This window comes from Malus sylvestris, chromosome 5 (assembly GCF_916048215.2).
Source record: "Malus sylvestris chromosome 5, drMalSylv7.2, whole genome shotgun sequence".
NCBI classification, from domain to species: Eukaryota; Viridiplantae; Streptophyta; class Magnoliopsida; order Rosales; family Rosaceae; genus Malus; species Malus sylvestris.
The window spans coordinates 6,085,849-6,156,813 of NC_062264.1; the positions used below are offsets into that span (position 1 = coordinate 6,085,849).

Here is a 70,965-nt window from a genome sequence, read left to right on the forward strand (position 1 = left end):
CGATCTCGAACCATGTACAAACAAGTTTGACGGTTGGATCGTTGAAATTAGTTTCATAGAATTCGTATCCCATCAAAACGATAGATTCACTAACACATAAGAGTTTATTTATATTTTCATTAAGTATAACATAAGATTTTGTAGTATCCACTAGTGTAATATTTTAAATTGAAAATCGAATTTATTCATTGTATTCATATAGGGTCAACGAGTGTAGCTGTAAAAAAATCATCAAAATCGGAATTAAAATAACCGTTAAATTGTGATTTTTTGTTTTATAACTGTCGAAAAGTTTTGTCCTGTTACTTGATCTCTGAATATTTGTTTTTTGCGATTTTTTGTTGATGCGATCTCGAAGCATATACAAACAAGTTTAACGGTTGGATCGTTGAAATTAGTTTGGTGTATCCCATCAAGTTCAATGGTATATATATATATATATATATATATATATATATATATATATATATATATATATATATATATATTACGTAGATTTAAATCTATTTATTTTGTACGTATAATTATTATAGTTTTTAGGAGTATAATATTTAATTTAAAATTTAATATATATATATATATAATTATTATAGTTAATATTTTGGGGGTATAATTATTATAGTATATATAATTATTATAGTTAATTTAATATATATATATATATAATTATTATAGTTTTAAACTTTTTAGGGGTATAAAATTGTTAAATTAATATATATAATTATTATAGTATTTTTTAGGGTTATAAAATTATTAAATTAATATTCTGCTTATCGTGTATCGTGTTACCCACGTGTATACCCGAACCAACCCGTTATCTTAACAGGTGCTTATCAGGTTACCCGATAACACCCGATTCGTTATCGTGTCGACCCGAACACCTGTTAATTTTGTGTCGTGTTGTGTTGAGTTATCGGGTCGTGTCAAGAATTACCAGGCCTAACTCAATACAATGTAGAATGGGAAATGGGAAAAAGTCTTATGTAATTTACCAGTTTGCACCCACCCTCAAAAGCTTGACCTTTAATCATCCCTACTCCAAGCGTATGCGAATCAGTGAATGAAAGCGTTTTGTCCAGATCGCTGACATGGAAAGTACCCGGCTGAAAGTAAAATAAACGATGTCACCCAAATGTAAACACATACAGGATATCAGAAAAAGAAACTGACCCACCAAATATGTTTTCTTTAGTATTATTTTCTAAAATGAACACCTTAGTACTCGGTAAAACAAAATTACATAAAAGTGGACCAAGAATCCACCATACAAGAACATACATAACAAAGAATTACACTGAATTATGCCTATGTCCGCGGAACTATTACACGTCTTCCTTAGCACCTCTAAAACTTAATTTACGCCACTGTAGCAAAGAAATCGGCATCAAACAAAATTCTTTGCACGAGAGGAGAACAAAGGTAATAGGTGTAACTTATGGATCAGCAGTAAACAGTAGTTGTGGATTAAGTTTCACAAACACCTTACTGCTAGAACGAGATTACATGAACCAAATAACTGATTGTGAGCATTGACCACATCCTTAACAATGGAATCATCCATAAAACTCCATTCTTCATCTAAATTTTCTTATTTTTTCAAATCTTCCTCCTGAATGGGTAACATTTTATTATGAGAATAGCAGGAAAAAGTACAGAAGTATTAAAACACCCGGGAAGAATACACATACATGAAATCTGCAACCAGAACGCAAATAATGAACAAATACACAAACTCTGAAAATTACTTGCAAGAGGAAGCAGGAAAAAGCACAGAAGCATTACTTTCTCAATAGGCAAATCTTTAGAAAGATATTCCTTCCATTCTAAGAAGCCTTCAATTGCAAATAACTTCCCAAGAGATGATATATTGAGATCAATTATACTCAAGTTTTAATGAACGAGGCTTAAACTTGAATTTTTGAGAATGTGCTTCCTCTTCATTTTTAGATTGAATCTTCATACTCATCCAACGACTTGCAAACGTCATTTTTAGATTGAATCTTCATACTCATCCAACGACTTGCAAACACATTAAATATCTTATCCAAGACCTGAATCACAAAAAAAAAAATGTATTATCAGATGTCAATAACTTCAAGTAAATTTTCACTCAAACAGTTTCAAAGTGAGAAAGAAACAAACCGTACAAGATGCATAATCCATCAGCCACGCATTAGCAACAAAATGTGCAACATGGACAACAATGTTTCGATGCAGAGAAGCTATAAGTTGTGAAACAGATTTAGTGAAGGAAATAATCCAGAATTAAAACTTTGAACACACTTAAACAGGATACCCTGTGTAGAAAAAGATTATAAGATGCAATACATACCATATCATCGCTCAGAACGCCACTGGAAACGGTGATCAACTTCTCAAGATGACTTATGTCATCAGCATTCCAGATTGTAGGAATTTCTATGTTACGAGGAAATTCGCTCGAACCACTGTTTAAGTCAACAGAAATGGTCTTCGAAACTGATACCCTGGGAAATCTCATAAATGAGCAAATTGATCCCTGTCAAACTCTCCAAGTAAGTCACTAAAGCAACAAGATACTGCTAAAATCCACAAACATAAAAGCATAAAAAAGGGAATTGTTATTGGCACTCCAAAAATCTCATTCTACACTCCAAACTTTCTATATTTGGAAAGAAAAATACACTTGTGAGGAGTGTAGAATGTGATTTTTGAAGTGTCAATGACACTTCCCTAAAAAAAATACCATAATCATATCTGTATTGGCCATCTCAACAGCGCCAAGCCCAATTTAATTTCATATAATGCAACCAGAACTGGTTGAACAAAATCTGTGTACTCACAATACTCATTTGATCATAGTTGTTCAATAAAACCGGTTGCCATTTTCTGAGATAAATGTAAGAATTAAAATCAAGGGTTATACAATTGGAAAGCTGAAAACTGAATAACAGCTTAAAACAAGAATGAATAGACTGACGATTATTTAGCATAATATTGCAAGCCGTTTAGAGACATACCTGCCAGTTAATGGCTTGGTCAAGAATCCGTGGTAAATTAATGGCATCGACAATACCAAGTTGTACCAACTGAAACTTCCGAACATGAAATGTGTTTGCAAAACATATCAGATGTAACATGCTGAAAAAATCATCAGATGTGACACATTCAAGAAACTTATCAATTCTTGTTTCAAGCCCTTAAATTTCCGTAGTCAGAGCGGAACACAATCTAAGCACCAAACAAAAGATTATCATCAGGAAAAAAAGAAAAGACAGCTAAAGAAGAAATGCTACCTGAAGTCCAATGAAGCTGAAAATATTGTATATGTAGAGGCTATTCCATATTATCTTAAATTTCAGACACCAAGATTCATCAAGAAGAATATGAATAATATCCTATTCATTCAAGCAAAACCAATTCAGAATGTCCCACATTTAGAGTAGGATCCGAGCATAAAGAGCTTAGAAGATATACCGCCTCTCCACCAATTACCAATTCGGGGTCCCGACATTCTAACATCAGTAATGAGTCTAATGACTAAAGACAATCTATGCATTCAAGAGAGGGCTGCTCCTAAAGAAACATTACACTAAAAGGAGACACCAGAAGTACAAAAAGAAAAGCAAATGATCATAGCACTGAAGGTTTGAAAAACATTTGACAAAATTTATGGCACAGTAGGAAAGAACATAACATCAAAATTTTAAACCAAAATTCATCAAGTACAATCAATAAAGGGTATCCTATGCCTTCAAGCACAATCAGTAAAGCATAAAGGTTTCTGAAAAGAAGCGCTACAGGAGACATGATGAGTAGATTTTATATTATATATTTTACCCTAATCTTAGTATAATTTGGTTAATATTTTGGAAGAATTTTGATACTTTGAATTGTATTTTCAATATAGGACTTTCAACTTCCTCTGGAGCAAAACAGGACAAAATGGACGAATTTTGGAGTAATTCCAGTTGGAGGACGTTCGTGAGTCACTTAGCTTGATCGTATCAAAATTTGGGATTTTTCCACCAAGCGGTTATTTTCTGGCGATGAAATAAAGAAGCAGTGCGCAGTGCTGGAAAATGACGTTTTTGGGCTTAAATGACATTTTTGGAGCCCAATATGACCTCAGATGGGTTCGTGGCCTTCTGGAAAAGTGTTCAGAATATTCCAAAATCCAGCTATATTGGGCCAGTTTTGAAGCAGCTTATGGGCTAAAACGTGGCTGTTCAGATTTTAGACGAATTTTACTATTTTTAATTAGGGTTTTTATTAATTTTAGTTGGCTAGGGTTTGTGTGGTGGCTTGGCAAATATATTGCTTAGCCGTCTACAGTTTTAGACTACGCTTTATTTTATGCAATATTGGAGACAGAGAGAAGTGCTAGGGTTTTGAAGATTTTCTACTTGAAGGTGTTTTCAATCCTTTTCTTAATAGATATTTCTATGATTTCAATTATGAATATGCGGAACTAATTTCTATTGCTAGGGCGAAGCCTTGAGCCTTAGCATGAATATGTGATTTTTATTTAATTGCTTATGATTGATTGCATGCATATTTTGAATTGTTAATCACCGGGATAAAAACTATCTAATTGTCTTAATGCCTGATCACCATTAGAATCTTTAGAAAAGTAATTTGATGCAATTTTGGTCGGAAGGTTCCCTGAAATTGACGCTGGCTTCTTGTGATTAATAATTGTAATTTCTCTTAGGATGAATATCACGTCTTAAGGATTGCATGGTTTTTCAAAGGATTTTCATAAAGCATAATGAGTCTTTCATGTTTAGATTTGATCCGAACGTCCGGACGGGTTGCATGTTAGATATACGTTCTATGTTGGAGGTTCCAAGTAGACTGTGAATTAGCAAAATCTAACCTTCAAAGTGGCATGTGTAGATCATAAGTAATTGGTAAAAATTCATAGGATTGCTAGGTGATGGTGGAACCCTAGTGCTTTCTTAATTTGATTTCTCTCAAAACTGTTTTCTTTTCTCTCTAGCTTTAATATTGCAGATTGTCTTATCATTAATAGTTAAATTCGTTTTTAATTTAAGTAGGTTATAAAATCAATCATCTAAATTTCTACTTTACAATCATTAATTGGAATCTGATTTGTTTCGAATTACTTAATAATCCCTGTGGAGAATGACCTTGCGAGATCCGTTTATACTACAATAACCTTGTGATTCTTGCAAGTAAAATAGGAGGTTTTTATTGCATTCATATAAGTAGTAAAAATCCTATCAAGACACATGAAGTACAACGAGAAGAGAAACTAAGGATGGTCGCAAAAAAACTTAAAAAGAATTAAAAGTTAAAAGAACAGAGGTATTATGAACCATATCATTGAATATAATACAAACACAACCAGTTAATCCGTCAAAGTGCATGTGCATGAAAGACCTCAGTGAGAAAAAAAAAGGTGGTATATAGTGAAACATACAGAAAATAAAAATCCAAAACAATAAGTTCACCATTCATCTAGCTCAACAGGCAATACATGACTTCCAATAATGTTCCTTAATATATTCTAAAGACAAGATGCCTTTTAGAAGAAGCAGACAAAGCTGTCATCGCTAGTCATGTGCATGGTTTTCTCGCTGCAATAGGTAACGAATAGAGTGATGCATTTCGAACAAAAACTACTCTACTAAGGATATGAATTCTCAAAATATATTGATAGTGTGGAGCAAAAGTAAAATTGTTATACCTTTCTCTGTAGCTTTCTGTGCTCCACTTCAAGCTTGTTCAACACCTGTGACTTTTTTTCATGAGAATATCTTTTGTAGAAATCTGCCCAGCCAAATATTCACTTTTTTGCCGAACCTACCCAGAAAACAAAAATTCATCGTAAAAATTCAGCTTTAATCTCATTGAATCATTAAAAACTAGTTTCGCAGTCATAAGTTCTTAATTTATTTGAAATAAACCGTAAAATTGCACATGATATTTGTAACCGGTCAGTATAGATGCTCACATCTGTAACTTCATAATACACTAAGATACTTTATTAACTTACATTCATTATAAACAGTTTTTTATGCACTATTTCGCTTATTTGGGATGTAACTGCTCCCGACAGATATTTAATAAGATACATAACTCTTTACAAAATAAACAAACAGTAAAAAATAATAAACAAGGATTACACTTCTACAAGACACATGAAATCTGCAGCAAACACCTCAGATCTTTGGGAAAACATCAAAACAAAACCAGAATTAGTGGTGCAACCATATATAGTGCAGCTGCAGAAGCATGCACACATATAGACAAGTATGTTAACATGTTTCTTCAAACTTTCAGCAGAACAAAATGAAATAAGAGATCCCACAACACCGGTTCCTTGCTGTTACCATAGCAAAGTACAATAGAGCATTCAATATATCATTATTTTGGGAAATTCATTGTGATTAGACATCGTTAACGAAAAAGTTAATTCTGATTTCCTCTAGACATAGTAACTAGCCTAGCCAAATAATGATCATTTCATGGTATACCACTTACAAATCCTAGTGTTACAAAGTGAAAACATAACGGAAGTATAACCCAGTTCGAAGTAATAAAATTCTGAAAAGTATCACAAGTTTACAGGAGGAGAATAATGGGTAATTCAATTCTGAATCTTACGACTAAACGCAATGTAAAAGCAGAATGGCATGACCCAATTCCATGCAGCACTTAATTATTCAACAAAATATTAAATACTCGGACAACTTACAATAACATACCTCTAAAGTTGACTTGATCTTAGCGAATTGGTCAGCGTCAAAAGATTTCTCGTGTGCATATACAATCTGCAAGCAGAGCATCATATGCATATATATGTATTATACTTGTGAAAAGCTTAGTCAACAACTCAGACAAAGGTACTCTACCTGCTGGAACAGAGAACGAGCAGTGGACAGCAGAAAACAAGGTAAATTTGCTCCTGGGAGAGAGCTGCGCCATAGATTACACGATGCACCTCTAAGCTTCAGAAAGCCCACAACATAATCCCTGATAGAATATGTGTTTTTCCTAATTAATGAGAGAGAGAGAGAGAGAGAGAGAGAGAGAGAGAGAGAGAGAGAGGAGAGCGATGCCAAGAACACATGTTGAAGACACATCAATAGCTAAACAAGCATCTCGGTATGAAAAAATTAACACAGATAAATGTAAAAATGTATTCAATGATAAGGTTCAAATGTATCATGAGAAATACATGTTACTCATTAGTTGTTAATAAAACTTGAAACTGACAAAACTAGAAGTACTATGAATGAAAAATCTTCTTTATAAATTAAATACAGACGACCATCATGAAGAATGTCTACCCAGGCCAGGTACGTGTAGAATAAGTAATAATTTAAAAGGAAGCAAACATCTTACAGTATCTGGAAGACTTGCCGTTACCACAGGGTGAATCAGCACATCAGGAACTGGAATATCACGTACTTGAATACCATAAACAGCCGTGCTTAAGAAGCTCTGCATGCAATTAGAGTACCATGAAACTGGAAACGAGTCGGTGAATAAAATTTGCTAGCGCAAATATCCCACCACATAAGATTATATATGTACCTTGACAGAAACTGGGCAATAAATCCACAAGGATTGATGACATCGAAACCACATCTCGAGTACAAAGCTGGAAATTTTTGTTTCATTGACCTGCATCAACTAAACTCTACAAATCCAGTATCCAGAAAATCTTCTGATGGAGAAGAAAAATTTGAGGAGGTCAAGATGAATTGTTCACTGAGAATATCAACACATACTTCAGATGGTTCAATACTTCGGCCAAATCCTGTCATTCAAAGATAAGTAAAATTAACACATAATACTTGTCTTTTGGTAGCAACATGCTTGCATTAAAAACAAGTTCATTTTCTTTTGGAGGTAAGACCACAAGAAAATACTTCCATTAACAAGAAAAAGAGAATATAATGCAGGGGAAAAGGCATCTACTGAACAACAACTTGAAAAGTAACAAGGATAATTACTAAGAGGCTAAGAGCACAGCTAAATCCAAAACCAACTCTCAATATAGTTACACTCACAGGGAAGCCGAATCCACACCCTAACAAGTGGCAAATCATCGGCCCTTGCTACCTCCTATTCCTTTCCCATTAGATCACCCAAAATTTACAGAACACCTCCATAACACCATGCCCATCTTTTTGCTTCCAAAAAACTTGGGCTCCGTTCAGTTCAAGGAATAGGAAGGGGAAAGGAAAATCCATCCTATGTTTCTCCACGGGGATGGAATGCAGTTTTCCAATAACTATGTTTAGTAAAGTTAGGAAAGTAACTATGGAGTACACCGTCCAAATTGGAATTTTGATTCCTTAAAAAGGATAAGTAGAAACAAGAAATGAATATGAATAACTAATATGCACTAATTCCTTACTCCATTCAAGCAGTTACCTAAACAAGTACAACAAGAAAATACCAACTCTAAACCCCTTAGTTTCCAGAGCAAGTATAAAACTTAAATGAGTCTACTGGAAGCAAGTAAAGCCAACGGTTGTAAGCAAAGCACTGGAGGGACTATGAATTATAAGCAATTCCTTCATGAGCTTAGAATCATGTCTTATATAGTTTTTGGGTTATAAATGTCAGCAAAGCACCACTGAGATGATCTTACCAGCTGTTTTTCTTCTCTATTGACCAGAATGACAGATGATAGATCCTGAAGTAGTTTCATATCCAGGGCAAAGCTTGTACTATCAGTCAGAGGATATGTGTCCTGCCAACAGCAATGCCCAAATGTCTGACCTAATGCCTCATCGCCAAAAGAACAACAAACAGATGCAGTCACTTCAGACAAAACTTTTTTTGACCGTGAAGCCTCCTTCGATTTGACTTTTTCCTTTAACATTTGCAAAAGACTGCAAAAACAAAAAATATATATATATATATATATTATGTATTTCATTAATACGTGATAGGAATAATCAAAATGGTGATTGTGGAAACATGAAGGCTTCCCACCTGATAAATTCCATCCAACAGTTGAACTTGGTCCTCATCCTCGTAGGAATCAGATTTACCCGTGATACATGATGACATGGAAATAACGGGTCCACAAACCAATTCGGATGAGCACAATCAAAGAAGTATGTTAAAATAATAAAAAACCAACCTTCCAACACAAGGGAGCGGAGATCAAAACTTGAGGATGCAACCCCAATTACAAGATCATTTGCTGTAACAGCAACCAAACATAGACAGCATTATATAAACTCAAAAGTCACCGTAACCAAAGAAACAGAGAAAGCTAATGTCCTAATGTGGGCAAATAATCTTGTTCGTGTTGGCCAAACCGACTCGCAAAGTTCCAAAATCTGAAGCTGCTTTTCAAAACTTCTACTAGAAGAAGAAAAATTGGGTGACCGCCATAAACCCACAGCACGGACTTCTCTGAGTGGAAAAGCGAAGAACTTTCCAGCTTCCAGCTCTCTTTCTATTCCAGACAAAACAAAAACAGAAAAAAAAAATAAAGACAAAAATACATCACAAGAAAGCTAAAGCACTACATCACTATTAGCCTACCACCAGATTATTTACTGCTTCAGGAAAGAAGTCCTTCAATTTTGCAGCATGCTTCAACACCATTCACCAAAAGATTAGCAACTTATCCGAGTCAGATGACTTCAAACCTTCCCAAAACAAAATGTGATCCTCAAGAAGGTCAGTGTACAACTGAATGAGTGCATCAAAAGATGGGGACTCAATTAGCATGACAGATGAATCAGCAAACTTAGAAAGGAATTCCCCCTCCAACTTCTGCAAAGATTGTAACACTTCTAAGTAACGATCAGCGTTGGAACAGATCACGCAGAGTAATGAACCCATGTTTCCCAGCATAAACTTTACTCGTTTGCCTTTTCTTTTGCACTATCTTCATCACTTAAATCATTTTCTGAGACCTTATTTCAATAACATCAGGCCGCCGCTTTCACAAGATTTCAATCACATCAGTTTCAAGAATTTCATCGACATGAATCTCTACAAAACGATTGTGAAAAGCTCGGGAAAGCATCCACCATAAAAACCAGGTGGATTCTGAGTAGCAAAAAACATAAAATATTTATGTGAATGACTGGTTTCCTGCAATTCAGGCATGAAAAGCTCTCTATTATCATCCCGTAATCTGTTCAATGCTTCCAGCACATCAGACGGAGCCAAGTTAAGCTCATCCAGAACTATCCAATAACTGTCATGGAACACAAGCTTCCCAGTAGCATCCGTTATGTAGGAACCGATATTCCTGCAAATCTGTATGTTCATGATTATTGATTCGTACAAATTCATGCAGCAAGATGCTGCACAAGGCTAGTTTTGCCACTAGACGTAGGTCCCTGCAATAAAACAGGGTATTTCTTTATCCAAATAGCACGAGCCAAATTCCTGAGACGCTCCTCAACACTTTTAGTTTCAGTATACTTTGTAGAGTTGTCAGTGTTGTGCTAGGATAGCACCAAACCTTATGGAACCAACTCAATCTAACCCACAGGAAATTTATCAAATGAAAATGCAAGAACAATATAGAAAATAACACCAAGATTTTAACGAGGTTCCTCCACAGTCAGTGTAACTGGAGTACGTCCTCGGAGCAGTAGGAGCTCACCCAATAATCCACTATCAACCAAATGGGAGTTTACAAAGTGTTGGCAATCTCACAACCCAAATAACCCAATACACCCAATAGCTCTCACACACCAAAGAAACAAATAGAGAAGAAAATATAATGAATAATTTCTTCTTTATACATATAGCTCAAAGCTATTACAACAACAATTACTTTGGTTGATGATTACTAATCAAATGAAGCAACAACTTCTTCTTCTGTTTTAGGCTCTCTGCAACTCTCCCTTGCTCTCTGCAAAAGGAGCTCTTTCTTCTCTCTGTTTTCTTCTCCAAACCGAAAATGAGCTCTCTGCTTCTTTCCCTTCACTCTTTTCGGATGCACCCCACACACAAAAGCAACCAAAACACTTATTAAGAACCATAAGTCACGGGTGGCAAAAAGAAAGAAAACTTTTCCCATTTTTCTTCCCTAAAACAAGGAAAGGTTGTCCACCTTTTTCTTTATAATTTTTTTTTTTTTTAGCCGAAAGTTCATTTGGACATTTGTCCATTTGGCACTTGGCCAATTATTCAACAATCTCCACCTTGGCCAAGTTCCGAAAGACGCCATGATAAACCAAAATGCTTCAAAACTCCTACTGCTCAACGCTTTCTTTATATAGGCAAAATGTGAGCCAAGTTCAAGCAATGAATAAACTTGGCTACACCAACAACCTTAGTCAACATATCAGCGGGGTTGTCTTTAGTTGGAATCTTCTGGAGAATGATCTCCCCTTCACCAACTACTTCACGAACAAAGTGATAACGCACATCTATATGCTTGGTCCTTGCATGATGAACCTGATACTTAGCCAAATAAATGGCACTCTGACTATCACAATGCACCTCCACCTGCTTCTGATCAACCCCCAAATCTCTAATCAGCCCATGTATCCAAATGGCCTCCTTTATAGCTTCAGCAACTGCCATATATTCAGCCTCTGTAGTAGACAAGGCAACAGACGACTGCAAAATGGACCTCCAACAAACTGGCCCTTTAGCCATAGTAAACATATAGCCTGTAGTAGACTTCCTTCCATCCAGATCACCTGCATAATCTGAATCAACATAACCAACAGCAAAATGACTAATACTAGAGTCATCCCTCTCAAAACATAAACCAACATCTCGAGTACCATGGAGATATCTCAATATCCACTTAGCTGCTTGCCAATGCTCTTTACCTGGATTATGCATATATCGACTTACCATGCCAACTGCATGAGCAATATCCGGTCTAGAGCATACCATTGCATACATCAAACTACCAACCAAATTTGCATATGGTATATTTTTCATTTGCAGCTTCTCTTTATCATTTTTAGGACATTGTAGAGAACTCAATTTAAAATGAGGAGCCAAAGGAGTACTAACCGGTTTGGTTGAATCATGAACTCCAAACTTCCGAATCAACTTCTCAAGGTATTGTCTTTGATTCAAACTGACCAAACCCTTCTCTCTATCTCTAGTGATCTTCATGCCAAGGATCTTCTTCGCTTCACCAAGATCCTTCATCTCAAACTCATTCTTCATTTGTTTCTTCAATTTCTCAATCTCTTCAACATTCTTTGAGGCAATCAACATATCATCAACATATATCAATAAATAAATGAAAGACCCATCTTGCAACTTCTTGAAGTACACACAATGATCATATTGACTTCTAGAATAATTTTGGCCTCTCATAAATTTATCAAACCTCAAATACCATTGCCTTGGAGATTGCTTCAAGCCATAAAGTGATTTCTTCAACTTGCAAAACAAATTCTCCTTCCCTTTCACTGTATACCCATCCGGTTGACACATATAAATCTCTTCATTCAAATCACCATGTAGGAAAGCCGTCTTCACATCAAGTTGCACAAGCTCAAGATCATATTGTGCAACAAGAGCTAACATAATACGAATTGAGGAGTGTTTCACAACTGGAGAAAATATTTCATTGTAGTCAATGCCCTCCTTTTGTGCATACCCTTTAGCAACTAATCTTGCTTTAAATCTCACATTGCTTTTCTCATCAGCATCTTCCTTCTTGGCATACACCCATTTGCAACCAATAGCTTTCTTGCCCTTAGGCAATTTAGCTAACTCCCAAGTCTTGTTCTTCAAGAGAGAATTCATCTCATCACCCATGGCATTGCACCACCTATTCTTCTCCTCACTCTCAATAGCTTCCTCAAAATTGGATGGAATCTCTTCAGTGATAATAGGAAGAGCAAAAGCAACATAATCACTATACCGAGCTGGCTTAGTAATTTGTCTCTTTCCTCTGTTCTTGGCAATAGACTCTTGAGGTGAAACTTGCTCTTCAACTTGAATAGAATCTTCAAGTTCAACTTCTTCAACATCCTCATGGTCTCCCACTTCTTCACTTGTAGTGGCTTCGACATCAGCGGAAATAGGATTTGAAGTACCAGAGGCAACTTTCTCAAGCTCCACATGTTGGACATCTTTCACATTCTTCTCAGAGACTTTGTACATACTTTCTTCGTCAAATGTCACATCTCTACTAATTACCAGTTTCTTCATCTCTGGACACCACAACCTGTAACCTTTCACACCACTACTAAAACCAAGAAAGATAGCCTTTTTGGCTCTAGGATCAAGTTTATTTTCAGTCACATGAAAATAAGCAGGTGAACCAAAAATACGGATATAGTCATAATCAGAAGAAGGTTTTCCAGTCCATACCTCCATTGGTGTCTTACCCTGAATAGCAGCTGAGGGTAACCGGTTGATGATGTGACATGCATAATTAACTGCTTCTGCCCAAAACGACTTGCTCAAACCCGACTGAGACAACATACATCTAACCTTCTCAAGCAAGGTTCGATTCAATCTTTCTGCAACTCCATTTTGTTGTGGAGTTCCCCGAACACTGAAATGTCTCACAATTCCTTCTTCTTTGCAAACTTTAAAGAAAGGATCGGATGTGTATTCACCACCATTATCCGATCTCAAAATCTTAATCTTTCTTCCAGTCTGGTTCTCAACCATTTTCTTCCAACCCAAGAAAATGCTTAACACCTCACTCTTGTGCTTCATAGTGTAGACCCAAGACCTTCTTGAATAATCATCAACAAAGGTCACGAACCAATGTCTACCACTCAAAGAGGGAGTCTTTGTAGGACCCCAAACATCCGAATGCACATAATCAAGAATGCCCTTCGTCTGATGTACAGCAGTACCAAACTTCACTCTAGTTTGCTTCCCCAAGACACAATGCTCGCAGAAATCAAGCTTACAAGTCGTGGCACCTTTTAGAAGACCTTTTTTCACAAGCCTTTGTAGAGCTTTCTCACCGGCATGGCCTAATCTCATATGCCACAATCTAGTAGTATCTGAATCGGATGTGCCCATATTTTCTGAGACTACAGATGCTTCACCTGTCACAGTGCTTCCTTGCAATAGATACAAATGGCCACATCGAGGAGCTTTCATCACAACAAGTGCACCATAAGTAACTTTCAATGTCTGTCCATCTGAATGAAACCTGAAGCCCTTGGATTCCAAAGTACCCAAAGAAATAAGATTTTTCTTCAAATTCGGTACATACCGAACACCTGTCAACTCTTTAACCATGCCATCATGCAACTTCAAACGAACTGTACCAATCCCTTTTGTTGTGCAAGGATTGTCATCTCCCATGAACACAACACCACCATCAAACTCTTTCAAGCTTGAAAACCAATCCTTGTGAGGAGTCATATGATGAGTACAACCCGTATCCAGCACCCACTTAGTAGCACAATCAAATGATGAGGAAGTGGTTAAAGCAAAATCAGAAAAATCTGTTTCAACCTCAGCAACATTAGCTTCAGAACTTTCTTTGCCTTTGGTCTTCAACCTAGGACAATCTTTCTTCCAATGGCCCTTATTATGACAAAAGACACATTCATCCCTTTCCAAAGTTTTTCTACCTTTAGAGTTTCCTCTAGGTCGAGACTGTGATTTTTTCTTGCTAGAAGATGATCTCCTCTCCGATGATCTACCTCTAACAAATAACGCTTCAGAGGTACTATCATGATTTTTATCTCTATGCCTCATTTCATAATTCATCAAGGCATTTGACACATCTTCAAATTTCACAGTTTCTTTACCATGCATAATAGTGGTAACAAAATGCTCATAAGAGTCCGGCAAGGAATTCAACAATATTAAGGCCTTATCTTCATCCTTAATATCCTCATCTAAATTTAACAAGTCGGCAATCAACTTATTAAAAGCATCAAGGTGTCTAATCATTTTTGTACCTTCTTTGTATTGGAAGCGGTATAGCTTTTTCTTCAAATGTAGCCGGTTCTCTGCACTATTCGTCATATACTTGTCTTCCAATTTTTGCCACAACACACTTGCTACCGTCTCCCGCATCACAAAATACTTCTGAGTTTTTGCAAGGCACAACCGAATTGAAGAGCAAGCCCACAAATTTAATTTTTCCCATTCCGGCTTCGACATAGTTTCCGGCTTCTCTCCCAAAGCGGCAAGTAGATCTTGTTGAGCCAACACATCTTTGACCTCACATTGCCACATCCCGAAGTTGTTTGTGCCATCAAACTTTTCCACTTCGAACTTTGCATTTTGCACCGTCGTTCTTGCAAACCCGGAGCTGCTTCCAAAAGGATTTTCATCTTGCCCGTCTGACATCTTTGGCAACTAGACAATACCCAAGAGCAACCAGTGCTCTGATACCAATTGTTGTGCTAGGATAGCACCAAACCTTATGGAACCAACTCAATCTAACCCACAGGAAATTTATCAAATGAAAATGCAAGAACAATATAGAAAATAACACCAAGATTTTAACGAGGTTCCTCCACAGTCAGTGTAACTGGAGTACGTCCTCGGAGCAGTAGGAGCTCACCCAATAATCCACTATCAACCAAATGGGAGTTTACAAAGTGTTGGCAATCTCACAACCCAAATAACCCAATACACCCAATAGCTCTCACACACCAAAGAAACAAATAGAGAAGAAAATATAATGAATAATTTCTTCTCTATACATATAGCTCAAAGCTATTACAACAAAAATTACTTTGGTTGATGATTACTAATCAAATGAAGCAACAACTTCTTCTTCTGTTTTAGGCTCTCTGCAACTCTCCCTTGCTCTCTGCAAAAGGAGCTCTTTCTTCTCTCTGTTTTCTTCTCCAAACCGAAAATGAGCTCTCTGCTTCTTTCCCTTCACTCTTTTCGGATGCACCCCACACACAAAAGCAACCAAAACACTTATTAAGAACCATAAGTCACGGGTGGTAAAAAGAAAGAAAACTTTTCCCATTTTTCTTCCCTAAAACAAGGAAAGGTTGTCCACCTTTTTCTTTATAATTTTTTTTTTTTTAGCCGAAAGTTCATTTGGACATTTGTCCATTTGGCACTTGGCCAATTATTCAACAGTCAGACCACCCTTCAATAGTTGAATTACTCAGGTACTTAATATAAGGTACTTCATCTGGAATTCTTCCATCTAACAAAGAACTCAAGATCTCATTTTTCAAAACCAAAGAACTGCTGCCATCCAACAAAGTGAGAAAAAACATACAGAACCCATCATATATTGCCTTTTCAAATCCAAATTCTCTTTCTGCCTTTGTCGTATATATTAGGGAGAATGATAAGTCATCCAATATAGTTACTGTTAAATAGTTGTTAAAGCTAAATGTAATTGTTTTTGTTAGTAACTGTGATTAGTTTAGGTAGTTGAGGGTACTTTTGTAATTAGCCTAAGGCAGCTAAGGCTATATATATTGACACCTATGTAACTGAATTATTCATTCAATACAATCAGGAAAACTTACTGTTGAAGTTTTCTGTTTCTATATGGTATCAGAGCCGTTCTGCTTTACAGCACCGACCTTCTCTTTCGCTCGTCATCTCGATCGTGTCTTGATCGATTCTTGCTTTCTTCTCTCTGATTCTTCACTTTTTGTTCTCGATCTCTCTTGAATCTTGTTTTCTGCAAGCTATGGCTGCTCAATCTGCGTCGCAACCGACTGGATCGTCTTCTCCGATCATCTCTCCTTCGGTTCAAAACCCTAATTCCTCTTCCAATCCGAGTCCTCTGAATTCGTATACCTCTCTGACGATTCACAACATTGGCAGTATGGTGCCGATCAAGCTGAAAAGTTCCAACTATCTGCCATGGCGAGCACTGTTTGCTCCAATTTTCAGGCGATACAAGCTTCTTAGTATTATTGACGGCACTGAGGTTTGTCCTTCGCCATTCTTGCCTGATCGCTCGATGAACCCTGCCTTTGAGGATTGGTATGAAAAAGATCAAAATCTTTTGATTTGGCTTAATTCTACCCTGTCCGAAGAGATCATTCCGTTCACGGTTGGAGTTTCTTCTTCTCGTGAGCTCTGGGTAAAGCTTGAACAGCGTTTTGGTGGAGTTTCGGAAGCTCACATTCATCAATTAAGGTCCAGACTTCAATCAATTCAGAAAGGTTCTCAGTCCATTTCTGCGTATCTTCAACAAATCAAGGAAATTGCTGATTCCTTGCAAGCTGCTGGTGCTTCAGTGTCTGATCGTGACCTAATTGCTGCCACTCTACATGGATTACCTGATGAATTCGAGTCCTTTATTGACTCCATCATGCTGCGGCTCTCTTCTACATCCCTTGATGAACTCCATGGTCTCTTACTCACCAAAGAGTTGTCTATGACCCGTCGCAAGGCTGTTCTTTCATCCTCTGAGCCCTTTCAAGCATTCTCAGTGCAATCTCAGCCTCCCCTGCTTCCTACTCCATCTGCCTTTGCTGCTAAAAATCAATCATTTCATCCTGCTTCTCGATTTAACTCAAATCGTGGTAAGACATTTAGAGGTAATTTCTCCTCAAATCGCAGCAATCGCACCTTTCATAACAATAATAGGGGTAATTTCATCAACAATCGTGGCAATCGCAATTATCAAGGCTTTCACAATTATCAAGGTCCTTCCAATTTTAAAGTCCCTTGTCAGATTTGTGGATCTACCAGTCATGAGGCACTTGATTGTTTTGATCGTATGAATCTGGATATCTGTGGTAGAATTGCTCCAGCCAAACTTGCTGCTATGTGTGTGCATCATTCAGCAAAACCCTCTCAGCCTTGGTTGATTGACTCTGGAGCTACTTCTCACATCACTAATGATGTAGCTAACATCTCTTCTCCTACTCCTTACACTGGAGAAGACAAAGTATACATTGGAGATGGTAAAGGACTATCTATTCATCATATTGGTTCTTCATCTCTGCACACTCCTTATACTTCCTTTAAGCTGAGAAATGTTTTACATGTTCCTTTCATAAAACATAATCTCTTATCTGCTTATCAGTTTCTTAAGGATAATAACTGTTCATTGACTCTTGACCCTTATGGATCCACTGTCAAGGATCGCATTTCGGGGAAGATGCTTTTGCAAGGCCCTGTTAATGATGGTTTCTATCCTCTTCACAGTTCCACCAGTTCTCCCACTTCACCTTCAGCTTTTCTCAACATTCAAGCACCTGTCCCTGTATGGCACAAGCGCCTCGGCCATCCTTCCTCCTCAATTTTTAGAAGAGTTATATCCACTAATAATCTTCCACTGCAAGGCCAGAAGACTGTTGATTTTTTCTGCTCAGATTGTGCGCTTGCTAAAAATCACAAGCTTCCTTTTGAAGTGTCTTCTTCAACAACAACTCAGAGTCTCCAGCTTCTGCATTGTGATCTGTGGGGACCTACTGTTACATCTAATAGTGGCTTCAAGTATTACCTACTGTTTGTTGATCATTTTAGCAAATACAGTTGGTTTTTTCCATTGAAGTCTAAATCCGATGTATTTTCTACGTTTGTTACTTTCAAAACCTATGTAGAAAACTTCAGTGGAAATAAAATCAAGATTCTGCGTTCAGATTCAGGGGGTGAATTTACTAGTCATTCTCTTGCTTCATTTCTTCGTGCACATGGTATATTACATCAGTTCAGTTGTCCTCATACGCCTGAACAAAATGGCTGTGCAGAGAGAAAGCACAGACATCTTGTTGAGACAGCTCGCACATTACTTGTTGATTCTCATGTTCCTCAGATTTTTTGGGTTGAAGCTTTCTCCACTGCAATTTACCTTATTAACAGACTTCCTATTTCTGGTCTTACAAAGTCACCTTGGGAACTTCTCTTCAATCAACCTCCAGATTACTCTAAACTGAAAGTCTTTGGTTGTCAATGTTATCCATGGCTTAAACCTTACACTCCCAGCAAATTGGATGCTAAGAGCAAAAGTTGTGTGTTTTTGGGCTATAGTCTTCAACATAAAGGCTATAGATGCCTTGATCCTCTCACCACTCGGATCTACATATCAAGACATGTTGTCTTTGATGAAACAACTTATCCCTTTAAATCACTGCCACTCAACAGTTTCACTTCAGAAACTTCATCTTCTGATTTTTCACCATCCTTGGATCTTCATTTCAGCAAACATGTCTCTCCTTCTCCTCCAGCCAATAACTCTTCAGAACGACAGTGTCCTTCTGTACCTCAACCTATTACTCAGATCCCATCTTCCACAGAGCCTTCTTCCTGTACTCAGTCCATGGATCATTCTCTCAGTTCCTCCAGTTCTGTCTCTCTCAATGACTCATCTCTTGCACCACTACAGTCAAGGCCACCACCTATTTCTCGGAATACACATCCTATGATTACCAGATCTAAGGCTGGTCTTCACATGTCTAGAGCTTATGCAGCAACCAAACACCCACTTCCGGTTGATCTTGATTTTGTTCCTAGTACTTACTTGCAAGCCTCAAAGCATTCTCACTGGAGAGCAGCAATGCAGGATGAATATAATGCCTTAATAAACACAGGCACTTGGTCTCTTGTTCCATCTCATCCTTCTCAGAATGTTGTTGGTTGTAAATGGGTGTTTCGGATCAAGAAAAATCCTGATGGAACCATTGACAGATACAAAGCCCGTTTGGTGGCAAAGGGATTTCACCAGCAAGAAAGAGTTGATTTCCAAGAAACCTTCAGTCCTGTTGCTAAGCCCGTCACAATTCGAATTCTTCTTACACTTGCTGTCCAAGATAATTGGTTTTTAAACCAATTAGACATAAGCAATGCGTTTCTTCATGGTGATTTAAAGGAGGATGTTTATATGCAACAACCTCCTGGTTTTATTGCTCCTACCTCTCCACACTTTGTCTGCAAGTTGAAGAAATCCTTATATGGCCTCAAACAAGCCCCTCGAGCTTGGTTTGAAAAACTGTTTCAAGCTCTTCGAACACTTGGCTTTCATCAATCTCAATCTGATGCTTCTTTGTTTGTTCTTAATGGACCTCAGTTGGTCATTGTCCTAGTTTATGTGGATGACATCCTAGTCACCGGACCCAACTCTCAGCTTTGCCAACAGTTTATCCAACAGCTTAGTACTCAGTTTCCAGTGAAGGATCTTGGTCCTTTACACTATTTCTTGGGGTTGGAAGTCCACAGATCCACAAAAGGAATCTTTTTACATCAGACCAAGTACTTACTTGATCTTCTCAAGAAATCGAATATGGAGGGTGCAAAACCGTGTTGCACTCCTCTTGGCTCTCAAAAGCTGGATCATAGCGGACCTCTCTTATCCAATCCTACTGAATACCGCGCTATAGTTGGTGGTTTACAATATCTCACTTGGACTCGCCCAGATCTTGCATTTGCTGTTAATCAGATATGCCAATTTATGCATGCTCCCAGAGAACAACACCTTCAAGCAGCCAAACGGGTTCTCAGGTTTCTTAAAGGATCCATCTCTCATGGTTTATGGTTCACCAAAGGTCCCATTAATCTTTCAGCATTCTCTGATGCTGACTGGGCTGGCTGCACATTTGATAGGCGGTCTACTAGTGGATATTGTGTATTTCTTGGTTCTAATCTCATCAGTTGGAGTGCAAAGAACCAAAGCACTGTTGCTCGTTCCTCTACCGAAGCTGAGTATCGTTCCTTAGCACATACTGCTGCAGAACTAACTTGGGTCTGCAAAATCCTCAAAGATCTTAAGTTCTCTCTACCTAAACTGCCTCATCTATGGTGTGATAATATTTCAGCAATCTCTTTGGCATCTAATCCTATTTTTCATGCTCGAACTAAGCATGTTGAGATTGATTACCACTACATCAGGGAGTTGGTTCTTGCCAAGCTTATCAAAGTCAGCTATGTTCGCAGTGATGACCAAGTGGCTGATCTTCACACCAAATCCTTGTCTAAAAGCAGATTCTCTTATTTGTGTTCCAAGCTTCCAATCGGAATCCTATCTGATTCCTCCTTTAGCTTGAGGGGGTGTATTAGGGAGAATGATAAGTCATCCAATATAGTTACTGTTAAATAGTTGTTAAAGCTAAATGTAATTGTTTTTGTTAGTAACTGTGATTAGTTTAGGTAGTTGAGGGTACTTTTGTAATTAGCCTAAGGCAGCTAAGGCTATATATATTGACACCTGTGTAACTGAATTATTCATTCAATACAATCAGGAAAACTTACAGTTGAAGTTTTCTGTTTCTATAGTATATTCTAGAGCACAGTAGAGAGACCTTAAACTATATTGCAGTCTTTTATTAGCTCCGTCCTGCAGCTTTTCTTCAGCTAGTTTCCTGGATTTTTTATAGAAAGACACAATATTCTTTACTTTGGAATCTTTGCCACCCAAAAATTGGCGAACAAATAGAATTAGATCCTCATCATCCAGTACATCATCGACAAAATACTCAGCAAATCTGCTTCTCAAAGAGAATGGAAATCTTGCTTGCCAGCATCAGTTGCAGGATTCAGACAAGCAAATAATCCGAACTTGGGATGTCGTTTTATGTAGTGAATATCCCCTCTTTCTGCTAAACAAAGTGATCCATGCTCTCCTTCCAGCACGTTGATAACCCTCTGCAAGGTCTCTGGAGGAGCTAAATTCACCTCATCAAGCAAAATCCACTCACCTTTTTCCAGTGCAGTTATAAAAGCTCCTTCTACAAATGAAAATATCATTCCATGTGCACTTGCATTCTCTGCTTTCAGTGAAAAAATTTCCCAGGCTTTAATTTGATCCTCGGCTAGAGCTTTCTCGGGCATTTTTCCAGACTGTCAAACAGATCTCAATGCTTCTGACTTTCAGGAAAAATCTTTTAGCGCCGAGCCCAAAACCTTTGACAAACCTTTCCCAACTCTCCTTCTTAAGAGCATTATCTAGCTCCCAAAAAAAAAAATTGAAATTAACCTGCATAAGAAAATAACGGTACAGGTTACTTACACCAAGTTACGTGTCCACAATCAACAAAAGATGTTTTGAGACAAATACTACCTTCAAATTAAACGATTCAGAGAATAGATCACGAAACTCTTTATAAAGGGGATTGTATATAAATTTCAAGTCCACATGCTTGCATCCCCCTAGTAAGTCAGCAACATCACTCTGCTGACTTAAGTTCCGGAACAAAACAGAAAGTAAAAGTAGATCAACCTCTGATAGAGACACCCATAATTAGTTAGCAACCAGAGGATAAGTAAGGAAGCGACAAAAGAGTCAGATGGGGAAAGATTCAGAAGCAATATTACCAAAACTGTTAGCTTCTGACCAAACCTCATAGCCAGATCCTGTACCAGTGTCGTCTTTCCTGTCCCATTTCACCAACCAAAAGAACAGGCTCATTCCAATTTACAGATGCAGCAATTCTTTCAAGCGAGTGAATGGAACTATGAAACTCAACAAAAGATTTCTTCTTGCCATGCGAATGCAAAAAAACCAAGAATATCACCAAATCTGTATTGAAGTTATCTTAAATATAGAAAGTGTTATAATCTCTGACTAAGGGCTGGTTTGGTATTGTTGTGCTTTGAAAAAAAGCTGCTGTGAGAATAAACGGCTGTGCTGTGAGAATAAGCGGCTGTGAAATAAAGCAGCAGAGCGTTTGGTAAACTTTTTTGTAAAAGTGCTTTTGGAAAAAAAAGCAGTCTGATAGTGGGTCTTTGATAGGAGCATATTTATACGACTTAGTTAGCTTGTTTTCTTGCTTTTAATTAGCTAAACTATGATAATTATAGTGTTTAAAGTTATTTTCGTGCAATTTCAGGTTTTAGTGTCAAAGTATGCAAAAAGAAGCAATTTGGAACATTCTAGAGCATTTTTGGGCCAAGATTGGATTGTGCAAGCATTGAGGCATGAGGATGGACGAATTTGAAGACAAAAGAGGCTATGAACATGCTAAAAATCTGGTGAAACAAATACAAGTTGCAAGAAGGGATAAATTTCTAGAAGGATTGACCAAAACTTCACTCAAAACCAAGAAATTCTTCAATGCCGTGGGCATTGATTCACTTTCACCAGAAATTTGAGTGATGATGCAATGCTTAAATTACCATGACATGTGAATGGATGACTCAATACCTAACCCACCAACAATTCCCACTCTTTGCCTTGCTCACCTACTCAATTCCACCATAATTTTGTGTTAAACAAGTCCATCTTTTTCCTATAAATACCATGGCAGCAACCTCATTCAAATCATCCAGAAATTAACCATTCTCCAAGCCTTCCCTTGCCTCTCCTTACATATCTAAACCTTCCTCATCCATTCCTCCATATAACCAACCATTCAACCACCATAACCACCTTGTGCCGCCACCATTGAAGGAGATGAGAGGTCAGAGGCAAAGGGGCTTAGAGTGAGAAAAGGCAAGGAGAAACTGACGGGAGCAACACAGAGAGCAAAGTTTCACTCCATTTTTCTTGGTTTTATCTTCTCAAACTCATGTTCTACTTTTGGTTTAATTTGATAATAATGTGTAACTAAATTTATTTTGGCTAGAGGTTAATTCAAAGCCATGAATATATTTGTAATATGAATTGATTACCTTCAGTTGTGATTTCTGAGTTGTGATTTAATTTGCTTAACTGCTTGATTGATAACTAATTTGTGTATGTTGGTTGAGAGTGCACGCTTAATTTTCATGCATAAATTTGATGCTAGAATATAAGGGAGTTTCACCTAATCGTTATGAACTTATATTCACAAGTAGTGAAGGTTGTTATCCACAATCGTGTTAAGTGAATTCTAGGCTGGATTAACATGCGTATTCCATAGTTATGAATGCCTAGTCAATGTTTATGATTTCCCTTGAACTTAATGATCTTTGTTGAATGTCTCTATCATGCGTATTCCATAGTTAGGGATTTTGATGAGGAATAATTTGGTTGTAGTGCGTATTCCATTCAATCCAATGAATCTAGGGAAATCTAAGAGTTAATTTAAGCGGACCTAATTAACTTGGAACATTGTCATTCACAATTTATTGAAAGAACAACTGAAAATCAATTTAGGTTGCATATGTGTCATGTGTGGAGAAAAACCCTCTAGCTAGTCCGTCATCTATCATTTCACCTTAATTTCATGCTTTTGTCAATTCTGTAATTTATTTAAGTTTAATTTACTTCTCGTCAAAACCAAACCCCCCCCATTATTAAATTATATTATTTAGTTAGTTTTCATTGTTGTTAGTCTTTTAATTCAATTTCCGTCCATTTCAGTTCCTAGTGTCTAATTTGATTGTTTTCATTATTTTGAGTCATTCTAAGTGTGTTTCAAGTTATTAGAGTTTTTAGCCTAGTTTTGTGTCCTTGAGTCTTGTTTAATATTTTTAAATTAATTTAGAATAGATTAGCAAACCCTCCTAATCCCCGGCCTAGAACGATACCCTACTTACATCTATACTACAATTGTCAAAAAGAGGGTTTAATTTGTGTGTCAAGTAATTCTCACATCAGTCTTTTCATTAAAGGAGCACTGTAGCTCCATGTGCTTTGAAAAAAAACCAGTTTTCCAAATCTGCAAATAGCAGCTTCAGCTTTTTCCTTTGATTTCAGCTTATTCTCACAGCAGCTTCCAAAATAAGCCCTTTTTTTTCAGTTTACCAAACACCTAAAACCCTCACAGCTTTTTTTCATAGGTGCTTTTTTTTTAAGCACCACACTCTCAAACTAGGTCTAACAGTTGTTTGAGTCTTTTCTTTGGCTCGAGGTAGGGAAACTCGACCAACTCTTAAATCCGACGGATTTGAATCCTGCAGTAGAACTCCGATTATGAGAAACTTACAGCTCCACTTAATCACACACAAAGTACATTGCAATCTCAATTCTGAAATCAACTAGACCTGGACTTCCGGCTTATTAGAAGGGTACAAGGTGTCTGGAATGGTTGACTCCCACAACCTGGAGATCTCTTGCATCAGAGCTAAGCGATTCTTTGTAGAGGTTGTGAAGGCAGCATATATGTCAACCGCCTAAATCATGATACAATATTCCAAAACCTTAATACAGAAAGCTAGCCATGAAACAAAACAACAGACGAAAAGGAAGTTCATCGATTAAGACCTCCTGATAGATACAAGAACGGTTCTTATAAGATAAATTATCTCCCTGAAATATAAAGTTGATCGATTAAGACCTCCTGAGTTTCGCAGCAAGAGGCTCTAAACTTGGATGCCATTCTTTTCCTATGCTTTGCAAGTCCTCGCTAGTTGAGGGTTGAACCTTCACTTTGAAAAAAAAGGGAAAGTGAATTCCTACCTGCCACAAAAAGTTCATTAATCTTGTGGCCTGACATTTATATACGACAACAGAACTGTTCTAATTTACGGATGAACCTTCAACACTATGCCGTCCAGAATTACAACGGTTGACAGCATACAAAAACCTGTTTAAATAAATTCAATATCATTTTTCAATGCTCCTACAAGGATTGAATTGAAGACTTTTACTCTATCCCAACAAAAATTAACCAATGGAAATTGACCAATCAAACTTTTATGAAATACTGACATTGTATATTGAAACCAATGACATTAAATAGTGTTTTGTAAATTAAGCCTAAGGACAAAAAAGAAACCAGGAGTGGCTCTATTGTATATATACGTATATATATGTGTGTGTGTGTGTGTGTGTGTATATATATATATATATATATATTCTTATGGTGACGAACCTTTCAATTACAAAAAGATGGGAACTTTTTGTTTAAGATACGAATAGAATTTCACCAAAGCTTCCATTTCTTTGAGGATCGCGACCACCAACCTAAGCAATATCTGGAAGGGAGATATTGGACAGATTATTTCATTTGTTTTGTAATATGACTAACCTTTATGATAATATTGCCTACTGGTGGATCTCATTGCAAGGCCATGTCTCATTACAACTCTCATGTTTTTTCGGGGTCAGAATCTCACACAATTTAAACCCCAAAATATAGTGAAAGTCGTATCACAAATGAGTAACATATTTACGAAGCACATTCACATCCACTTGATTGGTTTCATCTGCATTTTGTAAATTTGATAACGACACAAAAAGAAAAGAAATAACTAAGGCATTGTTATAAGAATCCTAGAATTTCTGAATAAACCGCAAGACGATTAACAAGAATGCAATTGAATTCATAAACTACAGACAGAGTACACCAATTTCCACAATTATTCAAATATTCATCCCTAATTTCTACTGCCACCAATTCTTTGCCTAAATATTCCTAAAAGGGAATAAAATCGGAAACACCTAAATCAAAGCAATTACCTAAAATTCATTGAAATAAGATAAAAAGGGAAAAGCCCCAAATCCACCAACCTTAAATTCACTCATTCAGCTGTTGAAGCTCCGCCTTCAACTGCTCAATCTTGAGCCCCATCGACCTCTGCAACGCCGCCTTATTGCTCTCCGGCACCTTAGCCAATAGATCTTCATACAATTCCAGCACTTCCTTCACAGAATCACGAGCGCACTCGGCCTCCTCATCGAAGTAAACAGTCTCTTTGGACTCCATGGCCATCTCTATCTCCTCCCTCGCCTCTGCAAACTTGAGGTTGATCGTGTCCACCACTTGGTTCTGATCGAACTCATCCGACCCGCCACTGAATTGCCTCACATTCCGACGAGCTGCGAACTGGGTCGCTGAAATCGAGAGAGCTGGGTGGATAAAACGGTGGGAGTTTGTAGCGGGTGTGTTGAGAAGAATGTGGGGTTTCGGCAATGGAGGTGAGTCGGAAACGCGCTGAGCCGGACTCGTCGAGATTGAGTTGAGGGAGAAGAGCTTCGGAGAAGGGTTGGAAAAGTGGCGGAAGAGCAATTTGCAAAGTGCAATTTGTGAACGTTGATGATTCATTGTTGCTCTCCTCTCCCGACTTGCAAACCCCCACTCTCAGGTCTATCAACGTAACTAAACCCTATAAACTCTCTCTTCTTCCATCCCGAGTGCACAATATTTGGTACGTTACCTCCCCTGGAACGGGTTTGTTCCACGTCTGTGGAACACACTGTTTTACCATTTTAAGACAAATATACCACATGTATTTTTCAAAAATTACACCTTCGTTCCGTCCCGTCCCGTCCCGTCCCGTCCCGTTCCGTCCCGTCCCGTCCCGTCCCGTTCCGTCCCGTCTGCGTACCAAACGCACCCTAGGGATGGTGCAAAGATATATTATATTTTAATAAAATAAAAGGTTTTAGATTCGATTCTCGTCAAAGGTATATTTAAATCATATTATTACTAGTTCATTATGAGGCTAAGCCCACCCCTCCCCTTAGTATAAATAATGTCGTTTGTTAAAAATAAAAAATAAAAAACCCAAATGTACTCTAGAGGGAAAATTTTTAAAAGTAAATTTAGGGGTGTGCTATCCACACACTTTTTTTACTTCTCACAATCCCTCTCAATTTTCGGTTATTTGATTGAATGAATTACAGAAGATCAAATAACAAAAATTAACAAAAAGTATGTGGGAAGTAAAATTGATTCTTGGATAGCACCACGCAAAATTTATTGATAGATGATCTGCTGGTTACAAATAATTGCTTTAGATTAGACTATTTCATGCACAGTCGAATTAGCTCACCTAGGGGTGGGTTCAAAAAATCGAAAATCGAAAAAAATCTGACCAAACACCAAGCCAAATAAAACTAAACCAAACCGAATCCCTTTACAATTTATGGATGTATGCCCATAATATTTTTTTTGTGAAACTTTGTTGCCAAGTTTGAAACTAGCCAAGAGCATACTTGGTTTAATAAGGGAGGATCATTGGTTATAAAGGAAAGTTTTGAAAGGCTTTAAAACTTGGAAGAGCTTCTCTATTTGTTAGCTTTTTAAATGGATATGGTAATCATTTTTCTTTGCAATTGAGGTTGTTAATAAATATGGTCAGTTTATATGAACTTTTATATGTATAACTATCTTCCCACTTTTCCCATTTTCTTGCTATTAGTCTACCAATGCAAAGCCTCTTTTCTAAATTTCATATTAAAACAAAAATTAGGTTTTGTAAAATTAAAAATAAATAATAAAATAAAAAAAACCGAAACCGTACCGAAACCAAAAAAAAAAAATCTAACTAAACCGAACGAAACCGAACCCATCCTAACCTCACCTTGAATTAAACATTATAAGACCAAAAAATTAGATGACCAAACAACTTCAAACTCATTTTAATTTAATGTTTTTCAGAGATGATTTTCAAAGATTGACCTAAAAATAGATGAGTCAAATTATTTAAAAAAAGTTTCAAAATAGAAAAGAGAGTCGAGAGTTAAACAAGAAGGTCCAAATGAAAATTTTGTTAGCATTTCCCTTTATTATATTAATGGACCAATATTATGAATGATTTGCGACTATTTTATACTGTGACTCTGTTTCTAATACTTTTCTTTAATGCACAAAGGCTTGTAAAAAGAAATTCGTAAAATAAAAATAATAATAATAATTATGCTAAGGAGACTTTTTTTAAAAGTGAGATTTTCTATGAACTCTCTGTTACTTTATGTTTTCAGCACAATTATCGTGTCAACATTATAAAACATTGTGCAAAAAACACGAGATGACAAAAAAAAGTTTCACTTTCAGAAAGTCTTCTTAACACTTCTCGAACGCTTTTAATTCGAGTTTGTTACCTAAACTCACCAAAAATGTCAAGAGTGGAGGTCAAAAGATTACCAAAACCACACAAATATATAAACCTCAACAAATCCTCCAATTTCCAACTACTCTTCTCCTCTCCCGTTACCCATTTTCCAAACCATATAAAACTGTGAGACAATAGCATGTCCATACCCAACCTCCATCATGGCTCGCAACCTTCTTTTGACACACTCTCTGCCGAGCACATTTCAAGTCGCCCTAGCCGCGATCACCCTCGCATTTTGTGCCATGGCATTGCTAATGTGTGCTTCTCATTCGCATAGCTGGCACCGCCGTTGGATCGCTTGCACTGAATTTTTTGACGATGATCCTGTTATCCAACACATTCAGCCTGGAAACTATGATGCAAGTGTGGATAGTGATGAGCAGGAAGAGGACCCGGTCTGGCAGAAGAACATACTCATGGGTGGAAAGTGCCAGCTACCGGATTTTTCGGGTGTCATAATCTACGACGCTGAGGGGAACATCGTCCAGCCTGACAAGACTCCTCGTTTAACCTGGAAGTAAACAAGAACAAAGTGCCAGCGTCCAACTCTGTTTCAAGTTCATGATCGTGCCACCGGAATTTCTTCTCTTCAATGCCTCCTTCTTCACAGTTTTTCTTTTCTTTTCGTTCAAATTAGTGCCCACTTTCACAAGTTTTAAATCATCTTATGATATCGATTGTATTACGTGATAACTTGTAACACAAATCTGAATTTAACTCGGAAATGAAAAAGTAGAGTCAAGACTCGAGAACCACGGCAAGACTGCCAACAGTTTCTTTAGCAAAGAACTTGAAGACTTAAAGATTACAAAACATTTTATACCTAAAATTTTGACTTCAATCAGCTAGACGCCAACGATTCTTTCTTATTAGACCAAGAAGCCCGACCCCTAAACCCAACAACACTTAACTTCGAGGGTGTTGATTTAACTGTACTGGATCTTCTGCCTTCTGTTTGCCTCTTCTCACTAAAAGATGCTTTTCTCGAGCTGCTTGCATTGGAAGGAGCTTTTCTTGAGTTGCTTGCATTGGAAGGAGCTCTTTTGGAGCTGCTTGCTCTGGAAGGCTTTACCGATTTCGATGACTGAAAAGATGGTTTTGCAGATTTTGCAGGTGCAAATGCTGGCCTGCTCTTGTTTTTCTGATTTGAGACTCTTACCAATTTTCCATTCTGTGGAGTAATTCGCGAGCGGGCAATGTCCCTCTTGACACTATCTACGCTGAGAGATTCTAAGCTTTCATTCTTCTTTATTGCTTCCTCAATTCGGTTTGCTAACATAAGGTTCTTCTTAGCAACCAAACTCGTTACTTTCCCTGCATTACAAGAGTTATTTGATTTCAAGATTATTACACTTAAGCATGAAGTGTAACCAAACAAAGAAATAAAAAATTGATTGTCACAAACTATGAGAATCAATCCAACAAATATTCCATCACTGAGAGATACAGAAATACAGAAAGTCAACAAATGAACGATAATACTACAAAGATGTGGCCTTTCGGAAAGAGGCGGCACTTGCTTTACACAAGACGTCTGGTTTTTTATTCCTACCCTTTTCCTCTTTGTTGTGTCAAGTAAATGAAAACTAATCTTACAATGGAATACTGTCAATAATTTCTCTTTTATATTTATTCAATATCATGTTAAGATTCCTCATCTGCGGTCGATTCAAAATCTTGTGGATGCCATTAATAGATTCAAGCACAAACAGGACAAAAGACTCACCTAAGTCCGGTACAGATGCGCATTCCTTGTAATTCTAAGAAGGAAACTAAATAAAATTGCAAATAGAAATGCATGTATACCTTTTGCACCCATACGAGCGGTTCTTCCTGTACGATGAAGGTAGTCAATCTAAAATGTCAAAGAAGGGGGAAGGTCAGCTTCCAAAGAAGAAAAAGGAAAGATGTAGAAGTCCTAAATACAATAGCACATTATTTAACACTGAAACACAGCAGATATCTGATGCTTACAGAGTTCAAAGGAAAATCAAACATGATAACATGGTCTACATCCAAGTCCAGTCCCCTTGCAGCCAGGTCTGTGCAGACCAATGTAGGGCAATCTCCATCGTTGCTCTTAAACCTTTTGAGGTTCTCAACCCTGTATTACAGTTGTTCGAAGAAAGCAGTCAGGCCAAGCACTAGAATTGAACACTAGTGACATTAATTTAAGCGTTTGTACGGACTTGTGTGCACTTGAGTGTCTGGGCCACACATTCAGGCAAGAAGAAAACTAATCAATGTTCCAGATTCACAGTAAGCTAACATCATCTTATGTTTCCACACCATATAGCAAGAGAAGATATTTCTTTAGATGTACACAGATGCCTTTAACATAAAAAAAAGGGGAATCAAAGGAGGAAAATAATAAAAAAAATGAAACCAAAATTCATACAGCTTAAACTTTGATTCGTATTGATAAAAACAACCAAACTCTACCAAAAGAACAAAAGCAACAGATAAAAACCCATGCTTGTAAACAGGAAAAAAAAAACAACAGTATGGACTCTTTCTAAAGTGAAAATGTGCAGACATTACAAGTACAAGGGAACGAGAGGTAATATTTTTTATTGTCTCACCTTTGTTCTGCTGGCACCTCACCATGATAATTGACAGTAGAGATCTGGTTTTCATTGAGGAAGTGATCCACAGCACGGCTGGAACTTAATGTGTTACAGAACACCATTACTCTATTTCCCTTTGCTAAGCTTGGCTCCAGAACCTGCGTTTACCACAAAATCCACAAAAGTATTTTCTTGTTAGACCACTGCTATATCAAGCCATGCTCTTTTCATGTAGAAAACCTTCATCAAGTAAGCCAAGATGAAATATATAAAAAACAATAATGATAAAATAACTTCTGGCCTTTTTATCACCAATGGTCTCTGTCCTATTTCAAACTCCTCATTTTCGTCCCTATTCTTTCAATCCGATCGATAGCAACCCTATTTCTTGTATGGCATGCATCAATGTCATCCTTACCATTAATTTCATCCTCTTCCTGTCAAATTGAGGGTAAAATTAGCAAATCAATCCCACCCACAACTTCCCCCTCTTTCTCTCTCCTCAATACCTCCACAGAACCCCTCTGTCACCCCAATTCCCTGATTCATTTCAGTTACACCATGGGTTTAGTAGAATAGGAATTTAATTCCTCATCCTTGAAGCTTTCCTTAAGTTCAAACTCATATAATAGCAGTTTCCTAGTCACTATTTTGAAACAGGAGTGTTGTTCAGGCATATATACCACCTGGGTCGATGGGGGTGACTCAATCTCTGTGTTACTGGGTGGCACAAAAAAGTGTTATTCTTTTCCTCCACAGACACAGAGTGAAGCTTTTTGAGAAGGAAGGGGTGTGGTGGGAGTTGGGAATTGGGAATACCTTTGCATTCAGATATTTTGAATGAAAGGGCAATCTACAAATGGCTCCAGATGAAGAAGGTGGTCTTAACTCTGATGAAATGAGCGTTTTTACAAAATTGCTACATTAACAGAAAATATGCAGGTGGGGATTTTTCTTCTTTACATGAAATATTTCCCTAACTTCAAACCCAAATGGTAGCAATTAAAATTGTCTGGAGGAAGAGAAAGGGTGTGTGCGGAGAGGAGTAGGAAGGGATTGGTTTGGGGTGATCGTAGTCATGGCATCTGCCATGGCATTTGTGGGGGTAATTGAGGAGACAGAAAGAAAGGTGGAAGGACCCTCAATTTTGACAGAAAAATGAATGGAATTAATGGTAAGGATGAAATTGGTCGAATTGAAATAATTGTGACTAAAATGATCAATTTGGAATAGTATAGGAACCATCGGTCATTAAAAAGCCCAATTGCCCGCCAGTTTAAGAGACAACTTAAGCTAGATTAACTTTATGGCCACCGTACATGTTAGTCATTATGAGACACAATTACTACTTGACAAGTAAAGCATGAAAAAGAAAAGGGGTATCACAGAATTAGACCTGTAGAAGTGATTCCAGCTTGTTCTCAGAACCTGAAATCTTAACGAAATCATGGCGAGCAGATGCAATCTTCTTATGCAGTGAGGATGTGCGCAAGTGTAATATTCCTTGGAACTCCTCATCGATCAGATTTTGCACTGCCTGAAAAATATCGTAAGGGTCAGGTTTTGCATTTCCACTGACTTCATAAAAGACACAATTTGTGCACAAGATATTATCAAGATTACAGTTGTCAAAGGTATAACATTGTCATAAGCAGGCTTCAGAGAATTTCCAACACCTCAACTAAGAGATGTGTTCAACTTCAGAGGATGACTCTTTTATTATGTTTCATGTCTCCATCCCAATAGAAGTGTAAATAAGCCAATCTTAGCTGAGTATCAAGATGCTCAAACATTATTCAAGCTCAAGCTCAAACAAAGCTTGTAGAGCCATGTTCAACCTTGGTTTGGATGATTTTTCAAAAGTTTTAGCTTGGCTCAGCTCATTTGTGGAATGAGCTCAACCTGCATTGGTTGGCTTGGCTCATTCCTAAATTTAGCCCATTTTGGGTACCATGATATAGTAAAATTACTTAGTGAAACTTGGTCCTGTAGTAAAAAAAAGTATTGAAACCCAAAAATATCATAAAGAAATACAAATTAGCCAAAGTAGTTATAACACAATGCTGGATTCATTTTTAATGACATGCATTTATGTTTTCTTATGAGAAAAATTACAAAATAAGCAAATAAGCTTTTCAATGAAACAAAGAGTTCCCTTAGTGAAAATGGGGAAGGAACAATTCACTTTCAATTGGTGTCTATTTCTCCTACTTATAAATTTAGCTTCTTGTTAAATAAGAGGCAATGCAAGTAAGCACACCTTTGTCATTGTTGCTGAGACCAAAACAGTTTGGAACCCTTGCCCTCCGGGTTTTGATGCGCGATGTTTTAATGGGACTAGAAACTTGCGTATATCTGGACCAAAGCCACGATCAAACATGGTATCTGCCTCATCCAATACCTACAAAGAGATTACTAGCATCACAAAGTGCACCAACAATTTACTAGAATATGTTGTTCTTCATCAAAGATAGTGACAACTTGATATGACCATATTATCTACTAACCAACTTAATGGAAAAAACTAAATAAACGGATAAACATACTAAGTATTTGATGTCACCATAAACCAAGTTGCCATCCTCAATATGTTGGAGAACCCTTCCAGGGGTACCCACTACCATTTCAATTGGGTTATTCAATGAATCCTCCTGAGGTCTCAACCGACCACCACCGCTTACCATAGTAGACCTGAACCTTGCATGGTGACTTACAAACTTGGAAACACGAAAAACCTACAAAACCGACCAGATGTCAATAGAAAATGCATGGTCCACAGGTAGTGGTTCTAAATTCAGAATAAAAATGTATAAAACCTGCTCAGACAGCTCCCTTGTGGGGCATAGCACAACAGCTCTAGGACGCCTGGGCTTCATTTGAATACCATTTTCAGCTTCATCCCTTCTCAACAGCTACAAAAATCCCAGAGTATCAGCATTCCTTTGATTAATTCTAATTGCAACATAGGCAAGAGTGGGTAACATCAAAGTAACAAACACATCACAATCGCACACAATTACCATTGTGGTCTTGATAAATAGCTTGCTGAAAGTGTAAGCAGGTAGAATCTAAGCAACCTAAAGAATCTCAATCCAACCTGATACGTAAGGTGGCTCCTAAGGAAACACATGTAAAGTATAGCATACATTGCAAGAAAACGCAATCAAATCAAAGTTCCAACACAACTGATCAAAATTCTAGAGCTTTACATCTCAAACAAGCAAAAAATTCAAAAATTTAACAGACCCACATAGCGAAAAGTAATCGAAAACATTTTTATTCTAATTTTGCAAGAAGAAGCAAAGGAAAAAGTACCTGGGCAAGAGGCAACATGTAAGCCAGAGTCTTGCCGGAGCCAGTGTGTGAACCTAAGACCACAGTCTTCCCTTCCAACACCGCCGGTATCCCAATGCACTGGATTTCAGTGGGAACCTCAATCCCCATCTCTCGCACCGCCGCCATGACCTCCTCGCTCACACCCAACTCCCCAAAACTCCCAACTTCCCTCTTCTTCCTACTCTCGGACCTCCCCAACCCCTCATCGCTCTGCCTCTGGGCATCCCCAATTGAATTTCCGCCACCGGTTCTGGCTTGGGGCTTGGCATTACTCTTGAGGTGTCTCAGCCGCAGCCTCTCAAGAAGCAACGAGTGCTTCAGGGGTTGGACTTCTTCGTCTTCGAAATCAACCGCGCCGGCGGGGCTGGCGGTGGTGGTTGTGGCAGTGGCGGTGCAAAGAGGCCTAAACCCTGTTAAAACCCTGGTGGGTTTGATGAGAGAGAAGCGTTTGGCGGCCGGGAGACGAGATAAGGCGAAGAGGTTTGAGGAGAAAGAGAAAGTGAGGAGAGTTCTTGATACTCCTCCCATGGCGTTTTTCCTTGCAATTCAAAATTTTTGGTTCTCTCAGAAATGGTGGATAACCGTGTCACAAAACCCTCTCACGGTCGCCCGACAATACGGATTCGGGTACTCAAACAATCAATACAACCCAATACACTATGTCGCCTATATTTGATTATTTATGAAATAATCCGTAATTTTATTTCACATTCGATTATTTTCACAACACAACAAATTATGTTTTTCTTTAAAGGCATGCAACATGTGGGTGTCCAGTAAACTCTTAGAGCAAGTCCACCCCTAAGGACTTTGTGCCAGCACTCATCTTATTTATCTACTTCAGTGAACAGTAACAGATTTCAATGAACAGTAATAGGTCAATGCATCTCTACTCCTAAAAAAATGCGCTGGCACCCAGTGAAAAAATGCGTTGCACAAACGATCTTCACCCCTACAAAATACACTGGCACCCAGTCCATTTAAAATATTTTTAAATTTTTTCTAAAAGAATAAAAAATAGTTTTAATTTCAGATAGGATTTTTAACCAATCTCGTCACGCCACGTGACATCTTCAATGAGCTTCCACGAAGACAATTTTTTCTCTTAAAGTGTAGAAAATATTGAAATACAGATAGTATAGAAAGTGTAGAAAATATTGAAATGCGGTGTAAGGTAGAAGATGATGGTTACGTATTTATAGAAAGAAAAAAAAACTTTTTTAAAATTTTACTGTATTTTTTTATATTTTTTAATTAATTTTAATGTAGTTAATTAATCTGAACCGTTGGATTTGAAAAATATTCAAATCCAAGAGCGCAGCATCTACCACGTGGCCAACGGTCATAAATCTGACCGTTGGACCCTTTTTTTGGGGGGGGATAAAACATGGATTGTTGATATGTGATCGAACGGTCCAGTTTAAAAGTAAAATTTAAATTTTTGTTATCGTTGGAAATCTAACGGTCTAGAAAAACTAGCAGTTGGAAATCCAACGATTCTAAGCGAGCCACGTTGCTGCAACACAAGTGGGCTGACAGCGCCTGCTAGCTTGTCTCCTACTCGTTGCCAAGCGCGTGTGCAGTCCACGCTCTAGCCAAATAGGGGGGCTCTTGGGTCAGTCAAAAAATGGGTTGGTCTGTTGACTGGCATGGGTTGTGTGTCAGGCAGCCCGACGGGCTGGAGTGAATTCCTTGACGCTCAGCTTGTTATTTGGGCAGGGTGCTGGGCAAAAACCACTCCGGTGGACTTGCTCTCATGAATCAAAACCTTGGACCGTATTCCACGACACGAGAATATATATAAGGGACTTCTTATTCCGACTCCCAAAAAGTCATCCTAAACTCTGGTGAACCTACATACTCGCTGAACCGCTTCCCAAATCTAACTCCATACATTTTCACCCAAAAAAAATTTGTACAACTGTAAACACGAAATTTTCCTGAAACGAAAGAGACAAGAACAATGTGCACAAAATAATATTTGTATTTAGATGATTTTGGGTTACAATCTCTCTCAATTTTGATCCTCTGATTCGATCTCCGTAAGGTGTTGATTTTTGGATGTTTCGTTGATCTAAGGGCCATCGAGGCTTGATCTTGGATGAACTGTTGGAAGTTTCTTCAAGGAGCCGTGGGCTTGATCTTGAGGATGAATGTTTCTTCAAGGGTCGTTAAGGCTTGATCTTGAATAACGGTGATGAACGGATCTTCAAGGGCTTTTGGGCTTGATCTTGAAGAAACAGTGATGAACAGATCTTCAAGGGCTTTTGGGCTTAATCTTGAAGAACGGTTGGATGTGTGTGGATTTGTCGACGTTGTTGATCCAAAGGGCCGTTGGGGCTTGATCTTGGATGAACAGATGATGAACGATGGTGCTTTCTTCAAGGGCCGTCGGGGCTTGATCTTGAAAGAGCGATGAACGAAGAACGAAGAACGAAGAACACTTTCTTCAAGGGCCGTCGGGGCTTGATCTTGAATTGGTGGATGATTGTTGTTCCAAATGGCTGTTGGGGCTTGATCTTGGATGAACGATGAACGAAGAACGAAGAACACTTTCTTCAAGGGCCGTCGGGGCTTGATCTTGAATTGGTGGATGATTGTTGATCCAAAGGGCCGTTGGGGCTTGATCTTAGGATGAACGAAGAACGGAGAACGAAGAGAGCTTTCTTGATTCTTCGGGAACCTGGATGCTTGAGAGCTTCGGAGTTTTAGAGCTTCAGAGCTTGCTTAATGATTTTGGTTCCTTCCTCAAATGAATGAATTAGCCTTCTATTTATAGAAATTTCCAAGGCCTAGTTTTGAATATAATATCCCAGATGAAATAAGTCGTTTCTGTCAGGTGTTGACACGTGTCCTATTTGATGACTTTTCCAACTCATTTCAATTTTCGTTGAGTCACACGCTACGTGTAAAATTTATGTAATACATGAGCGTTGACACTTTGATTTATCGGTCAACATTTATTTACCAAAATTTTGATGTCTACAAATGCCCCCACTTCAAGGCACGTCGTATACATGTGCTTGTCACGTGTAGGAGATACGTTTTGAAGTCCCTTATCGTAGATGTCGATCCAAGGGCCGTCGAGGCTTGATCTTGAATTGGGCTGGAGATTTCTTCAAGGGCCGTTGAGGCTTGATCTTGAATTTGGCTTGAGATTTCTTCAAGGGCCGTTGAGGCTTGTTCTTGAACTTTGTTTGAAATTTCTTCAAGGGCCGTCGAGGCTTGATCTTGAAGGTTGAAATTGGACCACAAGGAGCTTCATGTGGTAGATGATCTTTGGTTTTGGTAGTGGATGAATTGGCACGTATTTGTTTTTGCGCTTTGTTGACTTTCCACAGCTTTGATCTTGAACTGGATTTGATTCAAGAGTGGTAGACAATTGATCTTGAATCGGACTTGTGATTTCCTCAAAGGTCGTCGAGGCTTGATCTTGAACTAGGTTTTGATTCAAGAGTGGGAGACACTTGATCTTGAATCAGACTTATGATTTCTTCCAGGGGCGTCGAGGCTTGATTTTGAATTTGGCTGGAAGCTTCTTCAAGGGCCGTTGAGGCTTGATTCTTGAAGGCTGACTCGAACACATGGCAAGCAGGCACGAGGTGAAGGTGACGACTTGTTGCTTTGTTCAATCTTTCTAATTCACACCTGAGCAGTTTGGTCAACGGTATGATCTTCAAGATTGATGGGCTCTTCTTCCAGTTGGTGACTTGATCTTTAAGGATTTGATTCAAGGGCGGTGAAACGGCACGTGCAGCCCACAACGCCTGGCGAGTCGACCCAAGAATTTGAGGGTCAAAACAAGTTCACTGTCCAGAGTGATTGCAACCCTGATGATATGAGATACTTTTGATTTTGAAGAAGTAGCGGATGAATCAGCCCATGCTTGGTTGCACTTGTCTCCATATGCTTCAATGTATCATTTCCCTTGCCTTATCTACTCTTCTGGCAGAATGTGGCATATGCTCGAGTTCTTCATCTCAGACTCTTTATGCTGAGTTGACTGTGCATGCTGCATTCTTCTCTGCTTGTTTCTTCCGGCAGATATGGCAGCTTCTCAAGTTCCTCAGTTCGGACTCTTTCTGTTGAGTTGACTGTGCAGACCGCATTCTTCTCTGCTTGTTCCTTCTGCACCTTGTCTCCACATGCTACAAGGTATCATTTTCACTTGCCTTATCTGTTCTCCAGGCAGATGTGGCAGCTTCTTTGAAAGTACAACAGCAGTGGAAGACGAGTACTCGAGAGCAGTGCTAGGTAGGCAATCAGGGAAGGGTTCCAAGCAGTCGGTTCCTTACCCGAGTTTGAATGGAAGTTCCGGCATATTATTTTCTTTATCCTTGTCTTTGTAGGTAGGAACAAAGACAAAGGAAATGACAGGGAGAACGCATGATATGAGATACTCTTGCTTTCTACCCTGGTGATATGAGATACTTTTGCTTTGGAGTCATTGGCTTGCAGAGGTACCCCAAGGAATAAGGAACACTGAATGACTCGAGAGGCTTCGTTGGGAAAGCATTTTTGGAGATGAAGAAAGGCTCTGTATGTCTGCCTTGCTATGGAAGGTGAAGGTGGATAGTTATAGGAAGTTTTTTGATACCTGTAGAGGTACTATTCTTTCACTCATGTCGGCAACCAATGCGTGATTGAACAGTAAACTTCACGTGCTTTCTCCTTCACCGAAAATCTTCGACAAATTGTCCGTAATTTCCGCCAAGCTGAGTGTGTATGTGACAGGTGTTGACGAGGCTGAAAAAGACTGGCGCTTCTTCGATATCTGGGATCGGCGCTTCGACAAATTACCCGTGATTTCCGCAAAGCTGAGTTTGCGTGTGATAGGTGCTGACGCGTCTGGAAAAGCAAAATGCCTCTCCGATTTTTGAGCTTGCCTCTTCGATTTTTGTATTGGCTTCTTCGAATTCTGAGCTCTCCTTTTCGATCTCTGAAATCCCGTCGAGTGCTGATTTTTTATAGAGGCACGCAGTTCGTTTCAAAGCACACTTGAATTTTTTGCTTGTAGAAACTCCCTTCTTGCACTTCTAAGATCTTGATTCGTCCGACCTCTTTTTTCTTCAACACTTTGAAAATGTCTGGACCCTCCGACCGTCGTTTTGACTTGAATCTTGGTGAAGAGGCAGTCCCACCTTCTCTAGACAACATATGGCGCCCATCCTTCATATCCCCTACTGGTCCTCTTACCGTTGGGGATTCAGTGGTGAAGAATGATATGACCGCTGCGGTGGTGGCCCGGAACCTTGTCACTCCCAGAGATAACAGACTGCTTTCCAAACGGTCTGATGAGTTGGCTGTTAAGGATTCTCTGGCTCTCAGTGTGCAGGTTCTGTGTCTAATATGGCCCAACGCCTATTTGCTCGAACCCGTCAAGTTGAATCATTGGCGGCTGAAGTGATGAGTCTCAAACAGGAGATTAGAGGGCTTAAGCAGGAGAATAAACAGTTGCATAAGCTCGCACATAGCTATGCGACAAACATGAAGAGGAAGATTAACCAGATGCAGGAATATGATGATCAGATTTTACTTGATCATCAAAGGTTTGTGGGTTTGTTCCAGTAGCATTTGCCTTCGTCTTCTTGGGCTGTACCGCGTAATGAAGCTCCAAATGATTAACCTCCGGCTCCTCTTCTTCCTGGAGCTCTGCCGAGTGGTGAGGCGCCACCTGATCGTCCTTGAAGATCCCCTCTTGTAAATTTGATTTGATTTTTTTTATTTTTTTTATTATTTTTTTTAAGGTATGTATAATGCAAATTTATGTAAAATTTCCAGAAAAATAAATAAAATGGACTTTATTTCTCCCGATGCTTTTTTTTTCTACTGTAAACATACATATATTATGCACACACACATATATATATATATATATATTTTTTTTTTCATTCATTTTTTTATTATTATTATTTATTTATTTATTTTATTATTATTATTATTATTATTTATATATATATTTTTTTTCTTTTTCCCTTTCGATGCCGGGCGCACCACCATTCATCTTTTTTTTTTTTTTCTTTGCTTTCGGTGCCTGGTGCACCATGTCTTCTTTTTTTAATTTTTTATATGTACATATACATACATATATATATATATAGGGTGCATGATAGGATGGAGAGAAGGCAGAGAGAAGCCTGGTGGATGAAGATGGCGACTTTGTGGCTGCGGAGGATTGCGTGGGCGACCATGGAAGAGCGAGGCCCTGTCGGTGCAGCTCCGTAAAGAATGCTCCGCCCCAACACTCGATGCCACGCTCGCCGTGCACATGATGTTCCCTCTCACGCCGCCATCCCACGGACGTTGACCGCCATGAGCTTGTCGTAGTTGGAGAGGGAGGTGGACGGAAGAGAATGGGAGAGGACAAAGATGAGAGGAGAGACGGCGGAGCACGCCGTCAGAACGGATTTGAACTTTTGGTGGCGAAAAGTCAAAGCCGCCGTGGTCAACAACCTCTTTGTTCTTCTTCACTTTCTTTCCCTTCCAATCAGCGGAGTTCTGATCTTCTCCGGCACCGAGACTTGCTGCAAGGCGGAGGTGGCGCAACCCAGGCCTCTGAAGCTGGAGAGGAGGAGTGGAGGATTGGAGGATACGGGCTGGCGTTGAGGAAGGTGGCGGGCAGAAGGAGAAGGTGAGCACAACCCAATCCAAGTAGAAAGCATGTTCAGATTTCCTAAGAGGCAATCCCTCTCTCAAAGCAGCCTCATCAATCTGAATAACACTGATACAGGCTTTCTCAAGGTCATCCACTTCATCCTTGATGGCCAAAGCAATCTGGTAGGTGGTCTCGAATCTGGGCTGGTCAATTCTGACGAAAGACCAGTTCAGGATGGTGATGGGGCCGGTAAGCATACCCTTCATTGGGCGGGCAGTCATGCTCTGAGCAGCAGATGACCAGAACACAGTCATAGGCTTGGGGCGGCTCACATCACCATAGATGATTTGTGGCTTCACACATCGAGATCCATATGATTGCACCCACCCATTGGCAGTAAAGGCAAAGCCAGACAATTGTTCTCCGAAGTACTCAACCACATCGTTCCTTTCAGGCTCTCCGTGAACAAGGACATCAATGTCCAACTCTAAAGAAATCCTCACCACACAATTAACCATCCAGAATTGTTAAACATTCCATCTGGGTTTATCACGAAACAGAAGAAAAAACCAAGATCCATCCATGCCAAACACTAATCTGCCATCTTTTCGGGATCTGTCACGACATCATCTGTGGAAGCAAATCAAAATCCAAAATTCCCAAATGTCATCGGGATCACTATCATCCCATTCATCAGAGAAAGGGAGAAACTTGAATGCAGGATTGGATGGTTTTGGAAAAAACGAGTGGAGAAACGAACTAGCCAAAACCTGCTTGGTCCGCTCGCAGATTGGGGGAGAGGAAAAGTTGGCGGAGTTGCTAGAGGGAGGCCCGTGAACGGTGAAAACGACTTTGTCATCGTTGTTGCGGAAGTTCGGCCTCGCGGCTCTGGCTCTGATTACTTCCATCACCGACTTCTTGTTCACCATGGCTGTCTCAATCAGTGTGGTTCAAACCGGAGAGGAGGAAGTCGACCCAGGTGGCAATGTCGGAGGGGTTGTAGAGGACGGCGTCGGAGGCCTGTTCGGTGGTAGCGGTTGTGGTTGTTGGCAGTGGCGTTCTTAGTCCCCAATTTCAAGAATGTGAATGGGAAGTTGTGCAGCGGCGGCTTTACTGGCACTGTCGCCATTATTCCTGATCAACACGCAGAGCTCAAGCCTTCAGAGTTTCAAGCCCACCAGGCCATACATACGAAACAACTTGGTGATTTAAGGGCGTGAGCCTGAGGGCTTGGTATCTTTTCCGGTCAGAGTAAGCATGTGCTCTCCAGATTTCTTCACATCACCGCCAGTGTATGGGACGGCGTGCGATGCCATTGTCGGTTGGTGCTCTTTTAGCTGCTGCTCGGGGGGGCCACGAGAGTTGGGCTCTTGGCATTTGGGCCTGTGAAATAGAGGGAGGCCTGGGCCTTGAAGAAGAAGAAGCAGAGCTCCTTGCACAGCAAGCTCAAAACAATTGTGTGTTTGCGAAGGGATAGGCCTGGCATTTGGGCCTTTTGCTGACATTTTGATTTTTTTTTTTTTTGGTGAAGCTGTAATAAATATATATATTTTTTGTAAATACATAAAACATATGTATTTTTTTCTTTTCTTTAATAAAACATTTTTTTTTATTTTGATATGACTGAACTCGAAATTAAATATTCCAGCTGCCTACGTACCCTTCCAAAGAAAGAGATCAAGTCAAAACGTAATTCAAAATAGCGATGAATTTAACAAGGATTTTGATGATGATTTTGCCGTACACAGTTTATGCTCTTGTGGGCCAGGAGCTTAGTGCCATGCAGTTTAGGCTCGTGCAGGCGAGGAGCCTTGTGTCTTGCAGTTTAGGCTCTTGCAGACAAAGAGCTTTGTGTCTTGCAGTTTAGGCTCTTGCAGACAAGAAGCTTTGTGTCTGTCAAACAATCCTAGAGAGGTTTTCCTTGCAATTTTCATAGCAAGGAGTCTTGACCGAGTGATTGAAGAAGTCTTCAGGAAAGAAATCATGTATCGTGATAGGGATGAACGATCTATGTGTTGAAATTTCATCATCTTCAAAACATTCACGTTGCTTTGAAGGTTGACAAGAGCTGTTTTGCCCCCTTTCCGATTGGCGGACTTGTGGAGGAGACGTATGCTTCTTGTGCAATTTCTTAGGAGTGACTTGAGTCCATCCTTCAACTTTGCTTGTCTTGGAGGATGCCCCCAGCGGTTGAAGTGAAAACTTTGAGTCGGAAGAGCCAAAAGTGATGGTGGTATAGTTTGACTTCACCACATCGTCAAGATCTAGCTTGATGATTCCTTTCTGAGCCAGTTTCATGATGAGATCTTTCAGCACGAAGCACTTTTCTGTCGGATGACTGATGAAGCGGTGGAATTTACAGCATCTTGGACTGTCGGTACGATTCATCTCTTCCGGCCGTCTGCACTCAAGCAAACTGATCACCTTCTTGTCCAACAGGTCATCCAGCATGGCAACCACATCAGAGTCGAGGAATGGATAGGTCTTCTCCTCAAGCTCCTTCAAAGTGCGTCTACGCATCTCTTGATCACGAAAAGCTTCAGTTTGAATCGCCTTGCCTCGTGTGGAGATTTTGATGGGAGCTGTGTAAACCGTCATTGTCTCTTTGGTGGGTTTCCACGCAGTCTTCTCCTCCTTTGGCCCAACAACTTTGTCGTTCTTGTAGTCGGCGATCGGTTTTTTCTTCGCATGATGGGCGATGCTCAACTCCATGTCATGGGCGCGAGTGGCCAATTCCTCCAAGGTCCGTGGTTTAATGCCTTGAAGGATGTATTGCAAACCCCATTGCATGTCTTGGATGCACATCTCGATTGAAGAGGTTTCCGAGAGCCTGTCTTTACAGTCGAGGCTTAGAGTGCGCCATCTGTTGGTGTAGTTAATGACTGGCTCGTCCTTCCACTGGTTTGTGCTCGTTAGCTCTGGCATGCTCACAGTACGGCAGTTGCTATAGAAGCGGTTGAGGAATTCCCGCTCTAATTGCTCCCAGTTGTTGATGGACTCAGGCTCTAGGTCCGTGTACCACTCAAAGGCGTTTCCTTTCAGCGAGCGCACAAACTGCTTGGCAAGGTAGTCCCCTTCGGTCCCTGCGTTGTTGCAAGTTTCAACAAAGTGGGCAACATGCTGTTTCGGGTTTCCCTTTCCATCAAATTGCATGAACTTTGGTGGTTGATAACCCCTTGGCATCTTCAGGGCATCAATCTTTTTTGAATACGGCTTCGAGTACAACTCAGAGGTATTTGAGCTCCCTTCGTACTGTGCCTTGATGGTGTTGGTGATCATCTTTTGCAGCTGCTGGATAGAAAGAGATCCCATGAGTGCTGCTACTTGGTCTGGCTCCGGCTTCACATCGATTCGCTCCACCGTAGGCTCATCTTCTGGGTTAAGGTTCTCGCCGTCCTGTGGCTCTAGTCGGCTGACAAGTGCAGCAATTTGCAAGTCTTTTTCTTCCACAATCTGTGTTAGCCTTGCAATCGCTTCATTCATTTGAGCCAGTTGTTCTTCAACGGAGGTAACGCCAATAGTCATGACTTGTGCGACCAATAGACGTGATTTTCCTTTAGACATCCAGGATGCTGATGAAGAACGTCGTTGGCTACTTTGGGATGTCATCTTGTGTGCCTCAGCATCATGCTTCGGTGCCCCCAGCGAGGTCAGGTTGATGACAGACTCACACCTTGGATGCTCCCCTTGCTCTTTTAGCAGCACCAATTTTGAAGTGGCATGTTGAGGAGCGGTTGTGGCGCCAATGGATTGTCCATTTGCGGCAGAAGTGCTTAGAATCCTTCCCTCAGTGGTTGCAAGAACGGCTTGTCCCTTGCTTGATGTCATTGACTTTGAGGTGTGCTTGGATTCCTTGAACGGAGAAAGAGATGAGAGGTAGAGATGGTCCTACTAGGCGTGCCAATTTGTAAATGCGGAAAATTCCTGAAACGAAAGAGACAAGAACAACATGCACAAACAAATATTATGTGATTTGATGATTTTGGGTTACAATCTCTCTCAATTTTGATCCTCTGATTCAATCTCCGTAAGGTGTTGATTTGTGGATGTTTCGTTGATCCAAGGGCCGTCGAGGCTTGATCTTGGATGAACTGTTAGAAGTTTCTTCAAGGAGCCGTGGGCTTGATCTTTGAAGGTGGATTTGAGCGGATCTTCAAGGAGCCGTTGGGGCTTGATCTTGAGGATGAATGTTTCTTCAATGGTCGTTAAGGCTTGATCTTGAATAACGGTGATGAACGGATCTTCAAGGGCTTTTGGGCTTGATCTTGAAGAAACAGTGATGAACAGATCTTCAAGGGCTTTTGGGCTTAATGTTGAAGAACGGTTGGATGTGTGTGGATTTGTCGACGTTGTTGATCCAAAGGGCCGTTGGGGCTTGATCTTGGATGAACGGATGATGAACGATGGTGCTTTCTTCAAGGGCCGCCGGGGCTTGATCTTGAAAGAGCGATGAACGAAGAACGAAGAACGAAGAACACTTTCTTCAAGGACCGTCGGGGCTTGATCTTGAATTGGTGGATGATTGTTGATCCAAAGGGTCGTTGGGGCTTGATCTTGGATGAACGATGAACGAAGAACGAAGAACACTTTCTTCAAGGGCCGTCGGGGCTTGATCTTGAATTGGTGGATGATTGTTGATCCAAAGGGCCGTTGGGGCTTGATCTTAGGATGAACGAAGAACGGAGAACGAAGAGAGCTTTCTTGATTCTTCGGGAACCTGGATGCTTGAGAGCTTCGGAGTTTTAGAGCTTCAGAGCTTGCTTAATGATTTTGGTTCCTTCCTCAAATGAATGAATTAGCCTTCTATTTATAGAAATTTCCAAGGCCTAGTTTTGAATATAATATCCCAGATGAAATAAGTCGTTTCTGTCATGTGTTGACACGTGTCCTATTTGATGACTTTTCCAACTCATTTCAATTTTCGTTGAGTCACACGCTACGTGTAAAATTTATGTAATACATGAGCGTTGACACTTTGATTTATCGGTCAACATTTATTTACCAAAATTTCGATGTCTACAACAACATGTTAAATTCAAGTTATAGCTCTGCATATAACATTACCTTTTGCCAAATCTTTGACAGGTTACTCATTCAACTAGACTGGTATTAAAGAATTCCAAGCCATTGCACATTAAGATCCACCTCCTGTACATCATATGAAAAGTTTTGACGGAAAATCCAATTGATTCTTAAAAAAGCACTTAATTAAAGTACTACTTGAAGAAGCACCAAGTACTTGCTTCTCCAAAAAGTACTTGAAAATTGTTATCCATAAGTGCATTTGATTGTGTTCTATTGATCGCTGACAAAAAACAGATAATCAAAGCCGCTTCTAACAACCTTTGGCCGCTCAAAACAGAAGCTGTCAATCCAATATTCTTGTGCGGATGTTGCAGACCGCAATATGTTTTTATTTAGGCTGAACGAATCGATCCGAACAAACAATCCACTATGCATTCAAAATGATAATCACAGCCTGGGAATTAAACCCTTGCGTATCGGTATCTTTGTTCTGCTTGTGTCGTCTGCACTCGAACCTCTGTGTTATGTTACTGTCGAAGTTGTTGCTCCGCATTTCAGTCGAACCTCTGTTTTATTCAGGCTGAAATGTTTCAAGGAAGATCCAGTTTTGAAGGGTATACTTATTCCCCTTCATGCTTGTTTTAATGCACAATTTGCTTTTTTTTTTCTTTTTTTTTTTTGGAAAACCTCGACGGTACGAGGGTAATTTTATTGATAACGAAAAAAACAAGTTACACTTAGTCAGGAGGGGACATAAACCACATAAACCTTACCCCTCCAAAAAACAGAGACAACAAAAAGGAATACACTAGAAAGAAGGGGGAACATAAACTTTACCCTTATAGAAACAAAAAATGAGAATGAAACAAAGAAAAGAGGGGGGGACATGAAACCTAACCCCTCTAGAACCAAACATGAAGGTCTAAACCTGCAAAACAAGTCAAACAACACCATAAAGATAGGAGAAAAAAAAAAAAAAGTGAGACAAACCTGGATGCCGACATGCACATTAATTTGAGAAGCGGTAACCAGGCAAGCCAATATAGTTAGAAAATAGAGTAGCACGAACCGCCATCGGAGGAGAATCATGCCATGTGAAAGATGGAGAAGACAAGCCCATGTTAGCAAAATTGTCCACAACAAGATTTCCTTCTCGATATATGTGAGATGCGTAGAAAGTCATTTTCCGAATGCGATCCAAACAAATAGACCATTGCGTATGAAGAGGCCAATGAGGATCAAAATCAGATGATTGAAGAGCAGAAATAACACTAGAACTATCACTTTCCAACCAAAGACAGTGCCAACCCCGCTGATAAGTAAACTCAATACTAATAATAATTGCTGATAACTCTGCAAGAAAAAAAAGAGTTGCAATGACCATTCCGTTGACAGAAACCTCCGAGAAAATGACATGGCAATTCCTGAAAACACCTCCACATGCAGTAGGACCGAGATTTCCTTTAGACAAACCATCTGTATTAAGCTTAACACAAGGAAACCAAGGAAAAGACCAAAGGACAGGAAGAATAGTAGGTGCCTTGTGAGGGATAGGTTGGATCCCCAAAGAAGAAATTATCCAAGTGTCAAAACCCTGAGAATAACCAGGAATAAACTTCCCACCATGAACAATCGCCGAACTGATAGACATGCAAAGACGATGAAAATAGATTGGATGACCCTCAAAAATAAATTTATTTCAAGCCTTCCAAATAGCTGAAATAGTAGAAAGACCCGCAAAAATCCATAGATTGTGCAATTGTTTGGAAAATGGCTTACAAACATATACATCCCAAAAAGCAACCAAAGAATCCGGAAGTGGTAAAGATGTACCAAATTGACATGCTAACCACCTCCAAAGTTGCCTACATATCCGACATCCAAAGAAAAGATGAGCAGTAGATTCTTCAGAATTATGAGTTGATATTGCACAAGTATTACGTTAAAAATTAATTATTATATAAAAGTGATGATGCACAGTGATTCTGCACACTTATGTTGAACACGTATTACATTAAGAATTAATGTTTATATAAACTGATGCTGCACACGTATTACGTTAAAAAATATATTTCTCATTAATGGTTACAAACGTTGGCTAGATATATTTCTCATACATATTATGTAAATTCACATGTTATAAAAATTCTAAAATCTGCCAAAAGACCACCCACCTATTGCCATATGCTTTTATTCCTTGTCATAACCACGCTCACACACTAGAAAATGATAATTTTACAAAAGATTCCACACCTATAGCCAATTGCTTTAAGTTGACAATCGATCACTTAATTGCACTTTCTCACAGAGATCAAATTGAATTTAAAGGCACACCCATCAGTGTGTTCGTGTAATTATAATATTGTACGTATGGGTTACAAATTGAATTTAATTGCACTTTTCGTGTTATTGTTTCATATGAACAGAGTGTGCAAGAAATGAGAATGTTATTAACGAGTGTCCTGAGTATCAAGTCATTGAACATGAAGAGTTTTGGGGATTTATCAGCTTCCTCAGCCATTGCGAAAGCATATTTCTGGACATCACGCCGCCTTTATGCTACAATCGAGGGTGGAAAAGACTTGGTTGATCTTGCTAAAACCATTTCCAGCAAGTTCCCTAGAGAAAAACAGAACATGGAAATTTATCCTGACCCTTCTGGTGATCCATGTGTCTTTGTCATCCGCACTCGGACCCCTGTGTTTTTGTTACTGCCGGAGTCGAAGTTGTCGGGGGTTGTGTTGTTCATGCATCTGAACTTACACTAGACCAAGTTGGTAATTGCTACATAAAATTTTATCATCTTGATACCACTCCTCCTGGCGGAGTTCTCTGAATTTAACATAAATTCTTCCTACCCTCTGTTTTCTCAATTCCTTATTTCTTATCTGCATTCTCAAAAGATCTACACCAGCAGAACAGTTCCAAGAAAGCATCTTGCATGCTAAGAGAAAACAAGAAACCAGTCTTCACATCACGATACCACAACATTAAAGGTTAGGAAGAAAAAGAAAATGACAGTGCGGAATTAATCGATGCACACATATGCAGTCTAAAATGGTGAAATATATATTCAGTAAACGTGCTCATGTATTTGAACCAGCTAAACTTTGTTCAAGCATCGTATATTTTCAGTAAGCGTGCCCATGTATTGAACCAGCTACACTCTGTTCAAACATTGTATGAAGTACATGCTCGAAAGTGACACCAATCATCTCCATATCTGATCACTTCCTAAACTACGAGTAAATTACTTTCCTCATCGTGGCAGCTAAAATCAAATCACTTATACAGCTCCGGCTTCAAAACACCTATGTATGGTAAGTTCCTGTAACGTTCAGCAAAGTCCATTCCATAGCCCACAACAAAGTAATCTGGACACTGCAGAGACAAATAAACAGACAAGTTTGATAGCGTATAAATGAATTTCCAAAGCTCAAAAAACTTTAGACTTACAGGACAAGAAACAATACAAAACGTTTATCTGTAATACTCAGGCATACAAGTCCAACACTTGCGAAGAACGCATTACTTCAAATCAAGTTCATATTCAGAGCTTCTAAGAGTTCCACATAGAAAATCAATACGATGATTCCATGACATCTATATATAAATTCTCAGCCGTTAGATTACAGATCATCTGAGCCACCGCCACGTGATTTGAAGGATGAAAAACATGTCTGGATTCAAGTACTTAATTTGAGAATATCCTACACACACGAGTAAAGTTCTCATGGGAAGCAGTCTCGCAAGTCGCAACATATAACATTACTCCATATAACATACATATACCCAAAATGGGTAATGATTCTGTAACTTTTCTATGATAACAGCCTTGACCAGCTTAGGACCTGGAACCAATAAAGGCCGGGTAGGGGCGATCGACCCCACAAGGCATTTTTGTTAGCTATTCCTCTTCATTCGCATTTGTATACAATGCATTTTCTAAATCATGTATCGAAGATTGATTGTATAAAGAATGTAAACGATTTTCGCGCAAACGCGGGGTTCCTCTAAACAGCTTTCAGAGTGATATATCTTTGTTTGCAACAGATTCAATGCAGCTAAAGACTAAAAATGGGGAAGAAGAAACGGATTTGACCTCGAAAGCCCGGTAGAATTTTCCCTTGCTGGGAAGCTGAAAATCAACCTTCCGTCTCGATGGTTTATCCAGAAATGTGCAGACCGACACAGACGAAGCGCCTTTCGATTCCATGTGCGCAACCAGATGCGCAATTGTGGTCCCTGTATCCACAATGTCCTCAACCTAAAACACACATGAAACGGCGTCGCATTTAAGAACAACATGAAGTTACAATTACAACTGTGGATAGAGTTGCAGAGAATAGGGTAAGGAAGGAGGGCGTACCAGGACGACGTGGCGGCCGGTGACGTCGAGCTTCAAGTCGAAGGAAATCGGGGGGGAGCCATTGGACTGGGTCCCGGAGCCGTAGGATTCGGCGCGTATGAAGTCGACGGTGACGGGAAGGGGGATTTGGCGGGCCAAGTCGGCGAGGAAGATAAAGGCGCCGGTGGCGACGCCTACGAGGGCAGGGGGTTCGGAGAAGGGGGAGAGGTCGGCGGAGATCTGGGCGGCGAGGTCGAAGACACGGGTGGCGATTTGGTCCGGAGTCCAGAGGACCCTCTCTATGTGAGAGTCCAAGGACATGGAAGTGGGCAATGGGTTTTTGGGAAGGAATTAGGTTCTAATAGGGTATTGGAAGGGAATTAGGTGCTAATAGGGTATTGGAAAGGAATTAGGTTCGAACAGAGTTTTAATTAAAACTCTTAGGTTGGATTCTTATTAAGAGCAGATTTGAAGTATATATTGTGAGGCGTAACTATTCCGTCATCTTTTAATGTAAATGCTGTCACTCACTTGTCACATTTTATCAATCTCCACTGTAATTTTGGGTGCTCTTGATGTCACACAACTAGCTAATTTCATTTTCAACCGTCTAGTTTTATTTTTACACGTTAAAAATTTGTTAATTAGACCAAGTCCAATGGCTAAGTACGAAATCTAGCCCCTTAAATTGACAATATTCAAAAAATTTAGTCTTCTAGTTTTTGTTGTTGTTTTAATGGTGTGATTGATAACAATAAAAAGTGTTACGTGACTAGTTTTTATTGGCTATCAATTTCCTTCTAACTAACTCCTTAAAGAGCTTTGAGCAATTGTTGGTTTCTTTGAAGAGCCCTGAATTATTTTAGCCTAGACTACATGTTCCGTTGAGGCTTATTTTTAGCTGGCTCCCTGAAACTTAATTTTGATCTCACCTTACCTTCTGTAACTTAAAAGTCGTCACCTTACTCATTGAAACTCAAAATTTGATTATAAACCTCCACTATGCGTTAACATTCCACATACCGGAATTAACAAAATTAAGGTAATGTGGAGTGACTTTTGAGGTTTATAGAGTAAAATGATGATTCTTGAGTTTTGGAGAGCAAATAGGATCCAAAATCGAGTTCTAGTAGGCAAAGTAGAGCGAATTTTGAGTTTTAGAAAGTAAAATAGTGACTTTTGAGTTAAAAGAGACAAAATGAAATTAAAACCAAGTTTATGTGGACATAGCTAAAAATAAACCTTCCATTAAAATAATTTTCGTCATTTGGTATTTGCATGAATTAGGCATATGCTCCATCTCAACTTTTATTACATCAGAGCATCTTCTTTAGGGAATTTTTAAGGTCAATTTATATTTTGATGACATAGACTTGCCTAGCCATTTGCATTATTTTTAAAAACTAGTTAAGACTATTATTATTTTGGTATATTTATACCTTGCTTGGTGTGGAGGATTGTACAACATTTGTTTGTGACTAAAATATTAATAAAAATCCCTCCCAATTTGAGAAGTTTTTGTGTGAGGTGATGTGGCTCTACGGTTGATTTTGAGTGAAAAATAAATTTTATTCATGCGTGAATGTTGCACAATAACTTCTTTTTTTGGTTTTTTTTCTTGTTTTTTGAACCTTGCCCACGTGAATGCTAGTAGCCATTCGTGTATTTTTTTTTTTTTTGGGAATCATTGGAACTCAATGGTAGAAATAGATTTTTTATTTTTATCAATAACCAGATGAATAATGGCTTTTCAATATTTTAATCCCAACATTTAAGGATTATAATATAAAAACCTCTCATTGCAGACAACACTCCTTTAAGAACGTGAATATTGTCTTGAAATCTCTAAAAATGATTCCCTATTTGTGTTTCTATTCATGTACCAAAAGCTTTGCTCACCCATTTAGAAAACATGATTGCGCCAATTGGCTCGTGGTTGAAGCTCAAAGAGAAGATCAAATGATAGAGATAAGAAAATGTATTTTTGATTTGAAAAAAAAAATTATATTTTTGATTTCTGCTCTTTGTTTTTTTATGAATAATCAGACAATACAAATTTAAATATAACGATTAAAATAAAATTAAAAAATGATTTCCCTCAAAACTCTATAAATACTTAAATACTCGTCTCTGTGGGATTTTGAATCCCCAAAATTTGGCGCCCAAACCCCATATCAAATCGCCGCCAAAATTTTCAGTAATACAAAAATCCCACATCGACTTGTGAAATCCGAAAGCAGAGAAGAAAATGCCGACCGTGTTCATCGCAGTTCAGTGCTGCCAATGCTCCACCATGCAGGTATGAACACTTGAATCTGAAACTTGATGATTTTGTTTGGCGATGAATACCGATTAAATTTGCAGGTGAAGCAGAGGAACAAAAGCAACAAGTGGACATGCGTCGTCTGCAATCAGAAGCAGTCCGTCCGCCAAGTGTTTGCTCAAGGTCCCATGGCCAGAGACCTCCGCCTCTTCGTCCAGTCCTCCAACATGTCTCGCCAGTTCGCCCAGCAAACCCATGATCAACAGCAACACCAACAGCGACAAGAACAAGATACTCTTATTTCTTCCGATTGCTCGTATAAGACCGAAAAGCGAAGACGAAATGACTGGACCCAGTACCTGGATCCTGAGGACAGTGATCGGGGCGCCAACATGAAGCCAGAAGACGAAGCAGGTGATGAGATGTTTTGGGTTATGGTTGAAGTTTGAAATTGGGGAAAAGAGAGAGGGGAATTCTAACGTGTTTATCGGTTCGATTGGTTTCGGTGCAGGTTCTGGTTTTGAGCCTGAGATTGTAACAGAGTTTCCGGCGGAGTTGTGGAAGAAACCAAAGCTGAGCAAATATGGTGTAGATGAGCTGCACAGTCACAAACCAATTTCCTCTAAGAGGAATTTCAACAAACATGTCATCTCCCTTCCACAAGGTATACTTAAGTAAGCTTTTCTTGGTCCGGACCGTTGAATTAGTGACTAAAAGTATTCATTGTGAGAGGGATTAGTGAAGTAATACGGATGAATTATGTCGCATGAATTTTGTAATTGGAAATCGTAATAAGAGTGCATGGCAACGAGAGCAATTGCGAAGCATAGCGGCGAGTAAGTAGAAGGATCATTCAATCGGACTATGATTAACGTGAATGCATTTTGAATGACAGACACAGAACAGGCAAAGCGCGAGCTGACAGACACCAGGGAGAGTTCACAAGTACAGAGGCATTTTATAGCAAGAGATGAGCAGGAACCGAGAAGAACATGTCAGGCTACAAAGGCTACACTAACTGGTGCTTCTAAATGGAGTGACTATGTAACCCAAGACGAGGAAGACGGTTGCAGCTTGCGACTCATTACAGGGAGAAAACATGCAGACAATGCAGGCCAATGCAGCAATGAAATTGACAAGACAACAGCAAACTATGAGACAGTTCTGGCAAATGATGAGACGGTAGAAGATGACATTCATCCTGATTTCCTGTAAGCTTGTTTCAAGAGTTAAAGAGTACAGGTTTGCGACAACACTGTCCAGCGATTGGCAAAGTTCCGCTTTGATTCCAGAGGTGTTGCTGCCCCCGACTGACTGCTGTTGCTTCAATGCTACTGCACTTTTTCACTGAAACAAGTATTATGCATTTCTGTACTGCGCACAGTATTGCTTCCATGACTGCAGAAGCAGTTGCACCTATTATAAGCTTAGTTCCAATTGATGCAGTATCAGTCGCCGAGAGACTAACCCTTACGCCTCTTGACAACGATAAAATGATTACACGTATGTAAAAAATGAAGCATAATATGAAAAAGAGGGAGAGAGGTGAAAATATTCCAGCAAAAAAATTCAACTTGAAATTCTAAAATAAAATTGTCATAATAATTCTAAGAAAATGAAAGACGCTGACCAAAATTCTAGCAACCTTAGGTCTTTAAATCCCTTCACGCAAGTACCTATCAATATTCTTATGGAAAAAAAAAAATCCGACTATCAACGCAAAGTCATCTAGGCCAGTAACAAAACGGAGCCTTAGTATAAAAAAAATGTGAAGAAAAAGAAGAGAGATTCACTCATTCAGATCCAATGCACCAAGCTGATCAGTAACTTCAGACTTCGTTGTAGCTTTATCCAGAACATCCATTGCCTCAGCTACCTTGGCCTTCAAGGCATCTGGAGACTCAATCAGATGGAGAACCTCCGTCTGATCCATCTCTAGCAACATCCCAGTCACCTTAGCCGTGTGTTCAGGTTCAATGCGCTCAACAAGTGGATATAGTTGTTCGCCCAGCATCTTTTCAAACACAATAATAACTAGTAAGTCTAGAATAAAAACACAAGTGGCATCAAATGCAACGCAGGTTGAAAGAGTAATAACAAGAGGGTTAAAGAACATACCAAACGCTGATTCTCTGGGGTAGCAGAAGCTAAAGCTGAAGCAAGTGTTGACATTGGCAAAGGCCCAGAACGATGGATATCATTAGGAGTCACAGGCAGCCCTGCACCGTCAAGTGGCAAAGGCATCATTGGACCCATATGACCTTGAGGAGCCAAAGATGGGTCCACTCCATTCCGCGCATTTCCCATGTATCTGAAGCCTTGATTGGAGTGACGGTGCAGTAACTGAAATTATTGATGAGTCAGAAAATATCAAAGTTGAAAGAAAAAACCGACAATAGTGACCATCTAGCACTGCTGCAGTAAGATAATGCATCGTAATCAATAATGAAATGACGCAAACCCAGTAGTGGTAATGAAGTTTTGATTAAATGAAAAAGAAAACTGCTATGCCAAATCAGGAAATTATTGCACCACCTGCTGCTGCTGCTGCACATGTTGGAGGTTCCCACCTCGACGTGCACCCATTCGCTGCCCAGGTTGACCTTGCCTCTGAAGGTGGTATGGCATGATGAAGTTTGGACCAACACCAGGGCGCATGCCAGGCAAGAGCTGCTGCTGGAAGCCATAACCAGCAGGCTGTTGGGGTAGAAGGCCAGGAGAACCTTGACCATAATACAATTGTTGAGGGGCAAGTCTAGGTGCCCCAGGATGATAACCAGGAAGTCCTGATGGCAACGGTGTCATTCCACCTGGTGCTCGGATTTGGGCAAAGCGTGCCTGAAAATAACGAGAAAGGTCACCTCTGTAAAGTTTCTTTGGAATAATGGATTTAAGTGACAATTGAGGCTTCGATTATCGAGAAGCAAAATATAAGATAATAAATTGAGTACTCCCGCCCTGTACATTGGAGTTAATCAGCTTTAGAAAAGGAAATCGACTTTATATAGCTATGCTTTCGGACTCAAAATGTATAAGCAGAGCCCTTCTCCTAAAGTCAAGTAAAACGAGCCCTATGCAGATCATTTCTATAAAAAATGCAGAGAAATGCAATATAACCGAAGCATGTAAAATTACAATGTTAATAAATGAAAGGAAAGCCAGCACTATCTGGATCGGTTTAGTAATAATTGGTTCCGCAAAGCATTCTTTATAATTTTTATCCTCAAATGAGAACCTATAAGTATAATTCTACACTAACCAAAAAAAATAAAAAAAATAAATAAAGATTCCCAAACGATAAAAGGAAGGTGCAATGAAGAAAACTACCTGTAATCGAGCCTTTCGCTCTTCTTTGCGTTGGGCCACAGCGACATACAGAGGCTTTCGTCCAATCATCTTGCCATTCATTTCAGCCAACTGAAGAAGGGAAAAAGGAAGTTATTAATGCAAAAATTACACAAAACTGAGGGGGGGATAAAGCATTGCGGGATGTTCCAAGAATTCAGCATATAATAAAAGCTTACGGCTTTATTGGCTTCCTCTGGAGTAGAAAATGCAACAAATCCAGAACCCTTGCTCACCCCTTGCTGATCAAGCATGACCTTGAAAAAATAAAGAAAATGAACATTGTTCTTTTAATATATTATCTTTTTAGGAAGCTTCGAAATAATAACTATAGCTAACCTTTCGAAAGGACCTACAAAGGAGACATAAACAGGAAAGGCAAACCAGTATTACAGTTGAAATAAGATATACCTTGCACGATGCTATTGTTCCAAATTCAGAAAATAGCTCCTTTAGTTTTTCATCATTTATTGTGTCATCAAGATTTTTGAGATATAAATTAGCACCTTGTAGCTTCTCAAATCTACTGAGTCTTTCCTGTTCAAACTTAGCTCTCAACTCTGCCTCCCTCTCGGATTTCCTTTGAGCCCTCCCGACAAATAAAACCCTGTCACCACTAATGGTGCTCCCATTCAACTTCTCAATTGCAGCAGCTGCTGCTTCTGGCTTCTCAAAGTTAACAAAACCAAAACATCTAGACTTTCCAGAACCATCCCTCATAACAACCGCACTAGTAATGTTACCATGCTCGCCCATAATTTTCTTAAGGTCTTCATCTGTAGTTGTCTCCGACAAATTTTTCACATAAACATTAGTGAAATGTGGTGATCCATTTTGCCGATTCCTCTCCTGGCCTCGTTGAAAAAGTCCTACATAAACCAGTTTTCCATTTATCAGCATTTTATTCAGCTTCTTGATTGCCTCCTGTGCAGATTCCTCATTGTCAAACTGTACGAACCCATAGCCTTTCGATTGACCGTTGCAATCAAGTGCAACCTTGCAAGAAAGAACGTTGCCAAAGGTTGAAAAAGTGTCCAATAACGCCTTATGATCAATACTTTTGTCCAGGTTCTTAATGAATACATTGGCCTTTCCGCTCTTCCGAATGCTTGGATCTCGATGAGAGTACATAATCCTAATGGGTTTCCCATTGATTGGAGTAAAATTCAACACTTCCAGAGCATTAGCAGCTGCAAGTTAAATGGCAACAAAAATTACAGAGACCAATTCCTAATAGAAAAATATATATATTTTTCCTTCAAATGACGGCCGTAATAAAATATTCACTAGTTTGTTTCATCCTATACAAGTCTTCAACTTCACCCATAAAACAAAAACAAATGTTTAGAGAATAAACAATGCGATTACAGAATCTTCCGACAAATTCACAAAACGAAACCAAATTCCACATGCTAACAACAATAACAGCAAAATTTAAATTAGTAAACAAATGAGATTCACGCAACACATAAAAAAAAAAAAAAACCAAAATAAAATTACAAAAACATAAGACAGAGATTGTGTGTTGAATCAAACAGGCAAACGCAGAGACAGATTACGAGAATGCGAAAAGTACGGACCGTGCTGAGGATCGCCGTAATTGACGTAGGCATAGCCGAGGGATTGCATGCGGTTCTGATCCCGACAGACCCGAATCGAAACGATCTGCCCCATTTGGTTGAACAGATCGTACAGCTGCGCTTCGTTCACACTCGGGTCCAGATCGCCTACGTACAGCGACACGTTCCCATAAACCGCCGGAGCCGCAACCGGCGGCGCCTGTTGAGCGGCCGGAGACACTGGTTGAGCCAACGGACCGGATACCGCCGCCGCCATTGCCAAAAATAATCGAATAAATAATTTAAAAAATCGGAATTAGGGAAAGGGTGAGGGTTTGCGGAGGATTCTTTGTGTTTAGAGTGATGAGTAGGGTTTCTATTGCTCGAAATGGAATGAATTTTATTTTTTGGGAAAAATTTAATGGAGAAATTATTTTCGGGGATTTGTTTTATTTTTTATTTTTTGTTTCCTTTTCTTCTTTTTTCTCTGGAGGAGAGAGAGGGAGAGAGAGGGAGGGAGAGGGTGGAGAGCGGAGGCGAAGAGTGGTATATACACGGGGAGAGAGAGAGAGAGAGAGAAGCGAACCGGTGCGTTTGGGGTTCGTAGCGATTAAGGTAGGGAAGCGCACGTGTGGTAGATGACGTGGCATTCTTTGAATCTGGAATGTGAGGATGTGGCCGCGCTTTTTCTTTGCTTTACGGCTGTGGTTTGCTGCTGGCCCCCATTTTGTTGGTTACGCGTCGCCCGGGGCTTTGGACACGTCTCTTTACTTTCCCAAGTGCCATTTGGCCGATTCCTTTTCTTGGGACATCCTAGGAATCCAATGATCTTATTCATTCATCGCACATCGTGCGGATAAATCATTTTAAAATTTAAAATGTAAAATTAAATATAAATAGTACCTAATGATTTTTTACCGCATAATATGTGATGAACATATAATATCACTGAATTCCTAGAATGTTTAGGAAAAGGATCCGGCGAGGATCATTTTCCTTGGCATAGATCTCTGCCTTTTCGTATATTTCTCCTATTTCAAAAACTATATTTTCTTTTCAAATTTTAGCGTAGAATATTGTTTTTATTAAGAATTAGTATGTGGTCCCATAAAGTGTGTGTAAAAATATTTTATTTTTTATTTTTTTAATTAAAGATATGTTAGAATTATATGTAGATGAGACTTTGAAAATAAACAAGATTTTAGTTGTATGAAATTACATTTCTGCTCATATTTCTTATTCATATTCAGTTTTAATTAGAGAGAGAATGATAGTTTCATAACGTTTTGATTAACAATGAAGGTTGTATTAATATGTATTTAAATAAAAAATAAAAAGAATTTATTGACACACCTAAAATCTCAATATGCACTCCTCCTACATCTTTAATTTATTTATTCTCACTTTTTTTTAATGTGCTTTCCGATTTTTCCCATATATATATATATATATCTTTTAATGTCCTAAAATCTTGAAAATCTAATTAAATATCATTTTCATGACACAAATATTTTGGTTATTAATGGTTATTTTTGTTTTTTTTTTGTTTTTTTTTGTAAGGGTTATTAATGAATTGACGTGTATTGCTTGGTGTAGATATTTTTTTTTTCTTATATTATTTCTTGCCTTTGCTTAGCAACAATTTTGTTATGTTGAAAAGAAGGAAGAAAAATGTTGGTTGATAATCTTTGCTTTGCTATTGTCTCATAGCAAATTTAGAAAGAAAAAAAACAATTTAATTGAAATTCCTGTTGCAGTCCTATTAGATTAGGAATATGATTATGTAAATCATAGTATATCTTGAAATATCTCTTATATTCCTATTAGGAGTAGATTACCTTTTAAATGTTGTAATCCTAAAGGGTAAGGAATTAACCTTTCCTACTACTATAAATAAAGGCACAATAGGGTGAATCAAACATACCTCACAATTACACATCTCTCTCTTCTCTCTACTATTGCCACACCTTTATCTCTCTATGGCCTCCATAATTGTTCAGTAAATTATGCCTACAACATGTTATCAGCACGCTCTTGACGCTGTGCTAAAGAGAGTTTGATTTTCAATCAAGGGTGTATTACGTTTTAATTATTCTTTTTATGATTAATTCTGATTTTATTGAATTGATCTACATGCTATTGATTCAATTTAATTTTTTCTGTGTTGAACGTGATACAACACATTGGAGATGCAATTCCGGCTTTATGAGAATGATCTTATACAAGTTCAAAGGCTTTTGTTGTTTTCTGTCAATCAGGTATGCTTAAAATAAAGTAAGATATTTGAAACGACCTTGAAACATGAAAACATTCCCCATGATGCATGAACCCCCCTATGTTTATATTTTCCTTCTGATATATATATATATATATATACATATATATTTTGTCAATATATATATTTGTTTCATACATCGCACAATTAAATTGTTATGTGAAATATGTGAGTCAAAGTATCAAATTAAATTAGAAGCAAATATGAGTTTCCTAAACCCTAATGGATTTTTGAAAAAAAAGGCATTGGGCATGGTGCGACACACCCACCGTTCCATCATTGTGCAAATAGAAACCAGGCTTCAGCCTGGAGTCAATTTGACGGGCCTGAAGCCCTCAGCCTATTTGTACCTTGACCCATGGCCTGCTGTTTTTTCTTGAACCAAACCAAGCCTCGGCTTGGGTTCCATGCAGCTTAGGCTTGCCACCTTCATTCAATCTAGCCCAGTTGGCTGAGTTTTCTGCCACGACCCGTGTATTTCACGCAGCCCACATGGTTAGGCTTGGTCCCTGCAGCCAACCCATGCGGCTGGGATTAGCTCTTATGCGCCCAAAACCCACGGCCAGCTTGCGCTGGACCTCACCCGTTCCCCCCTTGGGCCCATATTTGAAACCCAGCTACGGCTGGGATTTCACCTCACCCCCGTGACCTGAAGTTCACACTCAAGGCCCTTTTTGGGCCCTGCCTTTTCTACTTAAGGCACCCAACCTGTGTCCCTTACCCACGACACCTAGCCCAAATTATTTTGGGGCTATACTTTCGATCCAATAATATTATTTTGCTTCTACAATCGACCCTGTATGACCCGATTTATTGAATTAATTAAAAGTGACAAGCAATCCATTAATCTGATAATGAATCCAAAATTATTGACCTGAAGATCACTTTTGGACTTTAATGATTCAATAATTTATTTTTATACTTTGAATTGTTGACTTACTTTCGTAGTCCCGAAGCACTCACACTTGAGCTCCCGAAGAACCTCAAATCCACTACACTTAGTTGTATATTGCATTCTGTGTTCTTGTAGGAATCTCTCTTTTATGAACTAAATGTTCATAAACTAAATTGAACTTGTAGTTTCAAATTTAGTGCCTTTGAAACCCGAAGTTTTCATAAATACACCCATGAAAACCTGATGTTTTTTCATGAAAACCATGTCTTAGAACTCGAATGTTCTAACTTTGATGCTTATGGATGATTCATTCTCATGACACCAATCACAATCTTGTTCCCTCCAATTTAGTGGATCGTCGAATTGTCACAAGTTCGATTTTCCTGATTTGGACATTTTCTAAGAGAAACCACTTTATGTGGGGTACAAGACGTGAATCTCCACTTGACTATCAAGAAGCTGATAAGCCATTGAATCCAACAATGGCATGGAAGAGATGAATAAGCCTCCGCCATGATTTTCATTCGAAGACTTATGCTCAAAGCATTACAAATGGAAATACCTCCCGATCAAGGATTCCATGGCTTTTTGGCTCGCTCCTACGGATTGTCTAATCATAAAAGACATTGCCTGAAGCACACCATGATTACGTCCATCAATGAGTACAATTCTGAAGTTTATAAATCCGATCGAATTTTGACTGGAGAATACTTTTCTCGTCTTTCCTTACTTCTAACTCGCCCTTGAAGCAGCAGTATAGAAAGCGGAAGTTTACCAAATTCTCGGACCTAATTACTACCACAAACATATGGTAGAATCAGGGCTTGCCAAGGTGTGGCATCATGCTCGAAGTGTGATCCTTGGTACCTAAGACCTAAAACTTCAAGAATAAGGGATAATATTCCTGAACGTTAACTTTGTAGAATCTATTTCCGTCTCGATGGAATAGACCATTGGTTATGCACCTGTTCGTGCCCCTACCAATGTTGTTAAGGAAGTACCATTCTAGTAGTCAATACGTGAGACTAATTTTGCTACACCAAACACTGTTGGAAGAGCAGAATTTTGACATGGATGGCCTTGTTGGCTGAATCCCCTTAAGTAAACCATTTACTTTGTGAACATTTTTCCATGTTCTTGGATTTACGTTTGGTGTATGATTTACTTATGGATAATCTTATTGATATTGTCTTTGAATATGAGTTAATTGAATCATGTTTCTTAATACATGTGACCGATTCAATTAAACACGTGATTAGATAGGAATGTGGGAAAGTTCGTTGTCTGGATGAATGCGTACTACGCACACTAACTTTATATCTAAATCACATCTTTAACAACGACTTGAGGTCTATCTAACCTGATTAAGGCATACTCCTCGTTGTATGAATGGTACTGAATCACCATTTAAGGGACCTTAAATTCTCCCTGACGTTGAGTTTTTAAGGATATTTGAGATGACAATGATCATAAATGAAATCACTAAAGAAAATAGAGTGAAATATCTTTGCACCACCTCCAAAAATGAGCCTGAAGCTTTGATTTGGGGCCAATGGGTTATCTCCCAACTGGGAACACACCACATGTGGCCGTTTAGAGTTGGGTGGTTGAACAGTTTACTTGTTTTGGTACAACTATTTGGGACACTTAGGTCGAACAATGATGCTATGACGCATCCCTCTACAAGCACACTTTGCCAAGCCTGCTCATTAGGGAAATATATTTTCTATATCATCCCTCGCAAATATACAAAATCACCATTTTTTCACAGTGGATTCAAGTGAATATATGTGGACTAATCCAACCAAAATACGGACCATATAAATACTTATGGTTTTGGTCGATGAATCGACAAACTGGTCACATGTTTGTCCACACACATTGCTGCTAAACCTCTTGGCCGATTAAGGGTTCACCACCCTACTTATCCCTTAAAGTCCGGGAGACTAGATAATGCCGGAAAGTTTACATTGACGGTTTTCGATAAAGTATTGCATGTATTTTGGGTTTATAATTGAACATTGAATTCCCATATTCACCCCTAATAGCCTCACCTAGTGATCATAAAGCGCAATTTGAATGATCGCCCGAATTTTGGTAAACGTACCAAGTCTTCAATTTCTGCCTAGAGCTATGGAATCCTTGTATGCAGTTATGTTAGTCCGCCTTGAGGCTCATTGCCACCCAACCTATATGACGTTACAATTGGTTACTGGGTACGAACCTGACGATTTTCGTATTTACGCATTTGGGTGTGCATTCTATGTGCCAAGTTATGCCGTCGCAACATACCACCATGGGTTCTCAAAGAAGGATGTGTATCTTTTGTTGACCATGATTCTTCTTCATACTAGCTCTCTTCGAGCCCTTGCATGTGATCTCTTTACCGCTCATTTGCAGATTATCACTTTAATGAGATAGTCTTCCCGCCGTTAGGGGGAGATAAGAACGTCAACATTCCTGTAGAACATCGCGAATTTATGTGGATGTTGCCCACTATGTCTCATCTCGATCCCCATACTGCATAAGTGTGATAAGTAAGTACGATGAATTCTAAATTTTAGAATGTTGCTCTAGACACGTTCCTCTGATCTAGCTAAAGTGACGAGATCATATACTAGCTGCAAACATGCCTGCAAGGATAGACGTACTTAACGGACGTCGAGTCAACATCCCTAGAGGGTGTGCCACCCTTGTTGGACAGTTTGGATGCCCTTGTTGGACGGTTCGGTACACCGGTGGATAGCCAATCAATCTGTCTTGGCCTGGAGGACCACATATCATTCAGTTTGTAGGATTCACTTCCCTGGAAGAGGAAGACACGTCACAACAATGAATCTAAACTTGATCGCTGTCTCAAATCATTTCCATCTCATGAGATTAATCCGGATTTCTCCTGAGACTTAAAGTTCTTGGTCCAGTATACTAGTTTGGATGAGCTAAATGGAATTGAAATGAGATTATCATCGATGATGTTTTCACTTATATGGTAGCTACCGACATAAATGAAAAGCGACGATATCAAATCATGTTCCGTTAATTAAGTGACAACGTAGAACTGATTGGACAACTAAAGTTACAATCCAGGTCAAATTCCTTACCAAAGTGTGTATTGGACTTGTTCTTCCTACACTGCCCAAGATAACCCTATTGTGTTACAAGTGGGAAAGGAAGCATTATGAGATGAATGAAATAGTATGATATGATGCACGTCTTATGGTGTAAGGTTTCTCTCAAAACGTCATATGATTGATAGCAGCATTATGAAATGTGGTTAGTGTTTCTCCGTGGGGATATAGATACGGAGATTTACATGTAAGTTCTCGAAGAATTACATGGACTGTTTCAAATAGTTCCAAAACCACGGAACACCCTTTTAACTTGTTTGAGGCTTTCACTTACAATCCGACGGATGTGGTATACCCGTCTAAGTGATTATTTGATCAGTTAGGGATATGAATTATGCCATTGCATGTTAAACTATGAAGTATTGTTCCAAATTGCTAGAGTTACAGTTTATGTCATTGACACGAATCTCACTAAGACTTCGAAAGAGCTTGAGAAAACTGCCTCGCACCTGAAGATGGAATTTGAGATGAAGGATCTTGGGCAAACTCGTTATGCTTTAACCCGAAGTTGAAGCATTGTTCTGACGGTATTTTGGTCTACCAGTCAAACTACACCCTGAATGTGTTACCTTTGAGTATACCTATGATCGTCCATACGTTATATGCAAATGAGACCCTTGAAGAGGTTTTGGAATCCGAAATTCCATATCTAAAGTTCAACTTTGCGCTTCATTGTACTTAGCTCATTGTATTTAGACAGGACATCTCATTCGCTGTTGATCTTAGTAAAGATGCAACACCGCGCTTACACGCAACCACTGAATTGGTATTAAAGACATACCCTGAGGGTACTACGAGGGTAAATCCCAACGCATCTCGAGTAGATCCATCTCCCTTGATCCTCGGAATGATGCTTGCCTTGTTTGTTATGCTGACACAGGTTACTTATCAAACCTGCACAAGGCAAAATCCCGAAATGGTTATGTCTTTACCATTAGGGATATCACAATATCTTGGAGGTTCATGATATAATCAAGGAAGAAAATATCGGTAATATCGGAAATATCGGTAGTCTGAAAACACGGAAATATCGATGGAAATATCGGTAAAATATCGATATCGATAAAAATTACATGGAAACCACGGAAATTGTAAGAAAAACTTGGAAATTTTTATTGAAACTTTGCAGGATGTTTATTTAGTCAATTATCTATTAGTTTATCACAAAAAATTGGAAGGAAATGCATTGCATGATGGATTTAACATTCTCAAGTTGATTATATAGCGAGCTGACAAACATTGTGAGTGTAGAAAATATGTAGTAATTAATGAAAGAAGTCTAAACACACCATAATCATTTATATATAATGAATTAGTACAATATTTTACACTTTAGTACCACATAGAGTTTCTATGAGGTTCAAATTTTTCACTATCTTCATCATCCTAATATAAAACATGGTGATGAATAATAATCCAATTTGATAATAATCCAATTTAATGAATAATCCAATTTGATAATAATCCAATTTAATGAATAATAATCCAATTTGATAATAATCCAATTTCATGAATAATAATCCAATTTGATAAAAAAATAATCCTAATATAAAACATGGTGATGAATAATAATCCAATTTGATAATAATCCAATTTAATGAATTATCCAATTTGATAATAATCCAATTTAATGAATAATAATCCAATTTGATAAAAAAAATAATCCTAATATAAAACATGGTGATGAATAATAATCCAATTTGATAATAATCCAATTTAATGAATAATAATCCAATTTGATAATAATCCAATTTAATGAATAATAATCCAATTTGATAATAATCAAATTTAATGAATTATCCAATTTGATAATAATCCAATTTAATGAATAATCCAATTTGATAATAATCCAATTTAATGAATAATAATCCAATTTGATAATAAAAAAAATCTAATATTAATGAATAATAATCCAATTTGATAATAAAAAAAACCTAATATTAATGAATAATAATCCAATTTGATAATAAAACCTAATATTAATGAATAATAATCCAATTTGATAAAAAAATAATCCTAATATAAAACATGGTGATGAATAATAATCCAATTTGATAATAATCAAATTTAATGAATAATCCAATTTGATAATAATCCAATTTAATGAATAATAATCCAATTTGATAATAATCCAATTTAATAATAATCCAATTTAATGAATAATAATCCAATTTGATAAAAAAATAATCCTAATATAAAACATGGTGATGAATAATAATCCAATTTGATAATAATCCAATTTAATGAATAATAATCCAATTTGATAATAAAAAAACCTAATATTAATGAATAATAATCCAATTTGATAATAATCCAATTTAATGAATAATAATCCAATTTGATAATAAAAAAAACCTAATATTAATGAATAATAATCCAATTTGATAATAAAAAAAACCTAATATTAATGAATAATAATTCAATTTGATAATAAAACATAATATTAATGAATAATAATCCAAATTGATAAAAAAAATAATCCTAATATAAAACATGGTGATGAATAATAATCCAATTTGATAATAATCCAATTTAATGAATAATAATCCAATTTGATAATAATCCAATTTAATGAATAATAATCCAATTTGATAATAAAAAAAACCTAATATTAATGAATAATAATCCAATTTGATAATGAAAATGGTAAGGGAAATAAAATAATAAATAACATTAAACATATTAAAATTATCCTAGGGAATAATTATACAACATTACTTAATTACTTAAAAAAAATTAACATGTAATGGTTAACATTACTTAATTACTTACAAAAATTAACATGCAAGTATTAATTACTTAAAAAAATTAACATACGAGTCCACACAAATTTATTTGTTGTTGTATAAATTACAATAATATAAATTTAAGTTTGTAAACTTACCTTAAATATGGAACCCTTTGTGTTCAAACTTTGGAATGGATCTGGAATGGCTTTGAAAATGGTAAGGGAAATAAAATAATAAATAACATTAAACATATTAAAATTATCCTAGGAAATAATTATACAACATTACTTAATTACTTAAAAAAATTAACATGTAATTGTTAACATTACTTAATTACTTACAAAAATTAACATGCAAGTATTAATTACTTAAAAAAATTAACATACGAGTCCACACAAATTTATTTGTTGTTGTATAAATTACAATAATATAAATTTAAGTTTGTAAACTTACCTTAAATATGGAACCCTCTGTGTTCAAGCTTTGGAATGTATCTGGAATGGTTTTGAAAATGATATGGGAAGAAGAAGAAACGAAAATGCTGTGAATGCCTCTGATACTCCACCTCTGATAAGGTGAAAGAATGTAAGTATATAACAGACAATGACACACTGTTTTGCATGTGAAAGAATCTTACGGATTCACAGTGTCACACGGTTTCATTATGAAAGCACTATTATTTGTTGTCCATGGTCTGAAATTGCAAAAAGTTATTTGGATCATTGGATCAGAGAGCTAGAGACAGGTTTTGAATTATTTGGTTTTGAATTATTTGGATCATTGGATGCTTGTTTTTTCATACACGCCACCACACACAGACAGTCAAAAGTGAGTCACAGACTCACACTCACACTCCACCACACACGCACTTCGAGACCCCCCACACCACACCACACACGCACACCACACACGCACACAGAGACTGAGCTCAGTCTCTCTCTCGATCCTTCATTCTCTCTCGAATCGTCTCGATCATTCATTCTCTCTCTTCTCTCTCTGAGTCTTCTCCCTTCCTGTAATTGTTCTCAGTCCTCTCCCTTCCTTCTTCTCCAGTTCTTCCACACACACACACAGACATCATCTCTCGAATCTCGATCCATCTCTCGATCCTCCTCGTCCGCGTCTCCATCTGCTCCTCCCATCTCACCCGCCCTAAACCCAACCGTCGACACCACTCCATAACCGCCTTCTAAACCACCTTGTTCCATGGAGAAGCCGTGTCGTTAGTCCCAGTCGTCGAGTCGTAACTGTCGCGTCATCGCAAATCAACGGTTGTGGAGAAACTGAGCGGAGGCAGCGGACACCGGACATAATTCATCGTAGTCGTCGGTAAGGAGCACGACGTTGTCCCAGCCGTCTTGGATTCGTGAGGAAGACGACGTTCCCAGGCTCCTACTTCTCTTCTTCTCGGCTTGTAATTTAATTTTTGTACAGATTTCGAATTTTCTGCATGTAATTTCATTTTTGTACTGAATTCGATTTTAGGGATTTAGGAATTAGGGATTCAGTTCATTTGCTTTGAATTCAAATTTGGGGATTTAGGGATTCGGTTAACGGAGTCCGGCGTTCTTCTCCGATTTGAACAGTGCCAAAATATCGCGATAGTTTCGAAAATATCGCGATATTTTGACGAAAACAATTTGGATAGTTTAAAAAATATCGGAACCCCGAAAAAACGATAATATCAGCGATATTTCGCCGATATTATCGATATTTTCTTCACTGGATATAATCTTTGTTGCGAAATCTTCGAATCGGTCCAAGACTCACCTCACTTCACTAAGCCACAAGTGAGACATGGTTAGGAGTTCTTGTTGAGCATATTCGAAGTACTTGCTGTGTTTTCATCTATCATTGAGTCCTAACGACGATCCATGAAGATTATGCCACATTTATCAACCCGACCAAGCCATGATACATTAACGAAGTCAACACCAAGACATATTGCGTCGACATCTACATCAGCAAAGCATCAGGAGATTGAAGTCATGCAAGCCGATCCCAGACAACCTTGCCGACCTCTATATGATGTCACTATCGAAGTTAACCTTCCAGAAGCTTGTCCGAGGAATTGGTATGCCTAACAATTCATATGCAATGCTTGTAGTTCTTATTTGGAAGTTATGTCAAACTCAGGGGGAGTATCCAGAAGTATACTCACTTGATCTTAATGTACTTTTTTCCCTACGATTAGGAACATTTTTCCCATTGAGTTTTTGTTACCTAACTAGGTTTTAACGAGGCACCCATCCTGGGTTGATCATACCCTTGTGAGCTCTTCTACTTGCGTCCAAAAAATGTATAGTTTTGACTTAATGCAACTTCTCACGTTTCTCCTTAGACTATGGGGTTTTCCCTACCTTGGGTTTTACCATAGCGAGGTTTTGTGAGTTTTACTTTTTATGCATTCTTTCGTTGATCTGAGACTCGCATTCACTCATTGTGCCGACGACTTCATCAACTATACTTGCTTCATCACTGAAGACCTGATACGTCATTTACTTGAGTATTTAAACACTCAAGGGTGAGTGTTGCCGTTTTATTAGATTAGGAATGTGATTGTGTAAATCCAAGTAGATCTTGGAACATCTCTTATATTCCTATTAGGAGTAGATTACTTATTAAATGTTGTAATCCTAAAGGGTAAGTAATTAACCTTCCCTACTACTATAAATAAAGGCACAATGGGGTGAATCAAATACACCTCACAATTACGCATCTCTCTCTTCTCTCTACTATTGCCGCACCTTTCTCTCTCTATGGCCTTCATAATTGTTCAGTAAATTATGCCTACAACAATCCCAACATTGTTAAGCAAATCAATCCCGATTCTAAACTAAACAATCATACTAATTTATAATGGTTGGGTCCTTACCAGGGAGGACCTAATTTACTCACCAAACTGTTTGGGTTAATATTTGAACATTAAGATGCAAGAATAAAGAAGCCCAGAGATGCCAATTAAAAAAAGACTTACCCGAAGCCTAGCACCAGGCCTATAGATAAATTGGTGCCTCCCTATTAATGCATAGACCATGTGTCTATGATTTAAATGTCAAGTGATGGAGACTAACTCACAATCAGCCAAAAAACATTTTTTAGTGGCAATACAAGTAAAAAAATGATGAGTCACTACCTTCCAAATGCTTTCTGGCAAAAGAAAAGTCACAGTAGTAGGGCTAATTCACCTATAAAAGGAAGAAGAGGCCTTAAAGACAATGACACTCAACCAATCAAACAAACAAACATACAAACTATGCTCTCAAGCTAGATTTGCATCCAAAAGCTATAATTAGCCCATATCTAAGATCTTTTTAGTAACAAGCTATCTCCTTTTTAGATTTCCTTAGAAAGCCTATCTTTCTCTAGTTTAAAAGCTCTACTACCTCCCTTAGTGGCGTAATATCGTTTCTCTCGTGTAAACCTGTTTACCATCCATCCTTTTACAACATACAAACCTCTGTAAACTCAAAGATAAGTGGCTGCAAGAGGTTCAACCTTGACAGACAAGGTGAAATCTTGCCCGACTTCCTTGTGTTTATACTTACATTTGTAGATCTATTACTTAATGCATTATCCAGTATGTGTTCAAGTTATTTCCATCAGTTTTCCTACTTTAAGAACACCATTTGTAGTTGGATCTGGTTAGTTTAATGGATATGTCATTGTTAAAACCAACCCATAACCAACTGAATGGCTTAAAGCGCTTTGAACTCCCTTCATACGAACATACAAGACTATGAACTAAAAGTCCTTGGTCACAAGGCAAGAAAAAGAACTTAATGTGGACTTAACCTATCCACGACAACCCTTTGATAACAAGAAGTCAAAATAACTTGGGGCGCAAGTAATCAACTAAAACACACTTGTTCTACATTTGCTATACTGAGATAGCAGTGGCACGCCTATCACTTAGTTAGTATTGATTGCGAGCCTCAAGGCCTACACCTAAGGCTTCACAAAAGCACCTTTTAGAACTAACTCTGTCATCTTCTTGTAGCACATGCACAAGCAAGAGCCCGACTATACATCCAAAGTGCCAATCCCTTGGGGAGCTGTGCTGAGGTGCCGATGACCATTCCCCACGGAAATTTTAGCAACCAACATAGTTTTGGTATGCTCGGTAGGATTTCAAAGTCTTGTATGCCAAGAAGAAGAAGGAAGGAGAAAACCTTCAGGTGGAACACAGAATACGGGCCACCCCAGTGTTTACTAAAACCAAGCATGACAAATCAACCAGAGGATTTTCCTTCCCTTCAAGGACTAGCTATTCTAGAAAGCCCGAGCTCATCCGAGAAGTCAGAAGGGAAGGTGACCAATGAAGACTTGCAAGCCACTATGATGTAAGTTCTGAATACTATGGAGAGTATCAC

General features: G+C 38.6%; 7 protein-coding genes across 14 annotated transcripts; 2 read left to right on the plus strand and 5 right to left on the minus strand.

Moving 5' to 3' along the window:
- Window positions 1–24,656: 24,656 nt before the first annotated feature.
- LOC126622046 (embryogenesis-like protein) lies at window positions 24,657–26,836 on the minus strand. Of its 8 annotated transcripts, none has more exons than XR_007623280.1 (4): window positions 26,198–26,836; window positions 25,560–25,662; window positions 25,222–25,271; window positions 24,657–25,140 (listed from the first exon to the last, which is right to left on the minus strand). XR_007623280.1 is itself a non-coding variant. In XM_050290694.1 (2 exons), exon 1 carries the CDS (start codon window positions 26,730–26,732, stop codon window positions 26,205–26,207), a length of 528 nt encoding a protein of 175 aa, XP_050146651.1. In that variant the 5' UTR covers window positions 26,733–26,836; the 3' UTR covers window positions 24,657–25,140; window positions 26,198–26,204. The 8 variants fall into 8 exon arrangements, 2 of the variants coding, with proteins under 2 accessions (XP_050146651.1, XP_050146650.1); XR_007623277.1 differs by having other exon boundaries at window positions 24,657–25,144; XR_007623282.1 differs by lacking the exon at window positions 25,560–25,662.
- Window positions 26,837–28,685: 1,849 nt separating this feature from the next.
- On the plus strand, window positions 28,686–29,279 carry LOC126622047 (uncharacterized). Its single transcript, XM_050290695.1, has one exon. The coding sequence runs from the start codon at window positions 28,686–28,688 to the stop codon at window positions 29,046–29,048; it is 363 nt and encodes a 120-aa protein (XP_050146652.1). The 3' UTR covers window positions 29,049–29,279.
- On the minus strand, window positions 29,181–35,067 carry LOC126622045 (DEAD-box ATP-dependent RNA helicase 39-like). Its single transcript, XM_050290691.1, has 9 exons — window positions 34,410–35,067; window positions 33,911–34,006; window positions 33,641–33,829; window positions 33,355–33,495; window positions 32,491–32,631; window positions 31,110–31,252; window positions 30,502–30,631; window positions 30,334–30,382; window positions 29,181–29,841 (listed from the first exon to the last, which is right to left on the minus strand). The coding sequence occupies exons 1-9, from the start codon at window positions 34,956–34,958 to the stop codon at window positions 29,369–29,371; spliced, it is 1,911 nt and encodes a 636-aa protein (XP_050146648.1). The 5' UTR covers window positions 34,959–35,067; the 3' UTR covers window positions 29,181–29,368.
- A 190-nt stretch (window positions 35,068–35,257) lies between these two features.
- On the minus strand, window positions 35,258–41,823 carry LOC126622504 (5-methyltetrahydropteroyltriglutamate--homocysteine methyltransferase-like). Its single transcript, XM_050291307.1, has 2 exons — window positions 40,619–41,823; window positions 35,258–35,265 (listed from the first exon to the last, which is right to left on the minus strand). Exons 1-2 carry the CDS (start codon window positions 41,541–41,543, stop codon window positions 35,258–35,260), a joined length of 933 nt encoding a protein of 310 aa, XP_050147264.1. The 5' UTR covers window positions 41,544–41,823.
- Window positions 41,824–49,096: 7,273 nt separating this feature from the next.
- LOC126624496 (uncharacterized) lies at window positions 49,097–50,766 on the minus strand. Its single transcript, XM_050293559.1, has 3 exons — window positions 50,420–50,766; window positions 50,153–50,317; window positions 49,097–49,431 (listed from the first exon to the last, which is right to left on the minus strand). Exons 1-3 carry the CDS (start codon window positions 50,717–50,719, stop codon window positions 49,333–49,335), a joined length of 564 nt encoding a protein of 187 aa, XP_050149516.1. The 5' UTR covers window positions 50,720–50,766; the 3' UTR covers window positions 49,097–49,332.
- Window positions 50,767–52,520: 1,754 nt separating this feature from the next.
- Window positions 52,521–54,106, plus strand: LOC126624453 (uncharacterized). The gene is made up of 4 exons (XM_050293513.1): window positions 52,521–52,697; window positions 52,763–53,075; window positions 53,173–53,325; window positions 53,557–54,106. Exons 1-4 carry the CDS (start codon window positions 52,647–52,649, stop codon window positions 53,874–53,876), a joined length of 837 nt encoding a protein of 278 aa, XP_050149470.1. The 5' UTR covers window positions 52,521–52,646; the 3' UTR covers window positions 53,877–54,106.
- Window positions 54,107–54,213: 107 nt separating this feature from the next.
- LOC126624452 (polyadenylate-binding protein 3-like) lies at window positions 54,214–58,128 on the minus strand. The gene is made up of 7 exons (XM_050293512.1): window positions 57,587–58,128; window positions 56,418–57,196; window positions 56,186–56,263; window positions 55,989–56,078; window positions 55,197–55,499; window positions 54,780–55,004; window positions 54,214–54,675 (listed from the first exon to the last, which is right to left on the minus strand). The coding sequence occupies exons 1-7, from the start codon at window positions 57,840–57,842 to the stop codon at window positions 54,451–54,453; spliced, it is 1,956 nt and encodes a 651-aa protein (XP_050149469.1). The 5' UTR covers window positions 57,843–58,128; the 3' UTR covers window positions 54,214–54,450.
- Window positions 58,129–70,965: the final 12,837 nt, after the last annotated feature.

Excerpts from the sequence above, each read along its gene's own strand:
- LOC126622046 (XM_050290694.1), bottom strand. The coding sequence starts at position 26,732 with ATGAATCATCAACGTTCACAAATTGCACTTTGCAAATTGCTCTTCCGC.
- LOC126622047 (XM_050290695.1), top strand. The coding sequence starts at position 28,686 with ATGGCTCGCAACCTTCTTTTGACACACTCTCTGCCGAGCACATTTCAA.
- LOC126622045 (XM_050290691.1), bottom strand. The coding sequence starts at position 34,958 with ATGGGAGGAGTATCAAGAACTCTCCTCACTTTCTCTTTCTCCTCAAAC. Across the intron at positions 34,007-34,409 it reads ACATGTTGCCTCTTGCCCAG|CTGTTGAGAAGGGATGAAGC; the intron begins GTACTTTTTCCT and ends GGATTTTTGTAG. Across the intron at positions 33,496-33,640 it reads ATGGTGACATCAAATACTTA|GTATTGGATGAGGCAGATAC; the intron begins GTATGTTTATCC and ends ATCTCTTTGTAG.
- LOC126624453 (XM_050293513.1), top strand. The coding sequence starts at position 52,647 with ATGCCGACCGTGTTCATCGCAGTTCAGTGCTGCCAATGCTCCACCATG. Across the intron at positions 53,076-53,172 it reads GAAGCCAGAAGACGAAGCAG|GTTCTGGTTTTGAGCCTGAG; the intron begins GTGATGAGATGT and ends GTTTCGGTGCAG. Across the intron at positions 53,326-53,556 it reads TGTCATCTCCCTTCCACAAG|ACACAGAACAGGCAAAGCGC; the intron begins GTATACTTAAGT and ends TTTGAATGACAG.
- LOC126624496 (XM_050293559.1), bottom strand. The coding sequence starts at position 50,719 with ATGTCCTTGGACTCTCACATAGAGAGGGTCCTCTGGACTCCGGACCAA. Across the intron at positions 50,318-50,419 it reads CCGGCCGCCACGTCGTCCTG|GTTGAGGACATTGTGGATAC; the intron begins GTACGCCCTCCT and ends TGTGTGTTTTAG. Across the intron at positions 49,432-50,152 it reads AATTCTACCGGGCTTTCGAG|TGTCCAGATTACTTTGTTGT; the intron begins GTCAAATCCGTT and ends TTGTCTCTGCAG.
- LOC126622504 (XM_050291307.1), bottom strand. The coding sequence starts at position 41,543 with ATGGTTAATTGTGTGGTGAGGATTTCTTTAGAGTTGGACATTGATGTC.
- LOC126624452 (XM_050293512.1), bottom strand. The coding sequence starts at position 57,842 with ATGGCGGCGGCGGTATCCGGTCCGTTGGCTCAACCAGTGTCTCCGGCC. Across the intron at positions 57,197-57,586 it reads TTACGGCGATCCTCAGCACG|CTGCTAATGCTCTGGAAGTG; the intron begins GTCCGTACTTTT and ends TTTAACTTGCAG. Across the intron at positions 56,264-56,417 it reads GAACAATAGCATCGTGCAAG|GTCATGCTTGATCAGCAAGG; the intron begins GTATATCTTATT and ends TATTTTTTCAAG.